The sequence below is a fragment of the Cupressus sempervirens genome, chromosome 5 (genome assembly GCF_028749045.1).
Source record: "Cupressus sempervirens isolate cs-2001-9-10 chromosome 5, ASM2874904v1, whole genome shotgun sequence".
Lineage (NCBI taxonomy): Eukaryota > Viridiplantae > Streptophyta > Pinopsida > Cupressales > Cupressaceae > Cupressus > Cupressus sempervirens.
In genome coordinates, this window is record NC_143122.1 from 98157960 (window position 1) to 98230048 (window position 72089).

A 72089-nucleotide genomic window follows, 5' to 3' on the forward strand; every position below is an offset into this window, starting at 1 on the left:
ATGGCTACTAGAGTAGGAAAAAGATAGAAATGTATTGCTACATTTTAAAGGTAGAAAAATAAGAGGACAAATTGCTACTCTTGAAGTTCCATCACAATAGAAACAAGAAGAAGAAAGAAGTGGCAAGAGGAAATATTCATGGAAGCTAAGGAATTGAGAATCTAAATGTTTATGTATTAAATGAGGAAAATATCAAGAAGCTCAAGAAATTCTATGGGTGATATCCCCTATATGAGAAAAGAAACCTAAATGTGACACTAATCCAATATATGATAAAATTAAAGAAACCACTTCTTAGAATTCATGGAGAATTACCTAAGGAATTGTATGATAGATTGAATGAGGAGAGGTTGAAGATAAAGAAAGAGGAAGAGACCTTGAGGGAATATGTTGGTCTAATTTTTTCATAGTGGAGAGAAATTTTGGAAATTTTAGTGAAAAATCATTTAAGACATTGTATCATGCTGATTATGGTTTTATTCCTTATAAATTTTCAAATTCTTAGGTTGCCCTAGTTCATGTCCTAGTCTCTGTGTTGTCTAAATTTTGTCAAATTCTCAAGGTTGTTCATTAGCACAATCATTGAAAAACCCTAAGTGTGTAAAAAACCTTAATTCCTTATCTCATTTTACCCTAGTTCTGAAAACCTTCAAAAATAATATTTCAAAATTGACTTTAGGCGAGACATTTTACCCTAAGTTTCAAAAATTATGCAAGGATGACTTCATAATTTTTTGTGAATATATTATTTAAAATCCTAATTACAACACATTTTCGACCCACCATAAATCTTGGTCAGATCGACGGAGGGCACTTTCTCGCATTAGGAACTTGAAGAAAGTTTAAGCAAAGTGGGTATGTGCCATGTATACACATGTCTATGGTGATGTTAGTACCCTCATCTCAAAATGTTTAAAAGGTTTGAGTTGTGCCACCATTGATCTTTCCAAGATCAATGGTTGGTACATGCCTGCTTTATGAAAATGCTCATAGGTTAAGCAATGTGGGAAAGCACCAGCCTGACACGTAGCAAGTGTGATGTCAAAGACCACTTTCCTAGAAGTAAATATGGGGCTTTCTTGTGTGGAATTTTGTTAGGAGGCACTAATTTGCATAAAGACTTTCTATTGGATAAGTACATCTGACTAGGCCTTATTCAATTATAAATTTGTGTGATCATTGATCTTGTCTTGATCAACAGATGACACTTGCCCACAATTTCAAGATGCAAGAAATTTAAGGAATGTGGTTGAGTGGTAATGTGACATGTGGCCACATTTTTAAAGCCATAAAGTTCATTTATTTTTTGAAATAAAGTTGTCCAATTTGGTGAAATTGATGGATAAGATTTATATTTGGATGCAACTTGAGAATAACGACTACTGAAAGTTAATATGGTTCAAAGCTCATTCATGTGATATCAATGCTCAAATATAATTCATGATCTCACCATTATTGAACCAAAAAATTGCAAAAGGTTACTAGAGAAAAGATAATTTCTAGATCTAGAGCATAGAATTTTGCAAAGAAATCTAGTGAATTACAACAAAAATTTCATAGAAAGAAGCAAAATTTCTTGGGTAAGTGCTCTAAAACTTCTTAATAGCAAGAATTTGGTGTGGTAAAATTTTAAATCTTAGAAAATACTTCCACAAAAGGAATTCTCTAGGCAAATAGATTACTTAAAAAGGGCTATGCATGACAATTTCCTTGAACAATTCCCACTATCTGTCAATGAAATCACTAAGGGGAGAGAGATGATTTAAGAAACCTAGGGTAGTTGTGGCAAAGAGTTTCTATGATAGGGAAAATTGGGTAAGAGATGCCCAAGTATCTGTGGGAGGTTTAGAATTGTTCAAAAAGTGGTTCTCAAAATGAAAATTAGATACCCCCATGAGCAATGTCTGGGAATTCAACATTGGGAAGTTAACAGTCCCTGCAGTTTTCTTTGATAGTGATCTATTAACTGACTTAGCCAAGAAGTATGATCCTATCATGGGGTGGGTAAAGAATCATGCTGAAGTAAAGCTTTTTATGGTTTTCCTTAAACTGGTTAGTGGGGTTTTTGACCTCAACCCTAACCACACTGTGTGTGAAATCATTGATATGGATGACCTTCAAGCAAGGTACAATGCACAAAGGATCTACTTAAGGATAGAACCATTCTAGATTGGTACATTGTCTAAGATTACTGCCAGTACCCTAGAGCCATTATTAAGGAGACATTTTAATATTAGGGCTCAAGAATTATATTTCTCTCTCTACAAGATTTTAGGGATGGATAAAGTTGAAAAAATCTCAACCTCCATTGTTCTTATCGTGGCTCAGACTCTTCAATTTGGGATGATCACTACTATGTATTTTTCCACTTTTCTTGCATGGGAAATTTACAATGGTTTGGTGGGGATAGCCCAAGGGAAAGTAAACAAACCATTTTATTGGTATTCACTTCTCATGCATTTATGTTTGTATAAGGGAGCTACATACTTCTCTAAGGGCATGGAGCTGAAAGTAACCAAAGATGGAGAGAAGAATCCAGTCCAATTGTGGAGTGTTGACATGACCTTAGAGGCTAGAGATACCAATTTTGTAAGGTTTGATAGATATTTTGCACCAAAGCTTAGATTTCTCTTGAGAGGAGATATCCCTAGGATTCCTCAAGCAGTACTTGAACTGGTTAGACCTAAGGACCATGCAAAAGGGCTTTTGGTCAGTCATAATTGGGGGGATATAATCCCATATAATGTTTCTATAGTAATCAGAGTATATGGCTTTTTGGGGAAACCTCATGTGCTATCATTCCATGTGCCTTTGAAAATAGGGATAGCAGAGCTATTATGGCATATTGGGACCATTGATGAAAAGATTTTCCAAAGAAATGTACCTTCTTTCTAGTTGTTAATGTAGTGCATGATTTTGTCTTTGTGAGGAAAGGATGGAAACACCTTAGTTTATTCTTGGATAGATACAACATGGTAGAGTCCCATGCAAAATGTATTGACCCTAAAGGATTCTATGATCTCTTAAGAGAGAGGACAAAAGTTACCTACATGGTGCATTAGGTATATTTCCCTAAGGATTTTATAAGGAATATTTTCTCTTTACAGGAGTAGGAGGTAAGAAAAGAAAAATGGATAGTATTTAGTAAGACTCTGGAATTCATCAATGCTTTTGACTACAGTTATGATCCTCTAAAAGATAAGAAATATTGGGGAGCCAAGATGCAAGCATTGATGAAAAATTTTGCTATAATAATACAAACAATGAATGAAAAGAAGGTTGTGTATGTCAAGACATGTCCAGACAGGGCTATAGAGATACAGAGGAGGATAAACAGTAGGAACATAGTAGCCCCTGGACAGTACACATTGTAGAAAAGAGTAGATTATGTGATGGTGTAGAGTGTACAATAGGCTCCCCTTCAACAAAGACCAAGACCATAAAATCCATCTACAGCCAATGCCCCAAAGAGGCAAAAATTGGAGTAGGGATCCTCCTCTTAGGTAGAAAAATACTCCCCAAGCCAAACCCTAATTCAAATAGATGATGAAGCATCTTTGAAGGATCAGCTGAGACAAATTGGTGGAGAAGGGGATGTTATTGTTACTACCATAGACTTGGAGATTGGGGAACCATAAGAGCCTCTTGCACACTCCTTGGACCTTACTGTTGTTGACTATCAAGATAAGGAGATAGATCCTATAGTGGCCCAAGCTTTTGAAAGGTTTATTAATGATGAAAATTTTGTGAAATCTAGAGCCTTTTCACAATTCTTGTGGAGATTAAATATAGGAAATTTTGAAAGAGCACATGAAAAGATAAAAGAAGAGCAACCTCATAAATTGGACTCTATTATAAAGGAAGAGGTAAAATCTAAGTTTTTGAATGATTTTGCCTAGTTTACAATAGAGGCTAGAAGGAAAATAATTAAATAGTCAAGGGTCCTAATTTTACTAGAGTGGGACATAGTTAATGCAATGGTTTTTGATTCAATAAGGAAAAAAAATGATGTAATACAATATAAGACTGAAGAAGAGGTACTACAAGCTCATAGAGGAATCAAATTCAATGATGACCACTAGGCCTTGGTAATTTGGTCAATTGAGAAGAGGGATGAAACTAGAATGTAGGATATCTTTACTATAGAGCATACTGGTGCATTAATCATATTCAAGGTTGGTGAGGTTGGCAACAAGAAAATTATTGGAATGGCTTTAGAAATGCTGAAATTTGGTAGTGTGGTGTCTGGTCAGGAAGAGGATAGGTTTGCCCAACTCATTGCTAGATTTGAGGAGGTTTTAAAAGCATATGAGGATAGGGGTAAATAGATATAATCATTAGAAAATCAAATATCTCAAATGGAGAAACATCTAGGGAAAAGAAAAGTAGGAGAATCAAGCAGACCCAAGATTGTATACCCCATGCCACCTATTGAGCCTTTTAAGTCAACTCCAATTATTAAGATACTAGACACCCCAGAAAGGCCTCAATTCTACACTATAGATTAGTTTGAAGAGGAAAAGAATAAGTTGTATGCACTGCATGTAGAATTAAATAACCAGTATGAGGAAAATATAAGACAAAGTGTAATGTATCTAATGGATAGGATAGAATGGCCAACATTTTTTGACTAATTGGCAAGGATTGCAACCATTAATGATAAATTGAAAGGAAATGAAGAAAGAATAAAGATTATTATACAAAAATGGACTGAGAGGAATAACGATATTACCCTCATGTATGTATCTATCATCTAGCTAATGTGTCACCGAATATAGAGGATTTTTGACTTGTTAAATAAGCTAGAAAATTTTGATGACAAACAGGATTGTTTTCAAATAAGAGTGATAGTTTGTTTCTCAAAGTACACAACTGAAAATTTTGATTTATTTCCTAGTGCTCTCAAAACTATTGATAAAGTAAAGGAAAAGGAAGAGTGGAAAAATGAGTTGGATGAATTATTTTTTCAAAGATTAAATAATGTAATAAATGAAGTGGGGCATTTATTATGGGCAATGACCAATGAGGAATTGGTTAAAGTGCAGTTTTTTTACAATGCCATCAGAAAAGATTTTGCTGAAATAGAAGCTATTTGAAATTCTTTAATAACTATACAAAGGGATGTCCTAAATTTTGATTGGCCTGATGACACTATTTACAATGAGTGGAAGGAAAAATTTGTGTCTACAAAATTGATGGAAGAAGATGAAAAGGCAGAGGACGATGCAAGAGTAATTGTTACTTTAACTATTGATGATGAAGACAAAGAAAACCCCCAAGTTAAAGTAGATTTGCAAGTAATTGAAGAGGACACATCACTTTCAAGCCTCATAGCCACTTATTTTGAAGATTCAGAATAACTAGAGAATCAAATCATAAGGCTTCATCGTACCAAGAAATGTAACAGAAATAGGGACTATCAAAAGAATGTAATGACATTTAAGGTTCTATTACACACATTTTTTGTCTTTTTCTAACAACTACTTGTAAAGATTCTTTGTAAAAGATAGCTATCAATTCTCTTTTCATGAAGTTTGTTGCATCTCACATTATATAAGTGAGATCCTAGGGCTAGAGAAAGAGTCCAAACTTTTGTATGTTTGCAATTTTCAAGAAAGTATAGTTGGTCCAGTCATGTGTAGCTATTTTTGAGTTTACTTCCAATTATGCAGTTTTTAATGACAGATAAAAATGATAGAATTGGTATGAATTTATGAGTGTCTCATTAAGTTTCTATTGGTCATTGTATTAGTCAGCAAAAAGGATAATACAAAAGGGTATTTACACTAGATTTGTGTGACCATTTTCTATCTCCATTTCATAAGTTTATTAATTTTGAGATCATTTGATTGAATGCAGTCTGGATGGGGTGTATATTGGTTATATTGTTTCTTTTAATTCAATGAATTATGTAAATGCTTCAATAAATCAATAGAATTCATGAGTTTATGAAAAGGATATCTCATAAGAATGGAAATAGGTGATTATAGTTGATAAATTCAATTACAAGTTAATTGAACAAGATCTCCTGCTAATAGTTGACTCTTTGCCCCCATGGATTAGGCACTAGTCATATAAATCAAAGGTGGTTGAGAGTAAATTTTGCTTCTACATGTCAAAATAATTATAATTTCAAAGTCATTTTCATTCCATTTTGTTCAAGGTTATAATGTTGGTCACCACTCATTTACATTTAGTTTTTGAGTCTTAGGTAGCTACTATTTCTATAAATACTTGTAAACTATAGGAGAATTATGACTAGATCTACTTATAAGGGATGCATATAAACTTGAGAGCATTAAAGAAATTGGTAAACTATGTATGTGCATAAAGATAAGAGATGAGAATCAGAATTAAACTAAGATAATTATCATACAACAATTTGCATTAGAATCATCCCTAGGTATACCCACCTTTGGTTTTGTAGAGCCTAAAGAGTAGGAAATCATGCTTGGTTTTGTTGAATTTGGGTCCAAAGGGTTTAATTATATAATTGATTATAGGAATTTGCTAATCCTTAGGTTATGTGAGTGTTATCATTATTGTATTGAGCATTTTGTTCTTTAGTAGTTTCAAAAACCAACAAAATAATTAGTGGGAAAATGCTGCAATGTGAAAATGATGCACAAATAGAAACAATAATGTATTTACAATATCCATTTGTGTGAGATAAAATGAGGATAATAAGAATTATGGGAGGATGGAAAGAATAAGTGATTAAGGGTAAGAAAAATCTTATTGATCAAACCTTGTGTGAGCCAATAAGAAGAGCTTATATTAATAAGGCTAGAAATAAAGATGTTATATAAATTTAAATATAAATTTAAATATAAATTTAGAAGACATAATAATTCTAGATGTATTTGAGGCTTGCAATGAAGATCGAACCACAGTTTTAGAGGGAGCAATAGAATCTTCAATTCCCATTTCCATGAAGATAGAAGAAAAGGTAGATGAAGATATTGAAATTAAAGAAGAAAGAGAAACTAAGGAGACATAAGTTAATATTGATAGATTATTGTCTAAAAATCCATAAATTATTAATGTTGACATTATGAATATTGACAACACAAGTATAACACTTGATGAGACCGAGGATTCATTTAGGAACCAAACAAATATTGTTCACAATTTAGATGTGGAGAGTTTGATTAACTATCAAAGTTCTGATGATGATGATAAGAAAATTTACAAATAGAAATTAGAATATTTGGCCACATTGGAAGATTTTCTTAAGAATGTTGATGTGAATTTGAAAATTTATTGGAAGATCATAGTGAAAGAAACTTCTCATTTTACACCTTAACTAAAACATATTGAGATAAATAAGGAAACAATTGTCAGTCAGAAGGAAGAGAAATTAGAAATGCAAAAGGATACCACTAATGATCATCCCCTACAAAAAAAAGAGAAAGAGAATGATAGTAAAAGAGTGCAAGAATAGTTGGTTACACATATCAAGGATAAAAGTAGAGAAGTGTGAGGCCTCACCCCAACCCATAATAGCATAGATATCTTACTTGAATTTTGATACTCAGGATTTGGATATTTTGGCATATGTTCAAGATTTAGATGGGTAATGGCTTATATTATCTATTTGGTTTTGGTATTCATAGTAGTGATTTTCACCTATTATATGTATTAAGAACCACATTTTCATATGGGATGATCTAACAAGTATGGATGCAAAATTACACCATGTTAGGATAGAAAATGGATTATGATGTGATTCAAAATGTTAATTTGATCATGTTGATTTAAGATTAAACGTGATATGAAAATTTTTCTATTTTAATGTTTTGAATGTTTTATATGAAATGATTAAGAAAGGAAAGTTAATTGAATGTTTTAATGTGGTTTACACAATATTGGAATTTGTATGCACTTATAATATGTATTTTATATGACTTTTTATTGGACTACTGGTGCTTGAGTTTAGTGTGCAGGAAGTAGAACCATGAAAATTTATCTAGGAAACAAGGTCCAAACTCATGTGAGCATTGTTTAGCCAAGGAAAATATTTGGAATATTCAAAAGCCTCTTTGTGATGGGTTTATTTTGTAAATGTAAGCTTGCATGGCTGTTGTAAATTTAATCTCATAAATGCATTAGTGACATGTCATGGTGGTATGTAATGTGTTTTAAATGTGTCAATTGACACTTGTATTTGTGTGTAATTGACATGTCACCTAGGTTTTTGGTTATAGTAGCATTTAACATTTAAACCAATTACCTTTCTAAAGATTAAGTAAAAACCACTTGATAAGGGATAGGATGAGTCAACATCAAAGGGAAGTTTGAATTTAGACTTGATAAGGATTTTTAAGGGTCATTATGTGGTCCCAAAATGTCTTTTTTTGTAAAAATGAGCCACCCATATGTTAGCATAACATATTAGAGGCTTAAATTTGACCATTTTAGTGCTTAACTAGCCTAGGGGGCTCCTAAACCAATGAATTCTTCTACCAATTCGAAAATTGAGTTGTCCCATGAGTTCTTGCTGATGTTTCCATTAAGTCAAAAATAACAAACTTAGTAGGGACAAGGTTCTAAGAGATAGTGGCTTGATGTTTTTGCCAAAATAGATAGTGGGAGAGCCTTTTTAGGGAGACTTGGATAAACTAGTGAGGTGTTCACCCACTCTCTAAGTTAGAAACAATTAGGGTTTTGGAAAGGGGGGTAAGGAGAAGGGAGCTCTTCATCAACTATCATTTCCTTTAGCTTGGACAAAGGTTGGTGCTTAAGCCATGAGCATCTTTTGTGTTTGCATAATGGTGCTGCAAGCATGTATTATTATTGTGAATTCATCTTTTGTGTTGTGATGGTGTGATTGTAATTTGTGTTACATGTATTTACTTAGATTTCTTTATTTTGAATCTTATTTCCTTTTGGAATTTTTAATTGATAATGGGTGTGAAGGTTTTACTCACCCTTGGAAGGGAAGAGAAGTCTTAAGTGAACAATGTAGTTGAGAGCCTCTTCTCTTGGAGAGAAGGGGTTGGAGCGGGTGGGGGGGTATTTCATGAGTATGGGCTACATTGAAGCCATTGTTTATGATATTATGATTTGGGGGTGATAAGTGGAAATGGCGAAGAGAAGCATGTATGGTGCAAGCCTTGTAGAGGCATGGTGAAATTTAATGTATGTGATTTGTATTGATATGGAAATCTCCTCTTTGAATAGCCCACCTTTACCCATTGTTTTCATGATTCTAATGGTGAATCATTGTGCAAGCCATGGGAGGGATTGTGATGTGTTGTGTTGTGATGTTGTATGCATTAGAAGTTGCTTGAGTGTACCCCATTTGTGCATTATTTCCCCAACTCGGTGGGTGGCTTCTTAGAAGCCTAGGATGGGAGGTGAGCCTCCATGGTTCCTGGTATTGTGTTGTGTTTTACAAGTTTGTGAGAATGGACCCTATGCAAAAGTTAGGGTTTTTCTCTTGAAATTATTGAAGAATCAAGTGTTGTGAAGAAATCATCCTTTTTCATGTCATTCTGTTATGGGTTATGATAGCAAAATCCCCACTTTTATGTTCTCTATAATGTGAGAGGGTTTTATCCCCTATTGTATACCAATGTGAATGTGTAAAATGTGAATGATGTTATGTGTATGATTGGCATTATGGGAGAAAGAATGTAATATCTTCATTTTTTCATAAGAAAGAAAGAAATAGTTCATGTAAAGGAATATCCAACATTTTAGGATTCATGTTGTAGATAGGTGATTAAGCTCTTGTGCATATGTAGATTCATGTATTTAAGTAAAATTTGTGAAATATTCATGTAAAAGAGAGTTAAATGTAATATTTATTCAATGTTTGATGAGTAAGTTTATTATAAAGTTTTGTGTTATGTGATTTATGTAATAAGAATAAAAAGTTCCATTGTTGCACTTGTTCATATGGATGCCTAGAAAATGATTCATTAAGTTTTCAATAAAAAGCAATTCTATGTATGATTCTATTCATACCTTAGAAACATTTAAATTTGATCTTGTATATTAGAGTGTTAAACTGAGTTATCTAGTACTATTAAAACATTAGACTATATTGATGTAAAGAATAACATCAACTTATCACTAAAGAAATCCTCTTAATTTCATAGTACTAATAGAAGAAATCAACTTAAATATAAGACATAGTCTAAAATTCATATGAGAAAGTATGTTGTAGGTGCACATTTTACTTCTCTAGAAATTGTATGGGAATGAGAAAATAGACCTCTACATATTATAGACTAATATAATATTTAGAAAGAATATGCCTTGGAATCTCTTTTATAGAATATTAATAAAATAATAATTCTTATTTGAGAAGCAAGGATTAAATTAAAACAAAACAACTACATGATAGATTAAAGTATGTCTAACTCACTTTTAAATGCAATAAAATAATATGCCTTAAGAAGTTGACCCATGAATGGGAAGTACCTTTTAATATATTTAAAAAAAATTAAAATCTAAAAGGAGGGGACTTTAAATGGAATTTTTGCATAGTTTGGGGCACCGAACCTCAAAATGTAGGCACTTATGTGGGAGGAGGGAGGTGGTCCCTACTACTCCCCAAAGTACTCCATGCCAAGGAAAGAAAATGTTGGGAAGCATTGCACCATCTAACTTAGTCAACGTAACTTCCCACTTCTCACTAGTTCCCACCTTGTGATATTGCATAGGAGATGGGAGGGGTCTAGAAAGTTGGGATGGGGATGCACTCAGGTCCCTTTATTAGGAGAATTGAACCTTGGGTTAAGTCAACATGAGCAAGTTTTCAATTGGGTTAGGTGTATATTGGCCACATGTAGTTAGGGATTAGAAAGTTAGCATAGTAGTTGAGGGTGGGGTTATTAAACTAAATTAGTATGAATGTGATTTCAAGTTAGGAAAGGCTAAGGGTAGATGGTAGTTAGTTAGTAGGATATGTTAATATTCCTTTTAGAATTTAAGATTTGTATAGCTAGTGGATGGTCTAGTAGTAATTATTACTTAAGTTTATTATATTTAATTATTAATCATTGTAAAATTATTAGTAGATAATAATAAGATTTTAGTAGGGCCTGAATTTAAACAAATAATTTATGATTTCAATAATCAAATTATTAGTACACGGTTAGGTTGATAAGATTAGAGTTTAATTAAAAGATACATGTAGGGGTCCTTGTAAAAATATAAATATAAATATGAGATAGCAATAGTAAATACATTAATAATATTTTCAATGGTAAAGTAATGAATTAAGAATACTATGTAAAAGAAAAGAGATATATTGCATGATAATAAAAATAATTAGAACAAATGTGCATATGTACATGTTCCCTATTTCCAAGTTGATGAACTTATATTTTATAAAGACTTAGTGTTTTACACAATGTTTATTTTCAAGTTAGGACATGAAAATTAAAAGTAATATATCATAATATCATCTAGCTTGTATGTTATTACTTTGACTTTAACAAATGATAGAATTGTGAAATCTTATTGATCTCCCTTGAATTTTGGAGGCTAGAGTTCTAAATGAAATGAATCCTCCTACACCGATATCAACTAAAATTATATATCCCCAAATTATATCTCAAAATACTATCATTCTACCCATCATACCTAAGACCTATTTGAAATGTTGTTAAACATTACCTTAAACTTAATGATCAAAGTATTTATTAGCCTAATGTACTTAATTGTATCTCAAGACATATGAGTTGTTATATTACAAACACCTTATAGTTTGATAGAGTATTCATAGTATAAATAGATATATAGGTAATTTTCTATAGTTCACCTTTATTTGAAAAAAACAAATTTTTTGGTTGTTTTTTTGCCTTGTAAATTTTGGGCATGACAAGAAGCACCTAGTTCATATAGATCACCATTGGAATCTCTGATTGCAAATATGATCAGTAATACACCACTAGAAGTAGCAAAGGAACTTGAGATTAAATTTCTTAGTTAGTTATCAAGATTGGCTACTAGAAGGATTGTAGAAAAGAGAAAAGAAACTAGAGGCACTTAAGAGATTCTTGAGAACATGATAGGAAAGATAGAGAGCTTAATGAACATTTAGATTAATAACACAAATCCATAAAAGAAGGTAGCCAAAGTGTTAGAAGAATTTGACAGTCATATTAAAACTTTGGTTGAACTTTCTATAGTCAAGTTAGATGATTATGATGATACAAATATATTCAGCAAGGTATGTAAGAATGTGAAATATGGCTTAGTAAAATTGGATACTTATATTAAAGAGTTAAGAAGATGTGTTCATGAAGGTAAGGAATTATATGAGAAATTTATGCTATCACATGAGTATGTGCACACCTTTTCATCTCAAATCAAGGGAAATGATGAAGATAAATTAAAGAATTTGATCAATGAGCTGAAAAGTGAAAATGCTCAAGTTATTTACTTGGAGCAGAAGATCAGTGAGATCTATAAAAAGAGAAGAATGTTGGAGGTCAAAAAAGACTAGACATTGTAGAGATTCTCTTTGTTAAAAGAGTATTTATTTTTGAGGATTGATCCAATGCATAAATAACTTGATGATTTCTTTTAAAAAAAGGTATCATATGAGCAATTCAGCTTTCTAGATTTCCAAGCCACATAGCTAGCATCTCATGGACTATGTGTGCTTCTCACAATTCTAGATTTAGTCAAGGGAGCATGTAATAAAGGATTGATCAAATTAAAGATAATTTTTTCTGACTGAAATACATTATTATCAAATTCATTAGGATGGAAGAAAGGTAATATAATTTTTACTTGTATATAGTTTTTTACTCACCTTTGTCATTGATGTCAAAATTGGAGTGATTGTATGAAAAAATGTAAAGAAAATATAAGCGAAGGGGAGTATGAGTATTTTTAATGTAAATATGATATGATATGCAAAGATGATAGTGTTGGAAATATAAGAGGAGTAACTAAAAGGGGAGGGGTGAATCAATTACTACTAAAATAAATCCTAGATCCCTTAGATGTTAGTACAAAATGCAAGTAAAAACTAAATATTGTTGAAGCTCAATAAACACATACAAAATGTTGTAACTCGGTAAATACATGACATATAAACTTTTAGGTGTTATCTATGATTACCATTACTTTAATTTAGTTGCAAACACATAAAATAAAATAGATTGAACACATTTAACACCAAGATTTAACATGGAAACTCAATTTGGAAAAAACCACCAATTGCAACTAGTTATTGTTTTCACTCTTTTGAAGTGAGCCCTATTAGAAGCCAACCTTGTTAAAGGTTACAAAATATACTATTAGGTGTGACCCTATTAAAGGATTTAATCACCCTATTAGGAGTGGCCTTGTTAGAGGTCTTTAGACAATTCAATAGAACTACCACCTTGTTAGAGGATTTCCAAAAAGTTATTAAGCCAAATTTGTTGAGAGATTTAGATCACTACTACAATGGTTAGAGAGTAACAATGAGATGATCTAATTTGAATGCAACTAATTTTCTAATTACAGATCTTTGTTCTAGCTTGTACTTAATCTTTCCTAATTGAATAAAGCTTTTCTACTTCACAAGGATATTCTTCTTATCCTTCAAATTCACTTTCTCTTCTCATCATTAGATCTTCAATAATATCTTCATGCATTACATCCACCTTGTTACTTTGAAATTACAAACTTGATCTTATGCTTATATCTTTCACTTTGTCAAGTTAGCTCAAATACATCCTATAATAATTAATATTCATCACCTCAGTTGGTTGAAATCAATAGATAAATCAATTAAGCTTAATATGCCAAAATAAGAAAATATTTCATTAGTCGACCCAACTCGGTAGAAACTAACTCAAGAAGTTTTTTTTTTGTTAAGCAACAGAAGCTCGATTAACACTACAAACTTTACAAAAATCTTTTGGCAACTGAATGAGCTCAATTAGCATGAGTTTCATACAACTTTCCTTCATTAACCGAGTGAGATCAGTTAACATTCTCTTTCTACATAATTTCCTTTGATGCTCGAGTGAACTTAGTAGACACTACCTTTTGAACTATACAGTCACAAGAATGCTCGGTAGACACACAAAACTATGTTCACTACTTGAGTGAGCTATACTAACTGATAGTGATATGACATTTTTGTAACATCAAAGATAACACATAATTAATCAATTGTATCCAAAAATATTTCTCTTTGGCATTGATGGAAACATAACATGTCATAACATAGTGAAATTTTGGATGTAGACTTGAGAAATCCCTCTGTTAGTATGATGCAAGAGCATCCAAAGGTATAAGGGTAATCCAATGTCACCCAAAAAAATGTACTTAGACTTAGTTTCTATTTCATGTGTTTTCATTTTTGGATACCCATTTGGGTCAAATAAAGGTTCCAACTCTCACAATTCCACTATCGGTGTTCTAGGTTAGAGTATTTGAGAACCTTAGGATACATGTAAATGCCAAAAAAATAGGACTATGTAATTGAACCATAATTATGGTGGATTAGAAGGTGTAAATTGGAGGGAGGATTAAAATTGTAATTTAGAATATTTTAGAAAAAGAATCAGGTCAAAAGGCTGCATGGTTTGAAAGTTATTGCAGGTTTTTGATTTCTAGAGACCCCCTAAGAATTCTTTAAAGTCACTTTTAGGGCATTAAATGACCTTGTACAAGGCCAAGAAATGGGAAATGAGTGACACTTTTCCATAGGTCTATAGAGCACTTTGAGAGCTTTCCAAAAATGTAAACGGTGTAGGGACCATTTGTCGTTACACCAAAAGCCATGACTATTAGTGAACATGAAACACCACATAATTAACCACCTGTGGGCAGGGGAGTGCGTCGCATCACCCAAAAATCTCCCCATCGACACGCATACCAGGTGCTTACGCGGGTTGGGAAGGCACCGTGGAGATTTGAACCCATAACCAAGCCAAAACCAGGCTCTGATACCAATTGTAGGGCCCATTTGCCGTTACACCAAAAGCCATGACTATTAGTGAACATGAAACACCACATAATCAACCACCTGTGGGCAGGGGAGCGCGTCGCATCACCCAACAAACGGTTCATCAATCAGAGCTACGGTTCAAAAGTTATGCCTCCCGAAAGTTTGGTTACTATTTTTGGATTCTTCTAATTTTGTGCTGACTTCTAACATGACTTCTAGAGCCTTCTATTTGGTCGATGGATGTCAATTAGAACTTTCTAGAATGTATTCCTAATCCTTAACCCTTTGGGGTCTATTTAAGGACATTTTTGGCATTGTAAAAGGTAGTTTGAAGTGGAGTTTGAGAGAAGGTATTGAGAGAAGAAATTATCTCCAGATTTATGCTATTGTAAGACCATAGGGCATGTTTTGGAGTCTGTTTCTTTGCACTAAGTGTACTAGCATATTTTCATAGTTAATAAAATTTTCCCTTTCTTGTTGTGTCCATTCTATGCTTGGGCTATGTCCCCATCATAGTATGAGCTCTTTCTTTCATTGGATTCTTTCTTTGTTTGCAAAAATTGCTACCAAGTTCATTCAAAAATTTCTCCCTCTTTCAACAAACTTCTTCTTCTTTGGAAAACTTCTCCCTCTTTGATTCCTTACTTTATTCTCATTTCAAAAATTTCTCAGATATGATAGTAAACCTCATCCTATTTGACAACACATGCCAAAGATAGAAATTTTGTTAATACCAATGTACCTTAAGTACTGATTCATCTACAATATGTCCTTGCTAATTTTGCACCAATTGATTGATCTTCAACAAGTTTTGGTTGATGCATCACTAAGCTTTATTTATTAAATTTTAGATATGGGAATGACCCCTAGCTTACCTCTCAAATACAAAAATGCATCCTTAGGTAATGGCTTGGTAAATATGTCTACAATCTATTTCTTTGTATTAACATATTCTAATATGACTTCTTTTTCTTGCACCAATTCTCTTAAGAAGTGATATTTTATTGCAATGTGCTTTGTTTTGGTATGCATCGCTAGATTTTTTGATATGTTGATTGCACTGGTATTATCACAGTATGTGACTATTGGATCCTTGATCTCTATCTTCATTCCTTCCAACAATTATTTGAAACAATGTTAAAACAATTAACTATTGCTACCATATATTCTGCCTCTACTATAGATTGAGATGTATAATTTTGCTTCTTGCTTTTCCAAGACACTAATCTTTTACCAAGAAAGAATGCTCTACCACTAGTTTTTTTTCTCTCATCAATACTTCTTATGCAATCAACATCAATAAATACTTTCAAGTCCAAATTGCCTCCAAGTGTATACCATAAACCATAGTCTTCAGTACCTTTTAGATATCTCATGATTCTTTTGATTGCCATCATATAATTTTTCTTGGAATTTGTTGAGAATGTTGCCACTATTCCAACTACTAAAGCAATATCAACCCTTGTGTGTACTATATACTGTAATTTTCCAATCATTGATCTATATGTAGTTTGATCTACTTCTTTGGAATCATCATTTTTGGAGAGCTTATGTCTAGTAGACATAAGAGTTCCAAATAGTCTTGAATCTGTCATTCTAAACTTTTTAGTATTTCTTTGATATACTTAGATTGATTGATGTAGATATCATTTTTTTCCTATTGTATCTACAATCCAACAAAGAATTTTATCTCACCAAACATAGACATCTCAAATTCTTTACTCATTTCTTCTAAAAATGTTTTGTACAAGTCATCATTTCTTGTAACTAGAGTATCATCAACAAATATTTCTCTGAACACAATTTTCTTATTTGGTCCTTCTCTAATATATATAATACTATTATCATTTTTCCTTTGAAAACCAATCTATACCAAGTAATTATGAAGTCTTTTATACCAAACTTTGGGAGCTTGCTTGAGACAATATAATGCTTTGTGTAACTTACAAACCACGTCTCTTTTTCTAAGATCTAAAAGACCTTCCATTTGTTCAATGTAGAATTTCTCATGAATAATTACATTCAAGAATGTAGATTTGATATCCATTTGATATACTTTAAATCCTCTATGTGCTACATATGCTAGTAAAGTTCTAACACCTTCTAGTCTTACCACAGGAGCAAAAGTCTCACCATAATCAATACCTTCTTCTTGAGAATAACCTTTGCACACCAATCTTGCTTTGTTTCTTGAAACATTTCCATCTTCATTCAGCTTATTTATTAATGCCCACTTTGTACTAATTACATTTTTATCCTTGGGTCTAGGAACAAGAGTCCAAGTTTTATTCTTTTCTGTTTGCACTATTTCTTCATTCATTGCTTCAATCTAGCTTTCATTTTCTATAGCATATTTTACACTTCTAGGTTCAAATTCAACAAGTAAACATGTACCTTTTAATTTTATTCTTATCATTGTTCCATCATATTTGTCTCAAATGATTTGATTAGGTGTATGATGTCTTCTAACATATCTTGCTAACACAGGCTCTTTGGGCTTTGAATGAGTTCCACCTTCTTTATCTTAAATTTTAGTTTCAACCTTGGGTCCTTTTGTCTATGACTCAAGCACATCAAGCTCATTTTGAACTAGCTCGGTAGTCTCAGATTATGACTCATGTCCTTCTGACTATAGCTTGGGTTGCACTATTTGCAACTCGATAATTGTTGGATATTTTGGGGACTTAGGAGATGAAGCTTCCTTTCTCTTAGATAGATTTGGTATGGTATCAAGATCATAGTAAAAAAATATTCTTTAATCTTTTGACTCCTTATTTCTTTCTTCTTCACTCTTTTCTAGAAACTCATCAATTCTAACATGTGCACTTTCTATAATTTTATGAGTAGACAAATTCAAACATTTGTATGCTTTACTATTGCATACAATTGATTAATTGTGTTCTATCTTTGATGTCACACAAATTTTATATCATTATCAATCACTATATTTCAAGCTCACTCGAGTAGTGAAGATAGTTTTGTGTGTCTATCGAGCATTCCTATGATTGCCTAGTTCAAAAGGCAATGTCTACTAAGTTTACTTGGGTGTTAAAGAAAAAGTATGTAGAAAGTGAGTATTAATTGAGCTCACTTGGTTAATGAAGAAAAGTTGCTAAAGGATTTTTTAAAGTTTACAGTGTTGACCGAGCTTTTGTTGCTTACTAAAGGAAATCAAATCTGAGTTAGTTTATACTGAACTAGGTTAGCTAACAAGGGATTTTCTTATTTTGGCATAGTAAGCTTAATTGATTTATCTATTAATTCTAGCCAACTAAGGTGATGAATATTAATTATTCTAAGTTGTATTTGAGCCAACTTGACAAAATGGAAGATATAAGGTCAAGTTTGTGATTTCAATGTACAAGGAAGATATAAGCATGAAGATATTGAAGATCTAATGATGAGAAGAGGAAGTGAATTTGAATGATAAGCAGAATATCCTTGTGAAACACAAAAGCTATATTTGATTAGGAAGGATCAAGTATAAGCTAGAACAAAGATCTATAATCAGAAAATTAGTTGCATTCAAATCATATCATCTCATTGTTACTTTCTAACCATTGTAGTAGTGATCTAAATATCTTAATAGAGTTGGCTTAACAACAATTTACAAATCTTCTAATAAGGTTGTAGTTCTATTGAATTGTATAAAGACCTCTAACAAGGCCACTCCTAATAGGGTGATTAAATCTTTTAATAGGCTCACACCTAACAATATTTTTTGTAACCTTTAATAGGGTTGGCTCCTAATAGGTCTCACTTCAAAAGATTGAAAATAATAACTAGTTGTAATTGGTAGTTTTTCTCAAATTGGGTTTCCATGTAAAATCTTGGTGTCAAATGTGTTCAAGCTATTTTTTTATGTTTTTGAAACTAAGTTAAAGTAATGGTAATCATATATAACACCTAAATATTTATATGTCAAGCATTTACTGAGTAACAACATTCTATATGTGTTTATTGAGCTTCAATAATATTTAGTTTTTGGTTTGCATTTTGTACTGACATCTAAGGGATCTAGAAATATTTTATTAGTAACTAATTCAACCCTCCCCTCTTAGTTCCTCTTACATTTCTAAAAATTGGTATCAAATCTTTTGGTGCTTTTAGAGTAGAAGAGAAATTCCCAAGCTAAACAAAGACAACTTTGTAGCATGGCAAGGACTTATGAGGTTACACTTGGCTACCATAAATGCCTTAGGATGCAAGTATCTTGATACTGAATACAATACTACCACTAGAACATTATCTATTGAAGATATTATTGAAAAGAAGAATCATAACATCATGATTGTTGATATTGCATCTGCTCTTAGTTATGTTGAATTTGATGAAGTCAAAGACTGCAAGACAACTTATGAGATGTGAATCGAAATGAAAGATATATATGGAGGAGATGACAATGTAAGAAGAGCTAAGGCTAAAAGTCTTAGAGGTCATTTTGATCAAATGAGAATGAGAGAAGGTGAGAACATTTCCAAATATGTGGAAAGAATCAAAGCAAGTGTAAGTACAATCAAAGCATTTGGACGAGACAATGAAGAGAAAATACTTATAAGCAAGGTACTTAGAACTTTTCTTTCCATTTATGCAATTAGAGTATCTACTATTCAAGAAATGATATGTGATCCAAATAATAAAATATCCTTGGATGCTCTAGTTGAAAGATTGACAATTTTTTAGTTAGACAATTTTGATAACTATGTTCCTAGTTCAAAGGTTATTGAGTCTACTTTTAAAGCTAAACTCTCACTCAAATAAAATGGTAAGAAATCAAAATCTTGTCAATTAGGAAGTCAAGAAGAAATAAGATTAGAAGAAATTTTAGACAATGATCTCAAAGTTGTTGAAGCCCTACTTGTAGGGAAGTATTCCAAAGGAAGAGGAAAGTAAAAAGGTAAAGTTTCTCTGATCTTCTTTTCCTGTGAAGAAGTTGGTCACATTGCTGCTAGGTGTCCAAATAAGGAAATCAAGGATGAAAAGAAAAGAAATAAGCACAAAGGCAAGAAGGATTCATAGAACTACAAGGACAAAGGTAAGAAATCTTGTTTTATAGCTAAAGATTCTAATAACAGTGAAGATGAAATGGTATATATTGTTGTGAAAGATGAATCTAATGATGAAGGAGATAAGATGGCACTTATCTCTCATATTAAAAAAAATGATATATGGATTATTGATAGTGGTTGTTCATATCATATGACTAGAGAAAAAAAAAAATTTGAGCACATAGAATATTATGATGGAGGTAGTGTGAGATTTGGAAACAATGAACCTTGTAACATAAAAGGAAAATGATATATTGCATTGACTAAAGATCTTGTATGTGGAAATGGTTATTGGGTTGAAGGAATAAAGCATAATCTATTGAGTGTGACACAATTGAATAACTTTTGATTCAAGGTAGAATTCATGAATGGACAGGCCAAAGTACTAGATATTAAAGAAAATCTGGTTGGATATAGCAAGTAAACAAAAGGTAATCTATTTTATCTTGATCTTAGTGATTGTTCATGTTTTATTTCTCAACTTTGATAATCTAATTAAGATAACCAAACATAAAAGGCTAAGAGGTATTCCTAGTTTGAAGAAACCTGACATGGGTCTATGCAAGAATTGCCAAATTGGTAAGATGGGTAAGACTAGTTTCAAAAGAAAAAACTATCAATCAGAAGAAGTCTTAGAAATTATTCATATAGACTTATGTGGACCTATTGGAATAGAAAACTATAGTGGAGAAATTTTTTTCATTCTTTTGTTGATGACTATTCTAGAATGATGACAATAATGTATCTAAAAGAAAAATTAGAAGCCTTTGAAAAAATCAAGTGGTATCTAGCAAGAGTAGAAAAGGAAATTGGAAAGAGGTTGAAATGCCTAAGATCAGATAGAGGTGGTGAATTCAATTTCAATAAATTTAATAATTTTTGCATTGAAAGAGGAATCAAAAGACAAGTATCAACTCCTGGTACACCATAATAGAATGGTATAGTTGAAAGAAGAAATAGAACTATCATGGATTGTGCAAGAACCCTAATGATTGAAAAGAAGGATGATCTTAAATACTGGAAAGAAGTTATTGACACTACAATTCATACTTTGAATAGAGTATAGTTGAAGAAAGATTCAAGAAAAACTTCTTATTAACTATGGTATGGCTACAAACCTAATGTAAGTTATGTAAAAGTATTTGGCAGCCAAATGTTATATCCTAAAAGAATCTAGAAAAGGAAAATTTGATGTTAAAGGTGATGAAGGAATATTTCTTGGATATTCCTACAGAAGTAAAGCATATGAATTTTTAAATTTGTCTACTCATAAAATCATAAAAAGTGCACATGTTAGAATAGATGAGTTTTTAGAAAAGAGTGAAGAAGAAAGTAACAAGGAGCTAGAAGATTATAGAAATTTTTTTTACTATGAACCTGATACCCTATATTGAATATATTTGAGAGAAAGGAAGATTCATCTCCTAAGTCCCTAATATCTCCAATAGTTACCGAGTTGAAAATAGTGCAACCTGAGCTATAGTCAAAAAGGCTTAAGTCACAATTAGAGACTACCGAGCTAGTTCATATTGAGCCTAATGGACTCAAGTCATAGAGAGAAGGACCTAAGCTTAAAACTGAAATGCAAGATAAAGAAGGTGGAACTCATTCAAAGCCCAAAGAGCTTGTGTTAGCAAGATATGTTAGAAGGCATAATGCACCTAACTAGATCATTGGAGACAAATCTGATGGAACAATGACAAGAAGAAAAATAAAAGGTACTTGTTTACTTACTGAATTTGAACCTAGAAGTTTAAAAGATACTTTAGAAAATGAAATCTAGATTGAAGCAATGAATGAAGAGATAGAACAAATAGAAAAGAAAAAAACTTGGACTCTTGTTCCTAGACCCAAGGATTAAAATGTAATTGATACAAAGTGTGTGTTTAGAAATAAGTTGAATCAAGATGTAAATATTTCAAGAAATAGAACAAGATTGGTTTGCAAAGTTTATTCTTAAGAAGAAGGTATTGATTATTGTGAGACTTTTTCTCTTGTGGCAAAACTAGAAGGTGTTAGAAATTTACTAGCATATCTAGTACAAAGAGAATTTAAAGTATATCAAATGGATGTCAAATTTGCATTCTTGAATGGAATTCTTGATGAGAAAGTCTACATTGAACAACCATAAGGTTTTGTAGATCCTAACAAAAGAGACATGGTTTGCAAGTGACACAAAGCATTATATGGTCTCAAGCAAGCTCATAGCTTGGCATGAAAGACTTCATAATTACTTGGTATAGATTGGTTTTCAAAGGACAAATGATAATAGTAGTCTATATATCAAGGAAGAACTAGACAAGAAGATTGTGTTGTCATAAATATTTGTTGATGATACTCTATTTACAAGAAATGATGGCTTGTGCAAAGAATTTTTAGAAGAAATGAGTAAAGAATTTGAGATGTCTATGTTTGGTGAGATAAAAAAATTGTTGGATTATAGATATAATAGAACAAAAATGGTATCTACATCACTCAATCTAAGTATATCAAAGAAATATTGGAAAAGTTTCAAATGAAAGATTCAAGACTAGTTGGAACTCCTATGTCTACTGTGGACATAACATCTCCAAAAATGATGATTCCAAAGAAGTAGAGTAGACCACATATAGATCAATGATTAGAAAATTTTAGTATATAGTACACACAAGGTTTGATATTGCTCTAGCAATTAGAATAGTGCCAAGATTCTCAACAAATTTCAAAGAAAATCATATGATGGAAATCAAAAGATTCATGGGATATTTGAAAGGTACTAAAGACTATGGTTTATGGTATAAACTTGGAGGAAATATAGACTTGAAACAATTTACTAATGTTGATTGGGCAAGAAGTATTGATGATAGAAAAAGCACTAGTGGTGGGACATTCTTTCTTGGTTAAAAATTAGTGTCTTGGACAAGCAAGAAGTGAAATTGTAATCTCAATCCACATCAGAGGCAGAATATGTGGCAACAGTAGTTAATTGTTCTAAAATTGTTTGGTTCAAACAATTGTTGGAAGGAATGAAGATAGAGATCAAGGATCTAATAGTCATATACTATGATAACACCAGTGCAATCAACATATCAAAAAATCTAGTGATGCATACCAAAATAAAGCATATTGCAATAAAATATCACTTCTTAAGAGAATTGGTACAAGGAAAAGAAATCAAATTGGAGTATGTTAATACAAAGGAATAGATTGTAGACACATTTACCAAACCATTACCTAAGGATGCATTTTTGTATCTAAGAGGTAAGCTAGCGGTCATTCCCCCATCTAAAATTCACTAAATAAATCTTAGTGATGCATCAACTAGAACCTATTGAAGATCAATTAGTTGGTGTAGAATTAGCAAGGGCATATTGCAAATGAATCAGTACTTAAAGTACATTGATATTAATAGAATAGTTATCTTTGGCACATGTTGTCAAAGATTAAGAAGTTTACTTTCATGTTTGAGAAATTTTTGGAACTAGAATAAAAGTAAGGAATCAAAGAGGGCAAAGTTTTCCAAAGAAAAAGAAGTTTGCTGAAAGAGGGAGAAAGTTCTGAATGAACTTGGTAGTGGAAAGTTCTAAATGAACTTGGTAGTAGTTGTTGTAGACAAAGAAAGAATCCAGTGAAAGAAAGAGCTCATACTAGTAGAGGGTGTTCTCAAGTCTAAATCTAAAATTTCACTATGCTATAACGTGTTGTGTTGCCATCAATGCCAAAGAGGGAGATTATTCAATAAAATTGATTAATTGTGTGTTGTCTTTGATGTTACACAAATTTTATATTACTATTAGTTAGCATATTCTGAGCTCACTTGGATAGTGAAGATAGTTTTGTGTGTCCATTGAGCATTCCTATGATTGCCTAATTCAAAAGGTAGTGTCTACCAAGTTCACTCAAGCATCAAAGGAAAGTATGTAGAAAGTGAGTGTTAACCAAGCTCACTTAGTTAATGAAGGAAAGTTGGATGGAACTAGTGCTAACTAAGCTCACTCGATTGCCAAAGGATTTTTGTAAAGTTTGTAGTGTTAACCAAGCTTCTACTACTTAACAAATGAATTCATTTCTGAGTTAGTTTCCACTGAGCTAGGTCAACTAATGAAGGATATTCTTATTTTGGCATAGTAAGTTTAATTGATTTATCTATTGATTCCAGTTGATTGAGGTGATGAATATTAATTATTCTAAATTGTATTTGAGCTAACTTGACAAAATGAAATATATAATTATAAGGTCAAGTTTGTGATTTCAATGTATGAGGAAGATATAAGCATGAAGATATTGAAGATCTAATGATGAGAAGAGGAATAAAATTTTAAGGATAAGTAGAATATCCTTGTGAAGTAGAAAAGCTCTATTTGATTAGGAAGGATCAAGTACAAGCCATAACAGAGATCTATAATCAAAAAATTAGTTGCATTTAAATCATGTCATCTCATTGTTACTCTCTAACCATCATAGTAGTGATCTAAATTCTTAACAAAGTTGGGTTAATGACTATTTGCAAATCCTCTAACAAGGTGGCAGTTCTATTGAATTGTCTAAAGATCTCTAACAAGGCCAGTCCTAATAGGGTGATTAAATCTTTTAAAAGGGTCACACCTAATAGTGTGTTTTTTAACCTTTAATAAGTTTGGCTCCTAACAGGGCTCAATTTAGAAGAGTGAAAATAGTAACTAGTTGCAATTGGTGTTTTTTCCCAAATTGGGTTTCCACGTCGAATCTTGGAGTCAAATGTGTTCAAGCTATTTTTTTTTATGTTTTTGCAACTAAGTTAAAGTAATGGTAATCATAGATAACACCTAAAAGTTTATATGTCAAGTATTTATAGAGTTACACCATTTTGTATGTGTTTATGAGCTTCAACAATATTTTGTTTTTAGTTTGTATTTTGTACTGACATCTAAGGTATCTAGGATTTATTTTATTATTAAATCATTCACCCCTCCCCTCTTAGTTACTTCTCTTATATTTCCAACATTTACTTCTATAAGAATATCCTAGAAATATGCCTTCATCACCTTTTACATCAAATTTTCCTTTTCTAGATTCTTTTAAGATATAATATTTGCTGCCAAATACTTTCAAGTAACTTACATTAAGTTTGTAGCCATACCATAGCTGATAAGGAGTTTTGTTTGAATATTTCACCAATTGTACTCTATTTAAGGTATGAACTGCAATGCTGATAGCTTCCTTCCAATATTTGAGAGCAACCTTCTTTTCAATCATCAGGGTTCTTGCACAATCCATTATAGATCTATTTCTTCTTTTAGTTATACCATTCTATTGTGTTGTACTAGGAGCTGATACTTTTTTTTTTATTCCTCATTCAATGTAAAAATTATTGAATTCATTAGAGATGAATTCACTACCTCTGTATGATCTTAGGCATTTCAATCTCTTCCCAATTTCTTTTTCTACTCTTGCTAGATACCACTTGAAATTTTCAAAGGCTTCTAATTTTTCTTTTAGATACATTAGTGTCATCATTCTAGAATAGTCATAAAAAGAAAAGAATGAAATTTTTTTCTCCACTATAACTTTCTATTCCAATAGGTCCACATAACTCTATATGAACAATTTACAAGACTTCTTATGACTGATAGTTTTTTCTTTTGAAACTAGTCTTTCCCATCTTACCAAATTTGCAATTCTTGCATAGACCCATGTCAAGTTTCTTCAAACTAGGAATACCTCTTACCCTTTTATTTTTTCTTATCTTAATCAAATTTTCAAAGTTTACATGACATAGCCTTTTGTTTCATAACTAGCTTTTCTCTACTTGAGCAATAAAACATGAACAATCATTAAGATCAAGATAAAATAGATTACCTTTTGGTTGCTTGCCAAGTCCAACTAATTTTCCTTTTCTATCCAGCAGTTTGGCCTGTCCATTCATGAATTCCACCTTGAATCTAATGTTATTCAATTGTACCACACTTAGTAGATTATTCTTTAGTCCTTCAACCCAATAAGCATTGTCACATACAATTTCTTTAGTCAATGAAATGCATCCTTTTCCTTTTATGTTACAAGTTTCATTGTTTCTAAATCTCACACTACCTCCATAATAATATTATGTGTGCTCAAATTTTTTTTGTCACCAATCATATGATCTGAACAACCACTATTAATAATCTAGATATAACTTTTTCTAACATGAGATATAAGTGCCATCTTATCTCCATTATCATCAAATTCATCTTTCACTACAATATATACCATTTCATCTTCACTATTATCAGAATCTTTAGCTATAAAATAAGATTTATTACATTTGTCCTTGTAGTTCTTGTAGTTTTTGGAATCCTTCTTGCCTTTGTCCTTGTTTATTTTCTTCTTGTCCTTGATTTCCTTATTTGTACACCTAGCAGTAACACCAACTTCTTCATATGAAAAGAAAATTAGAGGAACTTTACCTTTGTACTTTCCTCTTCCTTTGGAATACTTCCTTACAAGTAGGGCTTCAACAACTTCAAGATCATTGTCTAAACTTTTCTCTAATGTTCCTTCTTTTTCACTTCCTGATTGATTGTATTTTGATTTCTTACCCTTTTCTTTGAGTGAGAATTTAGCTTTAAAAAAAAATTCAATAACCTTTGAACTAGGAACATAGTTATCAAAATTATCTAACTCAAAAGCTATCAATCTTCCAACTAGAGCATCCAAGGCTATTTTTTATTATTTGGATTACATCTCATTTCTTGAATAGTAGATACTCTAATTGCATAAATAGGAAGAAGAGTTCTAAGTACCTTGCTTACAACTATTTTCTCTTCAATGCCTCCTCCAGATGCTTTGATTGCATTTATACTTGCTTTGATTCTTTCCACATATTTAGCAATGTTCTCATCTTCTCTCATTCTCATTTGATCAAAATGACCTCTAAGAATTTTAGCCTTATCTCTTCTTACATTGTCATCTCCTCCATATATATCTTTCGGTTTGATCCACATCTCATAAGCTATCTTGCAATCTTTGACTTCTACAAATTAAGCATAACTAAGAGAAGATGCAATATCAATCATTATGATTTGATGATTCTTATTTTCAACAATATCTTCACTAGATAATGTTCTAGTGGGAATCTTGTATTTGTTGGGAATAAGGTGTCTCAACCTTGTATAATTTCTATTCTTATTATTTGTTTTGTAAAATGTATTTCTTGCAAATAATGTTGACAAGTCGACATCTTGAATTGTGTGTAAGGAGATCATGACTAAAACAGTTATAAAAGATTCCTATGACACGTAAGAGCTATGTTAGGAAGATTCAATGACAGGTGAAGCACATGTTATAAGCATTTTTAGGGTTGAGAAGAGAGGAAATGTGTGAGAGTGTATTGTTGGTACTGCGCGTAGCTACTGGAGTCTTCTATTGTTGATGTTGAACTTGCATTGCAAGTTTATCGTAACCTTGTGTTGAAGATAATACATTGTGCAGGTTCTAAAGGGGTGGGATTGTTTTACCGAAAGGTTTTTCCCCACCAAAAAATCCTTGTGTTATGTGTTCCTTTCTCTGTCTATTTTCTGTATGCATGGTTGGCTGCAATATTGTTGTTTACATGATATTAAAATCTGTAAGTGTAGAAGATTTTAATAGGATTTGCATCATACTTTCCTTATGAGTTAGTGTAGGAAGCTATTTTCGCACCTGAGTTTCCTTACAGTATTCAATATCAAAATACTTGTATCCTAAGTCACTAATGGTAACCAGGTGTAACCTCATAAGTCCTTTCCATTCTACAAAGTTTTCTCTATTTAGCTTGGGGTATTCTCTTATGTAAGACATCTTGATCTTTAGCTTAGGTCCTTGAAACCTTCTCTGTGAGCACCAAAAGATCTGATACCAATTGTTGAAAATATAAGAGGAGTAACTAAGAGGGGAGGGGTGAATCAGTTACTACTAAAATAAATCCCAGATCCCTTAGATGTCAATGAAATACAAACTAAAAATTGAATATTGTTGAAGCTTGGTAAACACATAGAGAAAGTCATAACTTGGTAAATTCTTGACATATAAAATTTAAGTGTTATTTATGATTACCATTACTTTAACTTAGTTGTAAAAACATCAAAGAAAATATCTTGAACACATTTGACACCAAGATTTAACGTGAAAACCCAATTTAGGAAAAACTAGCAACTGCAACTAGTTACTATTTTCACTCTTCTAAAGTGAGCCCTATAAGGAGCCAACCCTGTTAAAGATTACAAAAAACACATTATTATGTGTGACCCTATTAAAATATTTAATCACCCTAGTAGGAGTGGCCTTGTTAGAGGTCTTTAGACAATTCAATAGAACTACTACCTTGTTAGAGGATTTGCAAATAGTTGTTATGCCAACTCTGTTAAGAGATTTAGATCACTGCTACAATAGTTAGAGAGTAATAATGAGATGACTTGGTTTGAATGCAACTGATTTTCTAATTATAGATCACTATTCTGGCTTGTACTTGATGCTTCCTAATCGAATATAGCTTTTCTACTTTAAAAGGATATTCTGTTTATCCTTAAAAATTGCTTCCTCTTCTCATCATTAGATCTTCAATAACTTCATGCTTATATCTTCCTTGTACATTGAAATCACAAACTTGAACTTATACTTATATCTTCCATTTTGTCAAGTCAACTCAAATACAACTTAGAATAATTAATATTCATCACCTTAGTTGGCTGTAATCAATAGATAAATCAATTGAGCTTACTATGCCAAAATAAGAAAATCCTTCATTAGCTGACCTACCTCGGTAGAAACTAACTCAAAAATGACTTCCTTTGTTAACTAGTAGAAGCTTGGTTAACACTGGAAACTTTATGAAAATCCTTTGGCAACTGAGTGAGCTCAATTAGCACTAGTTCTATCTAACTTTCCTTCATTAATCGAGTGTGCTTGGTTAACATTCATTTTCTACATATTTTCCTTTGATGCCCAAGTAAATTAGTAGACACTACCTTCTAAACTAGGCAATCACAAGAATTCTTGGTAGATACACAAAATTGTCCTTACTGCTTGAGTGAGGTTGGCATATACTGACTAACAATGATATGACATTTGGGTAACATCAAATACAATACACAATTAATCAATTGTACCCAACAGGTAGATAATAAAAATGATCCACATTTTGAAACTTTTGCGTGGTCATGTGAAAAACTTCACAGTTTTGAAATTTTGCATTTTTTGACTTAGCCAATTTTTCCATGTGTTGTCATCAATGCCAAAGGGGGAGATTGTTGGAAATTTGGATAAGAGGTGAGTATGGAAATAAATTGAGGTTTTCATTTATAGAAAAATACAATATAAATTAAGATAGCACATCATGAAGAAAAAAATTTGGTTTGAAGATTTAAAAAATTATCTAAGTATCATAAAGTTTAACTATCAACATAGACGCCTTTCTAGTTTGCAAAGATCATAGACAAAAAATTATAATGTGCACACTTGAGGGAAGAAAAAATAGGTTATATTGATACTACATGCAAGACTGTGAGTCATTATGAGTAGTATAGATGGAGTTATTGATGTTTTAACAGTTCCATGTGTGCACATGCATAATAGGATTGAGTTAAGAAAAGTGGTAATTTATGTTAAGTAAATTTTTTAAATCAAAATAATTTCTTGACTATTTAGGGATGATACCCTAGATATTAATCCCAAGTGGGAAAGATTTAGCTTTGATTTTGGGATATGTGTAAAGACATGGAGGATGATAGGATATAATAACTTGGTATAAAGGACAATCTTTTGTATGTGAATTAATGTAATGCTTTTGTGATGACTTTGGACATTGTTATGTATTCATTTTGTGATATGAACTTGATGCCAAATCGAGATAAATCAATATATGTGAATTTGTGTAAGGAGAGTTACAAAGGAAAAATAAGGTATTTTAGATATCAACATTATCAAAAGGTTTATGTATCTATTCCTTTTGTGTATAGAATATCATTGTAAGTACATGTTTGAGTAGTGGACTCATCTTTCATACATTTTATTATTATAATAAAAACTCCTAATAGGGTTGTGGCTTTTAACAAGGCTTAGTCCTCTAACAAGGACCAAGACATTATATGGATGTAATAGACTCCTAACAGGGGCAATATCTTTTACAAGATACTTTTGATTAGTGGATCATTTTATGGGTACCATCCAAACCAAGGTTTTCCCTAGTTAACAAATATTGGTATTATGAGTTGCATTGTTTTATTACAATTTTTACTTTTCTATGTATTCACATGTGCATGTTATAAGGTTTTTAAAGATATCCATAGTTGGGAAAAAGTTTTTGGAGTAGTGATTCACCACCACGCTCCCCTGCCCCCCCTCCCATCCCCCACCCAGTATTTGTTATTTCTAACAAGGTCTCTCCTTTGGGTTCAATGTTAAGGTATCTTTAGGGTGCTAATTCCTATGTAGGAAAACTTGCATGAGTTAGAAATTTCTGATCCCTATTAAAACCCTTCCATTTTCTCCATTTTCATATCTCAATCTCAAGTGTTCAATCATCCAAAAATATCAAGTTCTCAAGTGCTCTTGCGTTCAAGCCTTCATATTTTCAAGCATCCATTTAAGAATTGTTCCATTGAAGATAAAGGATTCAAGCATTCAATCAATTGAGGGATTTAATCTTCAATATCTTCTTTAGTCCATTTCAAGATCATGTTTTACATCTTTTGCATACATTCATCTTCATCTTCTTGGTCAAAAATCAATTAGAGAAGTAAGCACATTGCATTTGATTCAAGGGATTCGGCTTTTGTATGGTAAATTTGTACATTTTCTCTACATTCATTTATTTCAATTACTTAAATTAAAGTTTAATTTCTAAATTGGGGTTTTATCAAGGAAAACCCTTCATCAATAATAAAAGGTTGTGGATATTGAAGTGACAAAAAATTAGTAGAACTGAGTGTCTTTTTCATCTTTCTTTAGATTTCCAAAATTAGAATCACTACCATACACTTTCATCAAGGGTGCATTGCACTAATGATGATCCCATTTTTTCTATGATAGATTATTAAACAATTTATAGGTTTTGTCTATTGCACATTTTTAGGCCTAGATTTGACCATTTCTATTCATGTTGATTAGAACAATATGAATAAAACAAACTTCAAAGGAGTGTTCTTTAACTTATTTTTCCTTTCATCATATTTACATATATCTAGCTTTAACTACACACACACACACACAGAGGCTTTTCAAGGGCTTAGATATCTTTCACCTATTCTTACTAGACCTAGTTTGCATTAGTGCTCCTAGCTTATTTAGTTAGCACTAATCTCTCTAGACCTAGTTCTCTAGAATTGGGATTGAAAGGATTCTTCTCCTTTCCTTCCCTAATTATAAACACATATGTATGCATAGTTTATGTGATGAACTTATGATTATATCTTTAATTCACATTTTCCCACCATTACTCGACTAGTAGACTTATAAAACAAATGAGGCAATTAAGTAATTTCACAAATCCCAAAGGGAAACATCTATGATTAGTCCACCAATCCCTCATCAGCATTACCTGAGGAGATTCAAACCTATGACCAATATGTTAGCTATGTTTTTTAGGGTTAAAATTTATTTGAAATTTCATCATGGTTCTAAGAATTGGTAAATTCTAATCACCCTACTCTATGTGTCATAAAAAAAAATCTAGAAGGAAACCCTAGATATATTTTAAAACCCTTTAAGTCCTTTGTGTTTCCTCAAGCAGATGTCTCTTTTTAAATAAAATCTTTAACTAGCACAATTATGCTGTGCTCTGTTTGAAATTTGATAATATGTATACAAGCCTGACAATTCTATCTTTCAATGCACTAACTTGTCACCATGTGGCATGTTTCTATAGGCTGAAGGCATACCCCATAGAGTAAAGGGAACCAAAATGGTTAGTTCATTGTCAATCACAATGGTTGTTGCTTACTTGCATCTTGAATTTGTACAATTCTCACCAAATGCAAGAATATGAAAACACACCATGTGTCTAGTGGGACCATCTAAAGTAGGAAAAGTCTACTTACCCATCACACTTTGGAGCCATTAGATGTGGAATGATTAATGGATGTTGCTTTATCACATGTCAAAGTTGTAAGGGTTTTAATGAAAGTGGCAAAGTAATTACATGTCATGCATCCTTAAGTATTAAGCTCATGTTTAATTTTCAAAAACTATTGGATTAGGACATATCAATGGTCATTGCATTGTCACCATGAAGACTTGCCAAATCTTTACCGAAAGAGAAAATATGATGTGAGGATAGGTATCCTCAGTGGGGATGGATTTGAAATAAATCCTATAGAAACATGTCTCAACTCTCATCCATTGGATTGAAAGAGATCAACAATCAATGCTTAGTCATATTTTGGAAATGTAAGTTTTTTAACATAAGCAACAAAGCAATGAACTAAAACACATCTCAAAGTTCCACATTTTTTCTTATTGTTTAGTGATCGTTAGATCTAGGTAGGTTTATGGTGGTCACATTCTTACCATGAAGAGGTGCAAGGTTTTAGAAAAAGTGAGAATGTGATGTTATGCCATGTGTCCTATGGGGGCCAATCAAAGTAGTATAAATGGGTATACTCCATCTTGTTTTGGAACTATTAGATGTAACAAGATCAATGATCATCATTTACTCAAATATTTAAGTGCACAATTCTTACCAAATGCAAGAATGTGAAAAGACAACACATGTCCCAAACTTTTGAAAAGTCAGATAGGGTTCCAAAAAATATATAGTCTATTCCTATTTGGCACTTTTTGATTTGTTTAAGTCCCCCATCATTACTTGAAGGATGACTTAGGATATGGATTAAAACAAGAATGTTTGATAATTCTAAATCAACAGATCATATTTGAAATTGCTATGGAAATATTATGATTGTTGGCCACAACAACTTAATAGAAACTTTATTTCAAATTTGTGTGACTATAATTGAGGGTAACACCAATGCCTACACTACAATTATTATAAAATGGTGTTTGGTTTCTTTATCAATTGTGAAAAGGGAAAGGATATTCATTGCTACTATATAAAAAAATTGTGAGCAAGCTAGGATTCATTTGTGTGGAAATTTACAGAGATTAGAGGCTGAATGGTAAGTAGCTACTCTTGTATGAAATTTTTCATTTTGTACGAGGGAATTTTTTTAAAAGATCATTTGTGTGTGTGAGATATTATATATCCCAAAATGCCTCCTCGAAATGAATTAAGTGGAAAAACAAATTATCAAGAAACAAGTGTACATGATGATTTTCTAGAATAGTTGGACATGTCCACTAATGCTTTTTCTAAGGGAAAAGTAGTAATCTCTAAATCTCTTAGGTAAAAAATTCATGAGGGTTTGTATTATAAGGGGAATCTTCTCAAAGCTGCATACACAACCATAAATGGTTTTGAGCTTTTTAAGAAGTGGTTTTCACAAAGAAACCAAGATACTCCTCACAATAATGTTTGGAATTTTAATTCAGGAAAATTGTTTATCTTAGAATTTTTTATGGATATTGACCTTTTAACCCTAATTTCCAAGGGATATGACCCATTTCATCATCTAGTGAAGAACCATTTTGGAGGTGGCTTTTTCAAGGTATTAATAGAAGTAATCCATGAAGTCTTTATGTTACACCCTCCTTCCGTCCTCCATAATGTTATTGACTCTATGAAATTGTAGGAGATATATGAATCTCAGATGGTTTATCTCAAAAGTGGACCTTTATAGGAACACTTTGCAAAATTTAGAAACCTATCCTCACCTAAACCATTATTAAAAAAATATTTCAAACTTTGAGCCCAAACAATATATCTATCTTTGTGTAAAGTTTTGGGTATGTATGAGAAGGATTATATACCAATTCCACTAATGTACATGATGATCTAGATATTTTAGTATGGAGTGGATGTGATTTTAGATTTTTCCTTCTATCTTGATGACTCATATAGATTGACTAGAATAAGCAAGGGAAAGTTTAATAAACCTTTTGGATGGTACTCTTTTCTTATGTACATATGTGTTTTTAAGGGAGTTGAAATGTTTGAGAAGGAAATAAAAATAGAAAGAGAGCATGAAGGAGAAAAACTACTAGTACAATTATGTAGTGCTGATATATCCTGGGAAATAACAAATTCTAGTTTTGTAAGATTTGATAGATACTTTGCTTCAAACATGAGAACATTGTTATCTCTTGATAACTTCTAGATCCCTAACACCTTGTTGGAATTGATGAGACCAAATGAGTATGGTATAGGTTTGAAGGTGAGCCACAATTGATTTAATGTCCCATTTTAGGACATTCACTAATTTACCTATTAATTTGTATAAGTTTGATAGTACTCAATATGTTATCCTTCTCAACGTTTGATTTTCTATATATATGAGTATTTCATAGAGTCATGTCCTTTCATTAATATTAATTATATTTAATAATGTAATTATATTATATATTATTATATTAATTATATATGATTATACATTATATCAATTATATGAATCATTTTAATTGTTTATAACAATATTATTTTATTATATAACAAAGATATAATTTTCATATACTAGAGCACTTAAAATAGTTGATATCTATGTATATATTAGTTATTTATAGCATAGTATTTAAATATATAATTATATATATGATATATAATAATATTCACACACATATATATATATATATATATATATATATGTATGTATGTATAGTTATATAAATGATATATAATAATTTATATTTGCATCTTAGTATAATTATAATATTTTATATACATTATTGATTATTTTAATATTGTTAAGTTTATGTATAATACTTATTTATTATTAAATTATATGTCAAAATGGGGATATGAAATGTCCCTTTCTCTGATTTTATATGATATTTCAAGCCTCTAATTAGATCTTTAAGATCAAACAACCAATCTTTCAAAGATCCCCCAATTTCTTAATAAACCCCAAATCGAGTATGCCAAAAATAGTGCCAAAAACTTCACAGCTTCACATATTATTAGTAAATCTAAAAGTGGAAATTTTTATAGAAATTTCACCAGCATAACAGCCTACAAAATGAAATTTTCAGATCTGTATAGCATTTACACAACAACTCCCAAACGGAGGATAAAAACAATGCTCATTGGGCTCCCGAAAACAACATAGAATAGCCCGAAAACACCACAAAAAAACTAATAATCTATCACAGAAGTATAATCATGAAAAAATAAATATATTCAGCTCTATTTTAACATTTAAAAGTCTTAAATATAACAGCAACCCAAACTGATATGAAATACTCAACCGGAAACACCAAACTCTTACAAAAAACACACCCAAAAAACCACAAATCTACACTGTTCAGCACAAAGGAAAACTCTGCATGAGCATGCACATGGAATGACTTCAAAATCCCATCCTTAGCCTTCTTAGAAACCTGAAAACTCCCATTCCTAGGTCTCCTTCTCCACAGGTTTGGCAGCCTCTGAAGAATAACAAAGAAATGCGCAAAAATCAAGTTCTGGAATGAGCCCAAAATGCCTCCAAACCCCTTAAAAGAGGGCATAACCCTAACTCACATCCAAGAGGGGTTAATAAAACATATTTTAATAATAATTTTCATTTATTAGTCCAATGATTTCCAAAGATTAACCCCCCCTTTTTTTTTGAAACTTCACCTTCTTGGGCCTGCCTGCCTTGGCAAAAATTGATATTTTTAATTATTTGAAAAGGGACATGACAAGTCCCCCCCTCCCAAATATTGCTTGTCCTTAAGAAATGGCTAAACAATAAACCAATAGATCCACCTGGATCCCAAATGTAGTCATGAACTATACTACTATCAATTAACATAGGCTCCTGCAATATCCTCTGTAATATAACCAAGAGGAATCCATAACCAAACTGACAATTATAGCTCAACCAAACTCCAAAATCACCACTACCATAGTCAGAAACCCACGAGACACAAACTCTTAGAACATCAGAACCCAAGTAAAGTGGACAAATCAAACTGTCAACATAGTAAATACCATCAATGCATCCCACTAGCCTATATGGAATGTACAATCCAACTCTGCAACAATGGTGAATGCTCCTGAATGAAATTGTACCAAGTATGGAGAATCCACACACTATACAACTCTTGTAGTAAACACAACTTTGCAAATCACTGGCCATTGTCTCATAACCATAACTCCCATGCACTACTAATGGTGAAAAGACATTACAAGATAAATAGCAAGAAATAGAACCCAAACCAAATTTTCCTGCCATCAACTCCTCAACACAAGGATCAAATGCTAACTGATGTACATACCCTACAATATAATGTTGATAAAAAAAATCAACCTTAGTCAATAGCTCACCATGAACAAGTGATACAACCCACTGTGACTGATCACCAGCTAAGTCAGGAGATGTCATAGCCAAAGGAGTAGAATCAATAACAACACCCGCTGAAGCATCACTCCAAAACTCCTGCTCTAAGTCATGTATTATCAAGCTGTCAACTGCAGAACCTATCGCCATGTCGTGCCCATCACAATTCTCAACTTGAGGTATCAAACTATCCCATAACTGATTATAAGCACTAGGAACCAAAGTATATATCAGTATCATCATCTCATCAACATGGTCATCAAAGGTGAATTGATGAGCATACCTCACAATGTAATGTTGATATAATGCACCAATCTCAATCAGTGGCTCAGACTGCAATCCAGATGTAACTAACTGCAATCGATCACTAACCAAGTTGGAACTAACTACTACCTTTGAAGACATCGCTAAGGGAATAGTATTACTAGCAAGAACCATGCCAACTGTCAGCTCACCAACATCACACATGCTCTTTGATGCAACATCTCTAATTTTTGTGCCATTAGTACTAGAGGTTACCACCATGTTAGGCATACCATAACAATCTGCTGCAGCACCTAACTCAATTAAACCTAACTTTAGTGGGGATGAACCCGATATGCCAATGTTACTATCAAGGATGGATGCATCCCCATCTCCACTATCTTTGACAATCTCAACCATGGACATCCTCAGATCACCAGACACCACAGTTTGTGACTGTACAGAATCTGGTAAAGACTGTAGTTGCTCTAACTCCATGCTCACCTTAGCCAAATGAAACTGTGACTCCTTGAAAGCCAACTGTGTACTCTCAAGAATCTCAGAAGTTACCTCAAGTTGCTAAGTAAGCTCACTCACCTCATCTTCCTTGGCCAATAATGCATCGTATGTTGTACTCCCCCACTCCATAAGATAATCTTTTTCGGCTACAACCTACATATAATCCTGTCTCAGAATCTGGATAGCCTCCCATAAAGAGTGGAATTCTATCAAGGAAAGATAACTACCTCCCTGCTCATCACTAGTAGGAGAACCCCACCCATAAACTACTAACAATTGATGAGTAGCATCGAAATGCTGGCAAGCGATAGCAATGTCTTGCTCACTAACTCTCAAGTGATTGGACACATGATGACACTGGCTAGATTGTATCCTACAAACCTCCTCTAACACACTATCTAAAAGAGTATCCTCAAGGTTACTGGTCTCTAGAGTATTACCATCCATATCCTGCGAATCAAATCCAAAGCCCATATCAACATACAAAGTATCAAAAACTGTAGCACTGCTATCCAACTCCTCTGTACCAAAAGAAACTACCAAGGAAACTAAGTCTTCAAAATTTCCCACTGCATCCTCCTAGATGTCATCAATGCTGATATGATCATGGTACTCATCTTTACACACTACCAAATATGAAAGATCATCAACACATTCTAGCAAAAATGGTCGACTGGATATATGAACAAAGCCCAACACCAGTGTATAAAAACTAATACCAACATTGGACAAGCTGCTAGCACAAGAAAAGACAACACCGTACAATCTGCTAATCAAATCCATGATAGCACCCAAACAAACACTTCTACCAAAAAGTTTTAAAGATCTCCAGTCAATTGAATCCCAAACACCAATATAACAATCTCGAGTCCATATCCGTAAACTAGAATTAGTTGGTAACTCAAGCAAAATCCTCACCTGAGTAATATGACCAATACCAACTAACTCCACATACCTATCATGATGAGATAATGAAGTCATAATACTGTCTTTGTTCACTTTCAGCTGGTTGGACAAATCATGTGAAGTACTACCAGCCTCAACCTCATGTGACAAAGCATCTAACTGTACCTAGTACTCTTTCTTAGCAAATTCATGAATGCTCAATGTCTGCTCATCTCTACTAGGTATCTCACCATCATGCACAACAACATCCTCATAATCATCATCTGAACCCACTACATTGTAGTCACTACCTGTTGTAACTATACCATCTTGAATACCCGTGACATCACCCTTTGACGACCTATATACAATTGTCTCAATTTGAGTATCAAGTTGACCATTACTATCAATCTATGTAATATCCTTTCTCACTACCTCCTATGGTGGAGTAGAATATGAGACCTCTACCTAGCTATAAGCTAGTTTCTCAAACTCCTCATGCAAGTTCTTGGTAATTGTGTCATCTTCTCTGTGAGAAAATATGCCAAATAGAAATCTAGTCAACTTATCCACCTTAGCTGGGTCAGACAACATGTCATTCATCATACGGTGGTGCTCAAAAATTGTTCAGACATGTCATGGCTTATTTTCCCAAGTTTATCTCGAATGTCTAAATAACCATCCTTTCTATTGTTCTAACTTTGGATATCAATTGTCCAAGATCGTGTCCTCTGAGACTCTATACTATACATATCCATTTTGGATAAAGTAGAGTGTAACCCCAATAGGTTATAACTTCTTCACACACCAAGAATCTTTATACTTCAGTTGTTTGACATTTCGTCAAACACTTTGCAAGAAAGGGGTCATATGACTGATATAATTTTTTAGATTGCTGCAAGGACTCTTGTTTTGATTTGTATCAAAAAGAATGCTTACAAAAAAAAAACTCCAGATTGTCTAAACAATGACCTAACATGAATGTGCAACTAATTTTGGCAATATTCAATACGAATATGAGACTTCAACTACTTGCAATATGCAGCTACAACAACTAGTAAGTATGACAAATACCTTGGATGTCTTGGAAGAATTTCTTTGCCATCTCATCTAGATCAGCCATACTTTTTCCTTCCTTGTATTTTTTACTTTTACTTTCAAATAGAGGTTTGACCAAAATTTCTTTATTCTTTTCTCGCTGCAAATATCCGTTTTCTTTTTCACTCAGTTGCATGCAACCATAAATCTTGACATGCAGCTGATTAGAAGCAACATGCAACCACCAAATTCACCAAGAACTAACATGCAAATGATTAGAAGTAGCATGCAACCATAAATTTTGACATGCAACTGATTAGAAGCAACATGCAACCATAAATTATGACATGCAAGATTTGGGTAGTTGTCAAAACTGACATGCAAACTTCTACAAACCCTCAAGCTGGCAAGATCATAGCTTTGATACCACTAAAATGTCCCTTTCTCTGATTTCATATGATATTTCAAGTTTCTAATCAGATCTTTAAGATCAAACAACCAATCTTTCAAAGATCCCCCAATTTCTCAATAAACCCCAAATCGGGTATGCCGAAAATAGTGCCAAAAACTTCACAGCTTCACATATTATTAGTAAATCTGAAAGTGGAAATTTTTATAGAAATTTCAGCAGCATAACAGCCTAAAAAATGACATTTTTAGATCTGTCTAACATTTACACAATAGCTCCCAAACGGAGGATAAAGACAATGTTCATTGGGCTCCCGAAAACAACATAGAATAGCCCGAAAACACCACAAAAACACTAATAATCTATCACAGAAGTATAATAATGAAAAAATACATATATCAAGCTCTATTTTAACATCTAAAAGTCTGAAATACAGTAGCAACCCAAACTGATATGAAATACTCAACTGGAAACACCAAACTCTTACAAAAAACACACCCAAAAAACCACAAATCTACACTGTTCAGCACAAAAGAAAACTCTGCATGAGCATGCACATGGAATAGCTTCAAACTCTCATTCTTAGCCTTCTTGGAAACCTACAAACTCCCATTCTTGGGTCTTCTTCTCCACAAGTTTGGCAACCTCTGAAGAATAACAAAGAAATGAGCAAAAATCAAGTTCTGGAATGAGCCCAAAATGCCTCCAAACCCCTTAAAAGAGGGCATAACCCTAACTCACATCCAAGAGGGGTTAATAAAACATATTTTAATAATAATTTTTATTTATTAGTATACATGATGCAGATAGAAGAAGGCACAAAGTATACACAATGTAAACACACAATACACATGTTATGAAATTCCTTGATTGTGAATGTACAACCACAAAAAAAAAAAATTAGTACACATTTATATATAAATTTTTCATTTTAATATTTCCTTATATCAATCCCTTGACAAGGTATTTATAGTCTCTATATAGAGAATACACTGAAATTTTATCTTACAATGACTTGTCAGCCAAAAGTATAATATATTTCCAATTTATTTATCATTTCCTGAGTATGGGAGGAGAAACCATAATAGGGTGCCTTGTTACCCAATCATGGGCCTCATTATTATCCCTTATTATTTTTTTCCCTCTCCAGTCATCATCTTGTTAGGATTAACCCTAGACAAAAATAATAATTACATGCAAATATAACCAATAATAGAAAAGAATAAATCATACAGAAAAGAACATAAGGCACCATGCCACAGATAGAAATAACAATTACATACAAATATAACCAATAATAGAAAATAATAGATCACATAGAAAAGAACAAAAGAAACCAAGATTTAATGTGGTTCACCCAATCCCTAGGCTATGTCCACCAAACAACAAGTCTGATATTATTACGATCTAGTGATTACAACCTGATTACAATTTGTAATCCTTTATAGCTCAATACCACCACAAGAACTAATTTTTGCATCACCACAATAAATCAATCCCTAACCCTAAGCCCTTTTATACAAGTATTTTATGCCACTTTAGGGTTACAACATGTCAGCTATATGTTGGCTATACGTCAGCCACAATGTCAACAACAACCCAAAAATTTTTGATGTACAATAATTTCTTAATTAGTCACCACAAACTAACAATCTCTCACTTGGGGACTGATTAAGCTCCACACTAAACAATATTCTCTCACATGGAGACTAATCTTATAGCTATACCACTACCACATGGGGCTCCTACTGGATCAAACCACCCTAGACTATGTTGTTCTTTTATTCATGCTTAATTTAGAAGACCAACCAAAGCAAAAGAGGAGTTTAGCATCTCCCTTATTACTACCTTTGTAAACATATCTATTGGGTTTTCATCTATATGTATCTTATCTATCTTTAACTGTCCAGCCTCCAAACTTGTCTGAATGAAATGGTACCACAACTATATGTATTTGGTCTTTGAATTCAGAGTTGAATTCTTTGTAAGATGAATGACACTTTGACTATCTATAAACAAATAATCATCCCTCTGAGGGTGTCCTAATTCTTCCAAGAAGAACTGAAGACATATCACCTCCTTGGCTACCTATGTAGTGGATAAAGCATTAACCTTCTATAACCTAGAAACCCAACCCATAGCTACCCCACCAACAGTAAAGACATAACCTATAGTACTCCAGCTGGTATCCATATCGCCTACCAAATTTGAGTCAACATAGCCCTATAAATTAGTAGTAGAGTGCCCAAAGTGTAAACACTTATTATATGTTCCTCTCAAATATCTGAGAATCCATTTGACGACATTCTAATGCTTAATTCTTGGATGACTCGTATACCTGCTAACAATTGCCACTACATGTGCAATATTTGGGCTAGTACATACCATAGCATACATCAAGCTTCCTATAGCTGAAGCATAGGGTACCTTGGACATATTATCCTCCTCTTCTTCTGTCTTAGGACACATCTCCTTAGTCAACTACAAATGACCAAGTAAAGGTGTGCTGACAGCTTTAGCATTCTCCATAGAGAAACATTGAACACCTTCTCAACATAATCAGCCTGAGATAGCATCAATTTTTTGTTTTTCCTATCTTTGCAAATCTTCATGCCAAGGATTTATTTTTCTGCCCCCAAATCCTTCATAGCAAATGCATGTGCTAATTGGTGTTTCACCCCCTTAATTTTATCCATGTTAGACCTAGCTACAAGCATATCATCAACATATAAAAAATAATAATGTAGCTACCATCATCCAACCTCTTAAAATAAACACAATGATCTGAATGATACCTATTATATCCATGCTCATGTATAAAACTATCAAATTTTAGATACCATTGCTGAGGTGCTTGCTTCAGGCCATATCAACTTTTCTTCAATTTGCACACTAAGTTCTCCTTACCTTTGACTACAAATACCTGTGGCTGAGCCATATATATCTCTTTATCCAAATCACCACAAAGGAAGGTTGTTTTAACATCAAGCTACTCTAAATGAAAATATTTAGTATCCACAAGACTTAAAATAGTACAGATAGAAGTCATATTAATAACATGAGAAAATATCTCATCAAAATCAATGCCCTTTTTCTATGCAAATCCTTTCACAACTAATCTATCTTTAAATATTTTCTCACCTCCTTCCTCTTCTTTCAACCTATAAACCCACTTATTTTGTAAAGGTCTTTTACTTGCAGGCAACTTCTATAAATTTCATGTTTTATTCTTCAGCAAAGAGTCCATTTCATCTTTCATTGTAGACTCCCACTAAATCTTAGTATCCACTTGCACAACTTCATCATAACATTTAGGTTCACTAGCATTAGTAAGTAAAATTGAATACAAAGAAGGAGCAAATATTTTTGGAGGTCTAGTTTTCCTTGTTGACTATCTAACATTCACTAGTGTGTGTGGTATTTGTGGTTGTGGTTGTTGCACATCATGAGGAATGGCTAGAATGTCAAATTTTGGAGTATCATCCAACACTACATAATCATCTTCTTTCTTCTCATGTTGCTGCAATATATCTTTGTACAACACTTTCTCATTGAATATGACATCCTTGCTTCTTAAAATTTTATAATTTTCAAAATCCCAAGGCCTATAACCAAATTCATTAATGCCATATCCAACAAATACACATTTCTTTGACATAGCCTATAGCTTGGTTCTATTTTTAGAATCTATGTGAGAAAATGCTTCACAGTCAAAGGTTTTGAGAAAAGAATAATTCACCTTCTTACCAGTCCATGCTTCCTCTAGAATAACATAGCCCAAAGGAGTAGAGGGACCTCTATTAATCAAATGCACAACAACATTGATAGCTTTTGCCCACATGTGTAAGGGCAACCCAACATGCAACCTCATGCTCCTTATGCACTCCATTATAGTCCTGTTCATGCATTCAACCACTCTATTTTCCTATGGATTCCTTGGACCAGTTATTTGTTTGTGAATACCATTTGTGGAGCAATAATCTTCAAATTCACGACTGTAGTACTAACCACCATTATCAGATCTTAGACATTTTAATTTCTTACCAGTCTCATTTTCAACCAAGCATTTCCATTTCTTAAAAGTTTGAATTACATTAGAATTCTATCTAAGGAAATAAACCCATGCTTTTCAAGTTGCATCATCAATAAATGTAACATAATAATTAAAGCCACCAAGGGAAGATACATGAATCAGTCCCCATACATCTTTATGCACAAGCTCTAATTTCTCCTTTTAGTTTTCCTTCCTAGTCTTTACAAAACTCACTCTCTTATTTTTTTCATAAACACAACTTTCAAAGAAATCCATATTAACATATTTTAGACCTGGTAAAACTTTCTTTGAATGAAGTACTTTCATACCTTTCTCACTCATGTGCCCAAGTTTGTTGTGCCACGGTGTTGTATTAGAATCTACAACAACTATTTGTTCTCCTTGCTCAATTGTAGCAATTGTTCCTAAACATTCATTTTTCTCTAAAACAATTAAAGTAGAAGGAATAGTATGACATGTACAAAGATATAAGGTGCCTACTTTCACACCTTTTACTACTACAAGAGGACCTTTTGAAACCTTCCAATTTTTATCATTAAAAGTAACTACACAACCCTCATCACCAAGTTGCCCTACTAAAATTAAATTTCTACTGAGCCTTGGAACATGTCTTACCTCATGTAGTAGCCAATGATTCTCATTCGAAAACTTAATCTTAGTTTTTCCCTTTCTAACAATCTGATAGGGTTCATTATCCCCCAAATAAACAAGCCCAAAATCCCCTTGGACATAATCAATGAAATAACCTCTATGAGATGTAGCATGAAATGAAGTACCAGAATCTAAAACCCATGAATCATCAACACTTTCTAAAGATAGAAGCAAAGAATCCTCTTCAGATTTGTTACTTACCACATTTGCCTCCTTATCTCCATCTGGTTTATCTCCTTCATTTTTCTTTTGATTCCAACAATCTTTCTTTTTATGACCTTTTTTCCCATAGTACTAACAATCATTCGATCCTCTTAATTGAGACCTCCTCCCCTTTGAATTTCCTCTTGATTTCCCATGATTTCCAAAATTACCTCCTCTCTCAGTTGTTCTACCCCTACTTTGTGCATTCAAAGCACTTCCTTATGTACATCCACCTAAAGATTTCTTACAAGTTTCCTAACTCAAAATAACACCAACCACATCATCATATTTTAGGTTACTATATCTAGGAACATAATTACTCATAGCCATTACCAAGCCATTCCAGCTTTCAGGGAAAGAACACAAAATCAAGAGAACCCTAATTTATTCTTCAAAATTCATACCCACAGAAGATAATTGACTAGTAATAGTATTAAACTCATTTAAATGATCTGTAATAGATCCAACTTCTTCCATTTTCATATTAAATAAATGCTTCATGAGAAATACCTTGTTTGAAGCGGAGGACTTTTCATACAGTGTCACTAGGGTTTTCATCAACTCTTCTATTGTCTTTTCTTTTGTAATATTAAATGCCACTAATGGTGCTAGGCATAATTGAATACTTCCAATTTCCTTTCTATCCAAAAGAACCCATTCATCATTTGACATAGATCCCTAATTCTTGGCTTTTCCTTATAACGGCTTTCAGAAATCCTTCTGATAAAGATAGTCTTCCATTTGCATCTTCCATAATTGGAAGTTCTACCTGTTAAACCTATCAACCCTTAACTTACCCTCATCTGCCATTGCTCCTACTCAACCATGAGACTTTCCTATAGAGGATAATTGAAAAAACAACTTTTCTCTAATACCACTTGTTAGGATTAAACCATAGATAGAAATAACAATTACATGCAAACATAACCAATAACATAAAATAATAGATCACATAGAAAAGAAAACAAGGCACCAAGATTTAACATGGTTCACCCAAACCCTAGGCTATATCTAACAAACAACAAGTTAGATATTATTATGATCCAGTGATTACAACCTAATTACAATCTGTAATCCCTTACAACTCAATACTACCACAAGAACCAATTTTTGCATCACCACAATAAAAAAATCTCTAACCCTAAGCCCTTTTATAAAAGTATTTTATGCCACTTTAGGGTTATAACATGTTGGCTATATGTCAGCCATACATCAACCACAACCCAAAAATTTATGAAGCATGTACAGTACTTTCCTAATGAGTCACCACAAACTAACACATCTCCAAGATAATGCCTTTGTATGATGTACTTCAAGGTATTCACTCCATTATAGGCCTTACCTAGTACCCTTAGATGATGTATCCCAATGCCTATCTCACCATAGGCATTACCTAGTACCTCTAAATGGTTTCACCCAACCCATTCCACCATCGACCTTATCTTAGCTTGGAAGATGATTACCTTATTGATTTTACTTAAAAATAATGATTGAAAGCTAATCTCACTTAGAATTCAATATTAGAATTTTTGAAAACTTAATTATATTCAATCATTATTTAATTGCAAATATCTAATTTGATAATTATTTGATTATTATCTATCAACTGAAAATTAAATTTCATTTCATTGTAACTATTTGATTAGAATCATTGATCATAGGTATTTTCAATATTCTTCACAATAACAAAATGTGTTAATCATAAGAAGGACACTAACAATTATTTCATTATAAAATATATGAAGAAAATGTAACACATAACTTACTTCATTACCTTTATGTGTTGAAGGGGTGATTTAGGGGTATGAAGTAATCTTCATATCCACTTAAGGTCTTCCTCTAGTTTAATCCTTGATTTCCAAGGCATTGATATCTAATGGCTCAACATAACCCTTGTTTATTTTTACCACTAGCTATGTTATAACCCAATGACCATGTAGGAAACCTCATGCTTTTAGTTAAGAATTGATAGGTCTCAATGTATCCAAATACCCCAAGTCTTGCACTTATCAAGTTCTTGCAATGCTCTTTTTGACTTCATTCCATGTCCTTTGTTAATGCCAATGTGAAAACCAATGACCATATCTTTCCTTCTGTTACCAATTAAAAACTCAAAATATATCTTTGATCTTCATCAATGCTTCCTTTTAAACCTTTTTAAAAATGATTTCCTCTATTACTTCCATGGTCTGATCTACTTTCATTTCTAGTTGTAACCCACAAGTGCATTAGGACTCAAAATGCTTGCAATTGTTGGTCACTTTAAATATTGAATGCCCTCTTGGACATCCACACAATTTGTACTTAAACTAGAAGAAATGTGATCTTGATTCAAATCATGACTTCTAGAAAAGCACTAATACATATTAGATCATTCAACACTATAGTGTGTATGGGACATTTATGATTAAAGGGTGTGCATAAAATGGAGAAGCATGAGGGGTGCTAAAAAAATTTGAACAAACAAAACATGAGGGTATGATTTCAAATAAGAAGAGTTGAACCATTATTCTCTTACAATGTGATGACTTAGATGATATCTATGATCTCAATATATGTGATCAATGGTTGCAAAAATGAAACACTCAAACACTTTGAAGAAATGAAGTAAATTAGCAATCAATTTTTGAGACATTCTATGGATGGGATATTGGTGACTTTATACTAGTGCATGGTTCATGGACTTTGTGAATTGGTGATAAGTATGATCATATCCTCCAATATCTAATGTGTTACATGCAAAATGATGATTCAATAGTGTCAATTAATATTCTCCCATTTAATCATTGTCATTGGACACCTAGAAGGTCTAAATCATGACATTTTATATTTTCTCTTATCGCTGCTTCCTTAATTCATTTCTCTTCCTCTTTGGTAGATGCCATTTTTCTCCCTGTATAGCTTTGATGGCATTTAGGGAACTATGTTTAGTAGAGGACCTAACTTTTCATCATTTCAATTATTAATTGTTAATTGACTTTTTTTATATATGGACTAGTCTTTATTAAAAGTCATTGAAGACTTAGTGTATATCTTGAATGTATATAATCTTTTTTGATAGGGAATTGACCCAATGTTCCTCTTCCTCATCCCATAATTGTTTAGTGAATATAATTTTTTGATAATAATAACAAGCACCCCTATGAAACTCATTATCAATCTCACACAATGATTATATGGTTTGAAATTGATTGACATAGGATTGTTGCTCGATCTTCCAATCATACATTTTTCAATGTGTATCTATCTAATGTTGATAGTGATATGGTACTAGATGTCTTTCTTTAATTTTATTTTCTGAAGCTAGAATTTTTTCTTTTCTCCTATTTTTTTTCCTCACATGTTCGCAAGGAACATGCTCCGATACCACTTGTAATGTCCCATTTCAAAATATTTACTAATTTACCTATTAATCCGTATAAGTTTGATAGTATTCAATATGATATCCTTCTCAATGTTTGATATTCTATATATGTGTGTGTATTTCATAGAGTCATGTCCTTTCATTAATATTAATTATATTTAATAAGGTAATTATATTATATATTAATATATTAATTATATATGATTATAAATTATATAAATTGTATGAATCATTTTAATTTTTATAAAAATATTATTTTAATATATGACAAAGATATAATTGTCATATACTATAGTACTTAAAATAGTTGATATGTATCTATATCAATTATTCATAGTATGGTATTTAAATATCTAATTATATATATGATATATAATCATATTCATATATATGTATAGTTACATAAGAATATTTATAATTATATTATTATGACATATAATAATGTATATTTGTATCTTAGTATAATTATAATATTTAATATACATTATCGATTATTTTAATATTATAAACTTTATGTATAATACTTATTTATTATTAAATTATATGTCAAAATGGGGATATCACAATTGGAGAGATACTATCCCATACCCAACTTCTATAGTATTCAAAGTTTATGGTTTTCAAGGGAACCTTCATGTGTTTCCCTTCCAAGTACCTCTTAAAGTAGGTGTTATAGAATTTTTGTGGCAGGTTGGAGGATTGGAAGAAGAGGAGTTGAAAAATAGGTCAAGAAGAACATTTTTTCCTAGTTTCACTATTACACACCATTTTGTCATAGTTAACGGGGAGTGGAAACATTTGGGGAATTTTTTAGAAAAGTATAATATGGAAAAATCCCATGCAAGATTCATAGACCCTTAGGGTTTCAATGAAATATTCCAAATAAGAAATAAGGATGCAAAAAAATGGGATGACTAATTGAATAAGTTAATGAAACATTTTGTAGAAATTATTTAAGTTTTGAATGAGAAGAAAAATGCCTTAATAAATGCATATTCTAATAAGGATAACGAGTTGATGAAAAGGATTTTAAATTTCTCTAAAATAAATCTAGGAAGATATACTCTCTAGAGGAATACTGGGTATGCCATTGTGAGGAATACATATACTCATCATGCACCCATTTATAAAAGATAGTACCCTAAGAGACCTCTTGTTGAGCCCTCTACAAAGAGATAGAAACTAAAGGAAGGAACATCATAAAAAATTGAGGAATATTCACTCTCCCAAACCTCCATGCATTTTGATAATGAGAAAATAGTAACAAAAAATTTGAAATAGATGGTATGTCATGATGATATCCTCGTAACTACTACAAAATTGGAGGATGGAATGCTACATAAGCCTCTAATGCCAAGTATAGACCTTACAATCAAAGATTTTAGAGGAAAAGAGTTGGATCCAGTGGTGTAACAAGCCTATCTAAGAAATTCATCTCAAGTGATGATTTTGTTAAATCAATGACTTTTATTCAATTCTTATGGAGGTCAAGTATGTCAAATTTTGAAGCAAAAATAAAAAGGGTGGAAGCAGGGCAACCTAATAAAGAGAACTCTCTTACGTGAGATGAAATAAAGGAAGAAATGTTGGAAAGTTTCAACAAAGTTACTCCATAAGTAGGAAGACATATGCTCAAAGACTCTAGTGTGTTGATTCTCCCTAAATTGGATATTGCAAATGCTATGGTATTTGATACCATAAGAAAAGAAATGAAAACTAAATATAGGATAGAAGAAGAAGTCAGGAAGGCTTAGAGAGAAATAAAGTATAGAAAAGATCAAGTAACTCTAGTGTTGCGGTCTTTACAAGAAAGAGATCAATCAAGGCACCAAGAAGCTTTTGATGCAAACTAGATGGGAATTTTGATGGTATTTAGGGTTGGAGATATTGATAATCAACAATCATATCTCATAAGAAAAGAGATGGATAAATTTAACTTGGATATTGCTAGGAAATAAAAGTAAAATTTTATTGATCAAAATACCTAGTATGAGAAGGTGATGGAGGCATATGATGACAGCGGGAGGAGAACCGGTGAAATGACAAATATTATTACTATATTTGAAAAGAAATAGTGGAAGTAGAAAATAGTGGGTGGATCCTCTCAAATGATGATTGCATCATCTTTGGATCTACCACCTCTAATTGACGCAATTATTGAGTTTCCCTAGATGCCATTACACATTGGAGGATCATTGACTGAATAAATTGAGGAGGAAAGGAACAACCTTAATACTTCTCAAATAGAGGTGGTGAGAAGATATGAAGAGAAGGTGAGGGAAACCAATTTAAACCTTGTATCTAGAATTGATAATAGATTACTTCACCATGAGATATCAAAATTTTTGGTTATTAAGAAATATTTTAATGATAATGATGATGCGTTGAAGAAAATTTTGCACAAATGGTTAATTGAGAAGAAGAGATAATCATTATATGCATACATTTTATAGAGAAAGCCCACATTGATGATGCAATTAAGAAGATAGGTGATTAGGTAATGAGTTTGGTGGATTTTGATGTAAATAGGGAATTGTTATGAAGAAAGGTGAAATTCTATCTCTCTAAGTATGAGAATAAGAATTTTGACCTTTTCCCCTTAGTTTTAAATAAAGGTCAGAGTCTCAAAACTTTTGAAGAATGGGATGAAGATTTGTATACCTTGCTAAGAAAAAAAATGAATGATATAATAAACAATGATGACAATGACCTATTTTCTAAAGTGAGGAGTAAAAGGTAAAAGCAAGGAATTTTTAAAAATCTTACAATTTTTAGGCTAAATAGTTGAAGGAAAATTGGAAAGATGTTTCTCACATAGAAAAGGAAATCATGGAGTTTAATTTTCCTGATGATATTGTTTACAATGAGTGAATAACAAATTATGCTTCCAAGATAGAAGATCTATGGGTGGAAATTGAGGCTCGGGAACATGAACAAGATGAAGTTGAAAAGGTTATGAAACCTACTAAAGAGGTTGCCCTAGAATATGTTAAAGAGGTTGCCCCTAAAATAGAAGAGGTTACAAAACTTACTGAGGAGATTTCCATTTAAGTTGATAAGGATAGTGAACCAATAACTAAAGAGGACACGTCAAAGAAAAACAAGGGAAGAAGAAGTTGTCTAAATAGGGTATCTTTCTTTTGCGTTTCACCCACTATGGATAAACCTATTTAGAAAATTATGAAGTTTCCTTCAAATTATACAAAGTGCGACCTATAAGTCTAGTAATTTTTTTGTAAAGTTGTTGATAATGATATTTTTATCTCTTTTGTAACTACATTTATCCTATTATTTAAAGAAATGTGGCTATCATTCTCCCAGATTTGAAGCTTGTTGCAATCCTTTCTTATAAAATGATTTCCAAGACTATGATTGAGGTTCCAAGTTTTAGAAAGAGAATGTCATATTCATGGTTTTTGTTGGTCTAGAGTTATGTAATAGAGTAGATCTAGTCTAGTTATTTTTGGAATGAAAATTTGAAAGTTGTAGGGTGTTCTTATTATTGGGAGTCAACTTATTTTCACCAACTTTGACACTTGTATTGTATTATTTTCAAAGAAAATTAATAAAAGTGATGAAAAACTTGGTTACCCAATTAAAATCTTGTCAAAATAATAGAATTAAAACCCAAGAAGTGGGAGCCTAAGAAAAATGTTCATACCCAAGACATAAAAAGAAAGAAAGAAAGAAAGAGATCATGGAAGTTAATAGGTTTGAGATGAATGGAAATAAAAAAGTTAAAGATCTTACTCATCAAGTGGAAGAAAATAAAATTATGTTTCTTGAAGTCCTTCCTTACACTCCTATTGATATGATGCTTATGTTATCACAAATTACTATGAAATTCCCTTTATCTAAGATGTTTAGGATAGAAGAACATAAGAACAAAGCCTTAGCATGGTTAAGAGGAATTGAGAAGGGTGATACTATTAAGAATAAGTCATCAATAGGAGAAAAAGGCCAAGTCATACATAAAAAAAAGGAGGATAGAGGAGTAGTGTCCTAGATTCCACCCATGTATCTTGATAATTCTGTAGTAGCTTATATTGAGAATATTGACACTTTTTTCCTTAAGTTTCATTATAAATGGTAAAATAGTTAAAAGTTTTATGATAGATTTAGGTAATTCAAATATTGTTATTCCTTTTAAAATCATGGAGTCTCTAAGTTTTTAAGTAGATAACAAATATGGAAGATGTTGTGCTTTAGACTCCCAAGAGATGCTTGTTATAGGAACTATTAGTGAATTACCATACAAGTTAGCTCTATATCCTAATAGTGATATACCATGAGTGTACTAGTAGTGGATATCCCTCCTCAATATTATATGGTACTATCAATAAATTTTAGTTCTACCATGGGGGGCAAGTTTTTAGTGTGATTTATCTTTTTCTTCTTTCCATATTGGTGGTAAGACTATCAAGGTGAACAAAGAGCCCAAGGTGACCCATATGATTGAAGAAAGCATAGATAATGATGCTACATGTTTTTTGAACATTGATATAAATGCTTTTAGAGCTGAAGTGATTATTCTAGAGAAAGATAAGGCACATGCACCAATATTACAAGAAGTTGTGAGGTGTTCAAAAGATGGTGAGCTATGGACTATGTACTTCAATGGAACCAATTCAAAAGAGGGAGTCAGTGCTGGAGTGGTGTAAATTTCACTAGAGAGATAGAATTTTAGATATTCTTTCACTCTAAGTTATAGTACATGTAAAAATAAGATTTTTGAATATGAAGAACTTCTTTTGGGCCTTAAATTGGCTAACAAACATGGTATAAAAAATGTGTATGTGATAGGTGATTTAGAATTGGATGTATCATAAATTAGACACTACCAAACATGGTATAAAAAATGTGTATGTGATAGGTGATATAGAGTTGGTTGTATCATAAATTAGATGGTCTTATGCATCAAAGAATAAGAGACTAAAGCAATACAAGAATGTCGTTTTAGATGAACTTGAAGCTTTTGATGCATTTGAAATAATCTAGATAGATAGAACTAATAATAAGATGGCAAAACTATTGGCAAACATGGAAATGAAACTAGATTATAGTACTTGTTTAGGAGTTTCAAAAGTACAAATGCAAGTTAGGCCATCTATCCCCGATAACAAAGAAAATTGGCAAGAATTTGAAGATGATTCTAATATCTTGAAGTTTCTTACATGTGAATAAAAATACCAAGAACAGGAAGTAGATTGTGGTGCTTTTGTTGAAATATGATGCAGGAGCATCCCAGGTGCAAGGGCAATCTTGCATCACCCAAAAAATATTTTATTTTCAATATTTTCTATTTTCGTAAGGACTAGTATACATAGTGGTTACTATTTATGGGAAATTAGTATTTTTAGTAAGTTTGTCATACAAGGTCATAATATTCTCATTTTCTATAGGAAGGTTCATTTTAGAGTTGTGAGCCTACCATAAAAATCTCATTACTCAAGCATTAGTATCAAATAAGTTATTACAGATTTTTGGTGGAAAATTTTGTAAAAAAATTTTCAAGCTCACCATTGGAGGCCTTAGATTGCCCATATGAGGTCTGAAAACTTGACAAAAGGGTGATAGAACCATTCCAAGCCTATAGATTAGGAGCTGGTGTTTTCGTAAAATGGTTATAATAGCCAATCAGAGCAATGGTTCATGAGTTATGGCCTTTGGAAGTTGGGCTACCAAAATTTCTAAGATGATTTGTCAAAGATGTATTTGGCCAACTCTATGAGTATTGTTAGGGTCTTTCAGCCCTAGGTATTAAGTTTGAGCATCTAGAACCTTCCTAGGTAGCATAAGATTGCCTATTTAAGAAAGGTTTGAACATTGTCTAGGATAGCTCTAGGTGATAGTTCATGTAGGTTAGCATATTGTACTTATGAATTTTATACTTTCACATTTATGGTGCAAATAAGAAGTCCATATTTTTTTCTCACATTTTCTATTGTCTCTATATTTTTATTATGAGTTATTGTATTAAGGGGAGCTCCCTACATCAAAACAATAGATCGAAATGATACATTTTAAAGAAAAGAGATCCTACAGCTTAAGAAAAATAGAGTGCTAAAAGGATTGGTGGTATTGAAAAGTATTTTTGATAATTAGGATAGATTTAAATTAGATATCAAAGAAAACAAACCAAAGGAGCTAGAGATGGTAATCTTGGAACTACTGAATCCCCTAAAAAGGGTATATGTAGGTGTTAGCCAATGTTGCCCTCCTACCAAAAAATAAAATTCAAATGATGATCTATTTTAACAATCACCTAGGGTTCTCATGAAATGATTTAGCATTGGCCATATTCCTTATTTCATGTTATGCATAGGAATATTTTTAAGTCATGATCATGCAGTGTGCCTAGTCACAGTTGGTTGAGTGTTGATTAGGGTCAAGGTGGCATTGGTGCACTTTGTCTATTTTTGCCCAATCACATGGTTATATTGACATGCTATGGTTAAGTTGTGACTACAATAAAAGGAGCAATCCTTCAAAATTCAAAATAAATTTCATGTCATTGGATCTTATGACAAGTGCATGATCACAGTGGATCAAAGGATAGCCAAGTCTTAAGTTTCAATTGTATGGTTTCCTTTGTTTCATTTGATCATAGGGGCCTGATAGTAGCATGACCTTAGGGTGATGAGGATGTAGATATGGTCAGATCTTAGCCTTTGCATGATCACACCAATTAGTGAAGAATGCTAAAGAATGTTTGTGAGGTAGCAATGAACTAATGGTCATGGTTTCACAAGTAGTAACTATTATCCAAGGAAGGTGGTGGTAAGGTTGCAATCGTAAATGGTCAATGCAAAGCATAAGGGTTGAACCAATGATAGAATAAAATTAATGATAAGAATTTTTAGGTCCACATAGTAATATTTGATGATTAAAATGAAGTCAATCAAGAATCATGATCGAGTTGGAGGCTAGTGGTTGTGGAAATAGTTCTTTAAATGATGAATATAATATTTCTAATCTCCTATAACTACTCTCATCAATCCTTAGACTTGATAAATACAAAAAAGTACTCCACCACCCTTAGTTAATATATCCATTTAGTTAGAGATTAAATAATCGTCACTCTTGACCTCTTGGAGATCTTTTTGGTGGAGAAGTGGTACTCTCATATATGAATTTAGTCAATAATAAGATCTTTCCAGTTTTGCAGTAATTATTCTCTGAAGATTTAATTGTAGTGGTTGATTTCGTTATCTTGTGAGAGAAGTCATTCAAGATATACTGGAACTATAAAGGTAGATATTGTACTCTTTCTAAGGCTTAGATCTTCTCTGTTTTCTCCAGTATTGCCTTGGCATACTACTGTGAATTCACCCTTTTCCTTTGAGTTATATGATTGTCTGCCTTATCTCTTTCAACTATCATCATACTATGCAAGCTTGCCTACCTCTCTCAACATACTATGGATATCTATAGTTTGTATTTTCTATATTTCTTTGGCCCATGAATGATAAGAAGTGAATTATTTTTTCCTCATGTTGCTCAAGTGGTTGTCTAATCTTTACATAGTTTATAGATTAAAGTAGGTTTAAATCTATATGTCTTTGGGCTACCATTACCATAGTACTATCCATGTATGGGTAGAGACTGGTTTGAACATCCTATTTTGGTGCATCAACTCATTAGAATAGATTAGGTAGTTACTTCTATGCATTCCTTCTCCCTTTTCTCTTCAAGAATAGTTTAAGTGCGTCCTAATAGTAGAGGAAGCTAACCTTCTCTGAAGACTCAACCTCATAGCTCAAGTCCCATAGCTTGGAGGTTGTTTCCATGTTTCATGAGGTTGTCCTTAGGTAAGAATTTGGACAAGGGTGCAAGCTTTTGTGGCAATAGTAGGAAAGAAATTATCCCTTGATATAAGAAGATCCTTAATTGATTTGTTGAGAAAAATTTAGACATATTTTTCTTGTTCATATGAGAAGATCTTTTTAAACATGTGATTCCTTTAAAGGAAAATGTTAATCCTTTTAAACAAAAGAAAAGACCTATAAATCCTACATTAGCCCAAAAAATATAATAGGAATTAATAAAACTCAAAGATGGGGGCACTATAAAATCCATCAAACATTTCACATGGGTATCAAATGTAACGCCTGATAGATAGAAAATTGGAGATGTCAAGCTTTGTGTAGATTTTAGGAATTTGAACATTGCATATTTGAAGGATAATTATGGGCTGCCAAATATGGAGATCATGTTGTAGCAACTAATTCAAAATTAATGTTTATGATGGATGGTCTCTCAAGTTATAACTAGATATTAGTGGATGAAGCTGAATAGTACAACACTACCTTCACAACACCTTGGGATACATATGTGTATATGAGAATACCTTTTGGTCTTATCAATGTAAAGGATACATTTCAGAGAGCTATGGACGTGGCCTTTGTAAATTTCATAGATAAATTTATGGTAGTTTATCAAGATGACTTGGTAGCTTATTCCAAAAATGAAAAATAGCATTGTAAGTATCTAGAGAAGATTTTTGTGAAAGCTGTGAAGTATGTAGTCACCCTTAACTTGAGGAAGTGTGCATTTGTGATAACTAAAGGAAAAATTCTAGGTAACATAATGTCTAAGGAAGGGGTCAGAATAGACCTAGAGAGAGTTGTTTCCATAGAAAAAGTTCCTAAGCCTAAGAATGTAAAGGGATTTCAGTTCTTTCTTGATCAAGTGGGTTTTTTAAGGATATTCATCACTAATTTTGCTGAGATTAGCAAACCAATTTCCAAAATGCTCAAGAAAGGAGTATAAATTTAGTGAGATGAGGAACCTACAATTTCATTTCAAAACATCAAATAAGAAAGTAAGAATTTACTAGTATTAAGCACCCCTAATTATTGTAAGCTCACATATATTCTTCTTTTTCTTCATTCCATAATATTACAATAGTATTACGCTAGAAGAATGAAGAAAGTTTTGAATAACCTATTTATTTTTTTCTATAAGACCTAAAGCTTTCAAATTTTATTTGATAGGAGCCATAGTTAGCCTTTGTTCTAGGTACTATAGTTAAAGATATATTTTCTCAACAAGAAGTGTCAAGAAGATGGTGTATATGGATAAATAGAATTCAAGAGTTCAAAATAGATATCTAGATCACTAAGTTGGTGAAAGGTCAAGGTTTGGCAAAGCTAGTGGCACAATCAAATTTAAATACAAATCAAATAAATATTGTAGATGATGACCATCACCCATATATTTGTGATATGGACTATTCTAGTTGGTACAAGGACATCGTCTATTATTTGTAATACATGTGTGATCCATCTACAATGACTAGAAATGAGAAGAGATCACTAAAAATGTAAGCTATCAAATACATTATTATTGATGGAAAATTATGGCAGAGAAATTTTGAAGGGTTGCTTGAAGTGTGTTGAAAAGGAGGAATTAATCAAGATCTTAAATGAGATGCAAACTGGAGTATGTGGAGGTTACTACATGGCCAAGATAACAACCCACAAAGTGAGAAGATCTATATTTTTGTTGCCAACTCTATTTAGGGATGCTCACAAATTAGTAAGAGAGTGTAAACTTTGCCAAATATTTGTTGGTAAATTAAAATTTTCTAGGAACATTCCATTAAGAAAAATGGAGGTACAAGCCCCTTTCCAAAAATAGGACATTGATTTTATAGGAGAGATTGCTAATAAGTCAAGCGGTGGCCATTAATGGATCTTAGTTGGTACTAACTATTTCACAAAATGGGTGGAGGCCATCCCAGCTAGGAGCTCAACTAGCAAGGTTTTAAATTATTTCTTATTAAATAACATCATCACTAGATTTGAATGTCTAGAGAGAATTTTAATAGACAATTCCATGTATATTAGATTTGATGAATATATTCAATTCTGTGAGAAATATGGCATAACCATATCTACCTCCTCCCCATATCATCTCCAAGGAAATGGATAAGAAGATTTCACAAAAAAGAGTGTTTTGAAAAATATCAAGAGGATTTTGGATAATAGAAAAAAGGATTAGCATTCAAAGTTACCTTTGGCACTATGGGTAGATAGGGTAACAGTAAAGAAGGCTAGTGGAGTAGAACCTTTTGACCTAGTATATGGAATCTAGGCTAGGTTTTTTCAAAACAACTTGATAGGGATGTATACATTTATTCAAAATATGATGATTATATGATTGATGATATGCAAGAAAGGATTTATGAGCTTAATAAATTGGATAAACATATAAGGAAAATTTTAGCCAAAAATGCTAAGCTATAGCTACAAGTGAAATGCTTGTTTAATAAAAGGGAAACAAATAGAGAATTTGAACTTGAAGATAATTTGTTCCCCTTTTTAAGCCTATCAACTTTAGAATCATCTTGATTGTCTAACTATTGTATTTGGAAAGAGAAAAAAACCTAAGAATGTATCTTTTGTATAGTGGTTGTTTGATGAGTAGTGTAATTGTTTGAATTAATGACCATAAATTTTTTGATATTAGGGTTAGTCCAATGACTTTTAATATTGAAGGTTTTGAGAGATTCTATGTAGATATTGATAATTATTGTCTCTTTATCACATTATATTGAAATAGATCAATTAGAGAGAATGATTCTTTTGCTGCTTGATTTGAGGCTTTGGATCATGAGGGGATAGATAACATGTTTGCATATTTTATGTATGATATTTATGAAATCCATTTAAATGAAAAAATTATAATTTTGGTAATGATTGTGCAAGACAAATTTGCACCATGACCTTGAAGAAGTAGGAGGATCTTACTTCAACTTGAACAATTTTTTTTTTAGAGCAGTATGCTTATCGAAGAATTTTAAAACAATAATTGATTCCTATTATTGGGCATTATTATCATTAAAGAAATTGATTGTTCCTTAGTTTTCCATGTTTTTGGACACATTGATACCTAGCCAAAAAATGAAAGAAATTTTGAAAAGGCCAAAAGCCAATGAACAAGTAAAAACTAGGAAGTGCTATCAGTGAATGAGATCTTTAACTAGCCCCTATTTCTTTAACTCCACCTCTTCCTTGGTCTCCTCCTTTTTGGTCTTTGAGTGACTCTCATCCTAAGAGGCCAACTCATCCCACTTTCTCTTTTCCACCCTACTCTTTCTGCTTGGGCTCTCCTCCTACAAAGACTCCTCCTCCTTAGTCACCATTGTTCCCTCTATGTCCTTTTCCTCCTTACCCTTTTTATTTTCCTCCATCATCCTGTGCAAAAAAATGATGTTATCATTTAAACCTTTAATAATGTTAAGGCTCTGATTAGCCAAGTTTTGAAGTGTAGTCCCCATCCTTTCTACTCTTTTCTCTACCTCAGAAACTCTAGTCTCCAAGTTATTGATTTTAACATTCTCTCCCATCTCTTCTATCCTATCCTATCCCTATAACCTAAACTTTATTTCCTCAATTTCATGAAATATCCATTTTATGGACCAAAAAATGTCCATAAAGTTGTTTCTAGCATTGTTCAGGAAGTTCATACCCATCTCATGTGCATTGTCACTAAGAATCACCAGGTGAGGATTAATAAGCTTTTCCAACTAAATTTTTCCATCCCTTCCCTCAAGCACCTCCAATTTAATATGTTCTTTTAAAATCCCCATCTTCATTGTACTAGCATGGAAATTCCTCCATATTGTTTTTCTTTCCTTCTTGTCTAGATAAATTATAGTTTTTACCAAGCCCTCTTCCTCCTTCCTTTCTCCTTGGATTCAGTAATACTCTCCTTTCCCTTTCCAAGAGCCCTCTCATATTCCTTCTCCCCTCCTCTTTTCCTTTTAACCAAGCTAGCAACCTTCCTACTAGCCTAAGCCTTAGTAGGTCCTTCTTCTATCACATTTTCTTCCTATCAATGTTCATCCCCTCCTCCTAATCATTATACTCTTTGTCTAATTTCTCCTCCTATTTTATCCTTTTCCCTGAGCTTCTCCCTAGATTCTTTCTATTCTTCTTATCCATATCCTTCATGATTTTTTTCACCTACTCTTCTTCTTCTTAGTGCATACCTACACTATCCACTATGTCTGAGCTCTCTGTTTCCTTGAAAGAAACTACCTTCTAGGCAACAACCCTTCCATGAGTTTGAGCTTTAAAATGCTCATATAAGAGTAATAAAAAACCCTCATGGAAGGTAGGGTTAGAGTAAACTTTATTCTTATAGTCCATTATACTCTTATTAGTAGACAAATAGGATCCATCCAAAGTATTCTCCCAAACAATCTTATCCTGATCCTCATTCACAACCATAGATAGAAGAATAGTAATAAGGGGTTTAAGGTCCAAAGAAATGGAAATTAGATCCCTCCAACCTTGGTCTTGTCCATAGTCTAATACAAATCTCCCTAACCTTTGGATGCAAGTTCCTACCTATCTCTCAAATTTAGGGATGGCAATAAGAGGCCCTTGAATCAGCCAATTATCATGCTAGAAAATAGTATCCTATCCATTCCCAACACACAATTTTCCCCTATTGATTGCTACATCTTTTCCACTTAGAAATCCATTCCAAATATTAGATCCTCTTGGAATTGATTCACTAAAAAAAAATTCTAATAGAAACTCTTTGAAGATATTTGTCTCCAATATGTCCCTCCACTCCCATTTACTAGAAAAGATTCTCCAAACTTGTCTATCTTAGAGGGATTTATTAAAGGGTTGTTGTTTCCTTATCACAAAAAAACCATTATGTTTAGTAAGACACACATTATCCCAAGCTACCAGATGTAAATTCTTGTTTCCTTCCAACCCAAACCAAAGAAAGTCCCTTTGGATCTTCTCCATTTGATCTGCAAACTTGCTAGGAATCCCAAGAAGACTCAAGGCATAGGTTAGAAGGTTCTAGAGTGTAGCTTTGACCAACTAAATCTTACCAGCTTGGATAAGAGTAAGCCCCTTCAAACTAGCTATTTTTTGTTAAATATGTCTAAAGTATTATTCCAAAAAGAATTTGGGTGCCTCAAACCTAGGGGGAGGCACAAATAGCTTGAAGGGAGACAACCAATATCATAGTCTAGAATATCAACTATCTTCTTTTGATGCACAACTAAATTATTATTGAAGAATACATAACTCTTGTCATAGTTGATAAGCTACCTTGATCCCCTAGGGTAAGAGCTCAAAATACTTTTCACTACCCTAGCTTCACCAACTGAAGCTTTCCCTCCCATAATAGTGTCTAGGAAAAAATGAGGAGGCTTGAAGAAGGTTTAATACCAGTCAGAGATCTTGAAATTCTCTTTGTAGAAATCAACCTTCCAAGACACTCAGCCAAAATAATGAAGAGAATAGGGGAAATTAGATCCCCTTGTCTAAGACCTCTAGAGGGCTTTAAAAAGGCCAAGGGGGATCCATTAATTAGGATAGCCAAGGAGGTAGTAGTCACCAACTTGCCTATAAGTTTGATAACCTTGGAATTAAACCCATAGACCTTGAGAACCTTGAAGAGAAAGGTTAAATCCAAACAATCATAAGCCTTAGACAAGTCAAGCTTAAGGAGAAACCCTTTCTCTAACCCTCCTCCAAAGAGTAGATGAATTCCTTGGTTACGATCCTACCCAAACTTATATTCTCTTGCTCAATTGGCCAATAGGGCATTTTGAATATGTGATGTTGATCATGTTATTCTCCCACTTGGTCAAAGTATCTAATTTAACTGGGTACAAATAGTAAACACATTACTAGAACTTCTAAATCCAAGTCACAACATAATGCAAGATGTAAGAAAGATGGGTATTTTTATAAATGCTTGAGTAAAACATTTAGCAAGAGTTGTGTCTTATAAACAATTAGTTATATTTTTTATTTTCCCTCCTACTATAATTCCTTTCAATCATCAAATAACATCCAATTACTATAATATTAATAAATAAATATTTTTAAATAAAAATAATTAAATATTAATAATAATAATAAAAAAATATTAATAATAAAAATAATTAAACAATTAATATTATTTATTATTTTTACTAAATAATTAAAATATTCTTTTAGTAATTAGAAATAATTTTTTTTAAATTATTTCAATGATCTAAAAATAATAACTTAATATGAAAGAAATAGTAAGAGCACAAAAAGAAGAGGAATGATAGGAAACAATCCAAAACCCCAATCACTTTCCTTCCATTTAACATATTGTAGGTCTACCCTAGATAGACAATACATAAAAAAAATCTTTCATGGAATGCATAGACAATGTAGACTGAAATGGGTAAGTTTACTATGAACCTTCACGAACCCCTAACTCTTCATCTTTACTTCAATACCACTTGATCTAGTCAATAATTTTTTGTATCGAATGAAATACGTGATTACTCTTATGGTGTTTTTCAAATTTCACAAAGTTTTCTAATTTTTATATGAAAAATGAGTCAAATATACTATTTTTTTCTTATGGAATTGAAAGCAAGCTCATTCATCAATCTTGTTCAATATAAACATGGAAGATTGATCAAGTCTTCCTCTAGCATGAATTCTTTTGGTTTTCCTTCTAATCCTTAATGTCAAAGCATATTGATCAAGTATAATTCCTCATTCTCATATGATAAATAATTTCATATTATATCACTATTTAGGAATGACCAAAAATAGAATTCTATGCTCCCTGATTCATTATATATTTCAAAAATATTGTTGAGTTGGGCTAAGGTGGTTAGGTCATTGAAATAAATGGGAAGTGATTGCATGTGTGAATTTTAGTAAAAAATATATGATAGAGTGAAGAGTGTTGTCTCAATGGTATGAGATCAATTTTATAGTTGTTAAATGAACAAAAATTAGTAAATGAAGTTCTTATGACAAAAAATTTAAGAATGGTATCTTTATCTATATTTAATGATCTTTAAACTCTTCTAGTTATTGATACTTTTTCTATGATTCCAAATTTTTAAAAACTTAGAAAATATAATAAGTGTTGGAAATATAAGAGGAGTAGCTAAGAGGGGACGGGTGAATCCGTTGCCACTAAAATTAATCCCAAATCCCTTAAATGTCAGCACAAAACATAAACACTAATGAAAATATTGTTGATCAACAAACACATAGGCACTCAGTTAATATTGATATTATATTATAACTCGGTAACCATTGAAATAACAACTCTAACTTGAAAAATTCTTAATATGAAAATCTTAAGATATTTTCTATGATTAACCTTATTTAACTCAGTTGCATACACATGAAGGAAATAACATGAATACAATTGATACCAAGATTTAACATGGAAACTCAATTTGGGAAAAACCACCAATTGCAACTAGTTACTGATTTCACTTTTATGAAGTGGTCCCTATTAATAGCCAACCTTGTTAAAGGTTACAAAACACATTTTTAAGTGTGATCATGATAGATAATTTAATCACCCTATTAGGAGTAGCCTTGTTAGAGTTCTTTAGACACTTAAGTCTACAAATGTCACCTTGTTAGAGGATTTACAAATAACTCTTAAGCCAACTCTATTAAGAGATTTAGATCACTACTATAATGGTTAGAGAGTAATAATGAGATGACCAAATTTCTAATACAACTAAATTTCTAATTACAAATCTCAATTCTAGCTTGAATAATTGACCCTTCTTGATCAAATGTATCTCTCCAACTCCTCAAGGATATTTTCTTATCCTTCTAATTTGCTTCCTCTAAGCATATTTTATTCTTCCATACACTTGCACACATTCATTCTTCAACTTAACCTTATATTTATATCATACACATTATCAAGTTAGCTTGAATAAAACTTAGAATAATTAATATTCATCTCCTTAGTTAGATAGAACCAACAAACAAATCCATTGATCTTAATATGCCAAAATAAGAAAATCCTTTGTTAGCCAATCTTGCTTAGTAGACACTAACTTAGAAATGATTTTCTTATGTTAACCAAGTGAACTCAGCTAACACTACATCTTCACAAAGTTTTTTTGGTAACATAGTTAGATCAATTAACATTGGTTCCATCCTCATTTGTTACTTGAGTGAGCTCAGTTAACACTCAACATCTAGAAACTTCTCTTTGATGCCCAAGTGAACTTGGTAGACATTGCCTTCTAAAATTGGAAAATATTAGAATGCTCAGCAAACATAGGAAACTATCTTCATTTCCTAACAAAGCTTGGCATACATTGTCTAGTAAAGATATGACATTTTGTGTAACATTAAAGACAATACACAATTAACCAATTATTTTCAACAATATCCCTCTTTGGCATTGATGGCAACACAACATGTCATAATACAATGAAATTTTAGAGAAAAAATAAAGTAAGGAAAATATCCTTAGTTTCATTCTAATTCTTATCCATGAGAACTCCCTCTGCCTTTAGTTTCTCCTTCTATCAGCAAACTTTGTCTTCAACATCTTCTTCTACTAGTGAACACTATCTCTTTGATATCAAACCAAGTTCTTCTTCTTTGATATATTTGCAAATTCTTTGTCATCACAAAAATCTCTCTCTCTCTTTATAAATTTTTTGTGGATATGACAAAAAACTCTCCCTCATTCAAATTTCATGCCAAAAACAATATTTAGTGAATATCAATGTACCTCATGTACCAATTCATATGAATTCTACCATTTTCAATACTGCATCAACTAACTGATCTTCAACATGCAATGGTTGATGCATCACTAAAATTCATTTAGTAAGCTTTAGATAGGGGAATAACCCTTAACTTACCTCTTAGATACAAAAATGCATCCTTAGGCAATGACTTAGTAAATATGTCTACAAATTATTCTTTAGTATTCACATATCACAATCTTACCTCTTTATCTTGCACCAATTCTCTTAGAAAATGATAATTTATTGCAATGTGCTTGGTCTTGGTATAAATCATAGGATCCATTGATATATTGATTGCACTGGTGTTATCACAAAAGATAACCATTAGATCCTTGATTTCTATCTTCATACCTACCAACAATTTCTTCAATCAAACAACATTGGAATAATTAAATACTACTGCAACATACTCTACCTCTATTGTAGATTGATAAATATAATTATTCTTCTTGCTTGTCCAAGACACTATTGTTTTACCAAGAAATAATGCTTCACCACTAGTTTTCTTCCTCTCATCAACACTTTATGCCCAATCAACATCTATGAAGGCCTTTAAATAAAAATTGCCTCCTTTCTTGTACCATAATCCATAGTCTTCATTACCCTTCAAATATCTCATGGTTCTCTTGATTTCCATGATATATTTTTCTTTAGGATTTTTTGAGAATCTTGCCACCATATCAACTGCTAATGCAATATCAGGCCTTGTAAGCACTACATATTTCAATTTTCCAATCATTGATTTGTATGTGGTCTGATCTACCTCTTTGGAATCATCATTTGTGGAAAGCTTATGTCCAATAAACATAGTTATTCCAACTAGTCTTGAATTTTCCATTCCAAATTTTTTTAGTATTTCCTTGATAGACATGGATTGAGTAATGTAGATGCCATATTTCTTTTGTTGAATCTATAATCCAACAAAGAATTTTATCTCTCCAACGATGGCAATCTCAAATTCTTAACTCATCTTTTCTGAAAATGCTTTACACAAGTCATCATTTCCAATAAATAATGTGTCATCCACAAGGATTTTTTACCAACATAATCTTCTTGTCTTGTCCTTCTTTGATATATAGGCTGCTCTTAGCATTTTTTCTTGGAAAACCAATCTTTATCAAGTATTTATGAAGTCTCTCATATACAGCTTTGGGATCTTGCTTGAGTCCATACAATGCTTTGTGTAGCTTACAAACCATATCCCTTTTCCTAGGATCTTCAAAACCTTCAGGTTGTTCTATGTAAACTTCCTCTTCAATAATTCCATTCAAGAATATAGATTTCACATCCATTTGATAAACTTTAAATCCTTTATGTGCAACATAAGAAAGTAAAGTCCTAACACCTTCTAATCTTGCAATAGGAGCAAAATTTTTAGCATAATCAATACCTTCTTCTTGATAATAACCTTTGCATACTAACTTTTCTTTGTTTCTAGAAACTTCTCCATCTTCATTCGACTTATTTATGAAAAACAACTTTGTGCCAATTACATTCTTATCCTTGGGTCTAGGAACAAGAGTCCAGTTCTTATTTCTTCAATCTAGCTTTCAATATCTAAAGCATCTTTAACTGATCTAGGTTCAAATTTAGTAAGAAAACATGTACCTTTCAATTTTTTTCTTGTCATTGTTCTATCTTACTTGTCTCTAATGATATGATCTAGTGTATGGTGCCTTCTAACTTATCTTGCCAATATAGGTACTTTAGATTTAGAACTTGTTCCACTTACCTCACCATGTTCTTCTACATCAAGCTTAGTTTCCACTATCTATAATTTGAGTCCTTTAGACTTGGTTTTCTCTGACAACAACTCAATAGCTTCTAATTATGACTTAAATCCTTCAGACTGTGTCTTGGGTTGCACTGAATACAACTTGATAGCTTCTGAAGATTTTTGTGACTCAAGAGGTGAAGTATGCCAACTTCCAATTGGATTTGGCAATGTATAAGGATCATAGTAGATAAATTTTCTCTAATCCTCAAGGTCTTTGTTGCTCTCTTCTTCACTCTTTTCTACAAACTCATCAATTCTCACATGTGCACTTTCTATGATCTTATGAGTGGATAAATTCAAATATTTGTATGCTTTAGTTCTACAAGAATACCCTAGGAATATGCCTATATCACCTTTGACATCAATTTACCTTTCCTAGATTCCTTCAAGATATAAAATTTGCTACCAAATACTTTCAAGTAACTTACATTAGGTTTGTAGCCATACCATATTTCATAAGGAGTTTGATTTAAGTCTTTCTTCAACTATACTCTATTCAAGGTATGCATTTCAATACTGATTGCTTCCTTCTAGTATTTTATTGTAATATTCTTTTCTATCATCAAAGTTCTTGCATCTTTCCTTCTTTCAACTATACCATTCTATTGTGGTGTATTGGTGGCTAATACTTGTCTTTTTGTTGGGTGATGCGACGCGCTCCCCTGCCTATAGGTGGTTAATTATGTGGTGTTCCATGTTCACTAACAGTCATGGCTTTTGGTGCAACGGCAAATGGGCCCAACAATTGGTATCAGAGCCTGGTTTTGGCTTGGTCATGGGTTCAAATCTCCCTAGTGCCTTCCCGACCCGCATAAGCACCTAGTATGCGCGTCGAGGGGGAGATTTTTGGGTGATGTGATGCGCTCCCCTACCTATAGGTGGTTAATTATGTGGTGTTCCATGTTCACTAACAGTCATGGCTTTTGGTGCAACGGCAAATGGGCCCAACACTTTTAATTCCTCTTTTAATGTAGAATTCATTGAATTCATTGGAAATGAATTTACCACCTCTATCTAATCTTAAACACTTCAATTTTTTTCCAATTTCCTCCTCTACCCTTGCCAAATACCACTTAAACTTTTGAAATTCTTCGGACTTACCTTTCAAATACATTATAGTCATACTTCTAAAACAATCATTTAAAAAAAAAATACTTATCTCCACTATAGTCTCAATTCTAATAGGTCTACATAAGTCCATATGAACTAGCTCCAAGACTTCTTCAAAATTATAGTTCTTTCTTTTGAAACTTATTTTTCCCATCTTGCCAATTGGACAATTTTTGCATAGGTCCATATTAGGTTTCCTCAAACTAGGAATACCTCTCAATCTTTTGTTTTTTCTTATCTTGAGTAGGTTATCAAATTTCACATGACCTAACATTATATGCCATAACCAACTTTCTTCTACTTGAGAAATAAAACATGAACTTTCACTAAGATCCACATAGAATGAGTTACCTTTTGTTTGGCTACTAGACCCAACTAGATTTCCTTTTCCATCTAGCAACTTGGCCTTCCCACTCATAAATTATACCTTGAATCCAATGTTATTCAATTGTGCAAAAATCAATAGATTATGCTTTAGTCTTTCAACCCAATAAGTATTATCACATCTAAGTTTATTGGTTAGTGAGATACAAACTTTCCCCTTTATGAAATATGGTTCATTGTTTCCAAATCTTACACTTCCACCATCATAGTGTTCCATATGTTCAAACTTTGTTTTGTCACTAGTCACATAATGTGAGAAATCACTATCAATAATCCATGTATAATTTTTTTCTAACATCAGAAATAAGTACCATTTTGTCTTCATCATCATTAGATTCATCTTGAAAGTACTCTTTTATTTCTTAAAATTTTCTACCAAATTTTTTTCTAACATGATAAATTCTCTTCCTCTAAGAATCTTCTATTTTTCCATACACTTACACACATTCAATCCTCAAATTGACCTTATATTTATATCATATACATTGTCAGGTCAGCTTGAATACAACTTAGAATAGTTAATACTCATCTCCTTAGTCAGCTAGAACCAACAAACAAATTTGTTGATATCAATATGCCAAAACAAGAAAATCTTTTGTTAGTTGACCCTACTTAGTAGACACTAACTAACAAATGATTTTCCTATGTTAACCAAGTGAACTTGGTTAAGACTAAATCTTCACAAAGTTCCTTTGGTAACCAAGTGAGAATGGTTAACATTGGTTCCATCCAAATTTCCTTTATTACTTGAGTGAGCTTAGTTAATACTCAACTTCTATGAACTTCTATTTGATGCTCAAGTTAATTTAGTAGACACTGCCTTCTAAACTTGGAAAATACTAGAATACTTGATAGACACAAGAAACTATCTTCATTTCCTGAGTGAGCTTGATATACATTATCTAGTAAAGATATAACATTTTGTGTAACATCAAAGACAATACCCAATTAACCAATTGTTTTCATCAATAAGAGCACATAATGCAGGAAGTTGTGCTTACCACTTTTACAAGTCCATAGATTGATAGTAGTTTCTATGAACAAGACTTCTCTAAATCATCCGATGCTTCTCTAAATGCTACACCATCTACCTATTTTGATGGTAGAGATGTCTTTTTTGGATTTATCTCCCTTGAGTTATCCATCACATACCATAATGCAAATTTTTCATAATTAGTTATAATTAAAGATATTGATAATTTCCAACTTTGATTCATATCTAGATCTTCCAACAAAATCAAATCAATATTTATATCAAAAAGTTCAAAATATACATGTAATGAGGAACTTAAAAGTTCTCTTATTCATTCTATACCTCTAGATGTTGGTGAAAATGAATTAGAATCTTGCTCTAATTTATCTAAGTTAGCTTCTACTCTTCACAATATGCAAGATGATCATTTGTATCCTAACTTAGAAATTGATGACTCGAAAAGAGAAATACCCAGAGACTATGTTTCCTTTGATAAGACCTTTTCTAAATATTAAAATATGTCTAATAGCTTATCTAGATACATATCTCCTCAATCTTTATGCATGGAATATAAAATTGGGAACTCAAATGGTAAACATTCTACCAAGCTATGTGTTTACTTTTTTTTAGGTCCTATGAATGATAAATCACTTGATTCTCTCATGGATGTTGAGACCATGATTGAGTGCATGATATTTATCCTCTGATGACATTCTTAAAATGAAACCTATTTACATGTATGAAGGTTTATCAGATAATTGAGTATCATAAAATCATCAAATCATAGATATTGAATCTCAACCCAAGTTAGAAAGTTTTCAAATTCTTGCAAATTATGCATGTATTCCATCACTTGAAAATAAGGAGTTTTCATGTTTCATGTTGGAAGACAATCCAATCTGTAGGTCTCATAACTAAAAGACGGTATTGTCCATGAAAATAATTTTATTTTTGACATTCTCACAAATGAAATTCTTGTTGATATGCTTCTTGTCAAGATTTCTAGTGTTGGGCATATTAGTTCAAATCACAACTTTACCTTGTCAAATAGTGATTGCCACAAAAGATCAATAAATGAATTTAAGAAAGATGAAATGAAGTTTTTTTTGTTAAAAAATATTCAAATTTTAGTTGCTCTACCATGTTTTCTTCCTCTATCCTTTATTCTAGACCTCTTCTGGAATCTTCTATTACTAGATAAAATAATTTTAATAGCACCAAGGTAAAGACAAGGCTCCTTGCTAAGGTCCATACTAGAAGGCTTCATGTTGTGCCCTTCATGATATTTTGCATCAATATTATCATTGACAATCAACCCCACAAGGATTCTATCATTAAGTATTTTAGTACCAATCTTAAAAGTGATGATGTTGATGAACAACAATGGGGCAATGCAACAAAAGGGTCAATCTAAAGACTTAGAAATATCAAAGCATAGGGCTATGAAATATCATCTTTCTTTCAAGATCATACACATATTTCCTTCTCTCAACCTACTATAAGATCTCCTCCCCATGTTTTCTTTTCTAGGAGTGATTATCACCCTAAAAACTCTAGTCCAGAAAGAGGCTCATAAATTATAAAATTTGATGATTTTTTTCCTTTCTATTTCTAGCCAAAACCTATGATTCCACTTGGAAAGGAATGGAAGGAAAAGATAATTGAAAAACTCATTGAGTTCATGTAAACCCAGAAGTTCAATCTTGAAAAATATTGATGATGGTAGAGTAGAGTTAGGAGATAACAACAACATCTTTTGACCATGTCCAAGGGCTTGGATAGCCATTGGGTTTCCTTTTCCTACCTCTTAGGACAACAATATTGTGATGTGCTTTTTGTACAAGCTATTTAATGAATCAATATGAGGCACAAGGATTTTAAAATTTCATTTCAAGATCTTTAATTACATAACAATATTTTTTAGAGAACAATCTATTGGAGACACCACCTCCACTACCTCCTTTGAACTGGTGTATAACTAGACCAAAAAAAATTATTATTAGCAAATATTGAATTGGTTGTACCACTTCCATCACCACCTCCTCTAGCTAGCCTGCACAAAATTCACAATCTTAAAACACTTCTATTAAAATAAATGATTCACTCATAAAATCCATCGTACAAATGAAAAAACTAGAGTATTGGTTCTCTTTTTAAGTTATTTGATTTAAAATTTGTTACATGTGTATTAAGCACTTGATTACCTTTTTTTTGTTTAATAATTTTTTTATATCTACTCTTATAGGTGGCTATGCATGTTTTGTTCAAGTGAAGAAAGTTATACAACAAACCCAGTCATTAACTAAAATAGAGAAGTTACTAAAAGAGAGAAGTTACTTGAGAAAATATAGAATTATGTTTTCAACTTTCTCTTTTTTCCACTTTTTTGGTTTCTTTATTCAACTAAATTTTTAACTATATTCAAGATGTCAAAGAAATGCTTGCTATGTTTCTAGAAAACTAGTTAGCATCTACTTTTAGGTTTGTGTACTTTGTTTATGTTGTATAATTAGCTAAAATATTTTCTAAGTAACTTGTCAACATTAACTAAATATTTTGGTTTCATTGGCCATTCTCTAAGCTAGAGACTAATAGTTACAATAAATATTGAAATCCCTACACTAGAATCAAGTATTAATGTCACTATTATGTTGAAAAAGACTAGTACCATTTGAAAGGTTAGATATCACCTTTATCTCGTTCCTTCTATATGATCCCTATGCCATTACATGATATTCAACAACTTGATATCCCATGTATCTCAATATCAAAAAATAAATTGTATTAATTACAGGCTATTGGAAGTGAAGATCATGATGAAGATGATGAAGATGATGATTGGAGAAATGCTTTAATTCTAATTCTTGGTATTTTCATCTACTATTACTCATATGATTGTTATTACTATATGACTCATGGTTATAAAACATTTTTGGAATAAAAAAATCTGTTTCCATCATTTTAAAATAAATCTAGTTATGCCAATCCAATGCACTTTAATATATACGTTGTTAAGCCTTCTTGTAATGTGCATATGTGTATGAAGAGTTGGATTGTAGCTGCCTTGATTCTTGATTATGTCATATGATCATTATCATATACTTATTTGGATAAGTAGATAATCCTAAGTGTTGTACATAGGTCTCTAAGTTGGCTTAGGTGACATCCAAGGCATAAGAAATATATATATATATATATATATATATATATATATATATGATGTTATTTTATTGTCTTTGAATTACTATTTATGTTCTTCTTGGATTATCATTGGAGAGTATTGACTTGATTACCTAATGTTTGATTTTTTCATGGGTGCAACTGATATAGTGTTGGGAGTAGAAGGTTGAACTAAGAGGGTTGTGTGCAAGGCCCCATAGATTTTAAACTCTCATCAAATGCAAAACATTCTTAGATTATTTTTATTAGAAGCCTAACTATAAATATCACCATGGTTATAGCAATAATATTTTTTTTGTAATTTCTCTTACTTTCCACTATTCCTTTTGAGATTTTTAAAAAAAATTGTTGACAAGACTGGTAAAGTTTACGTGATTTTTCATTCATCCCATTAAGAAGTAATTACAAAGAATTTAATATTACAATATGCAAATTGGAAACTAA